Below are 72,089 nucleotides of genomic sequence, written 5' to 3' on the forward strand. Positions count from 1 at the left end.
AGGTGTTGGCATGAAAGAAAATAAACTAAGCTTTGTTTAGGAAACTTCATTAGCAACTTCAGGCCATCTATAGCTAATCTGTAATCTATTATTCTCTATGACCAAGACAGAGCAAAGGTTTCATCTGAAAACCTGAACTGCACAGAAGCAGATAGGAAAGAACTGAATTTAGAGACAAAAAAGTTGATTAGATCCCAAAGTGTATTAGTCTAAATCGGTGTTGCTCAGTCTCAGTAACTTTAAGATATGTGGATTTCAACTCCTAGAACAGTGTTTTTCAACCTTTTTTGTGCAAAGGCACACTTTTTTCATGAAAAAAATCACGAGGCACACCACCATTAGAAAATGTTAAAAATTTTTAACTCTGTGCCTATATTGACTATATATAAAGTAATTTTCCCACGGCACACCTTACACTATGTCACGGCACACTAGTGTGCCGCGGCACAGTGGTTGAAAAACACTGTCCTAGAATTCCATAGCCGTATGGTTGTGAAAGCTAGGAATTGTCAGAATGCAGGGGGAAAAAAGATATAATGCTTGTTCTGTACATTTCTTTAAAAAGTCCCTGATCAATGCAAAAGTTGCAAAAATGAAAGACCTATTTTAATGTACACAAAGTTCTGGCAATTCATAAACAGTACAAATTTTATTTACTTAATTTTCCATTGAAATAATCCAGAAAGTACTCTAAAAAGAAAACAAAAGGAAATTTCCAGGAAAATTATAGGTTCCTGGAACAGGAAAGAATGGGGGCCTTTTTCAGAAATAAATTAACTGAAGGGAGATGCAAAGATAAAAGAAAGTGACTCTAAGGCTGACTTTTATTACTATTTATTTTTCTGAAGTGAGATTAATCTACAAAATCTGTCCTAGGCAGAAAATATGAGCTGTATTTTTTTTTTTTACACAATTCTACTTAAGTCTTCAAAGTGGATCAGTGATGGTAATTTCCTATCATATTCTTCCAAAAAAGCTTCCATGAAGGTAAATTTCTGTTTCCCTAATACCTGCTGATCAGTGGTGTGTTTCAATTTATTTTACTATCAATTCACTCGTGCGTATTCACCTCCTGCCATTACCACTACAGGTTCGCCCGATCCTGGGCGAACCGGCAGGAACCCACCTCTGCTGCTGATGGACCCCCCCCCCCCAAATCACTTTACTGCTATTGTCATTTTTTTTAAATTACAAATGAATTTTACACTTCTCTTGAAAGGTGAATTTGAATATATTGAATCTACACAACTTAAATTATTTCTCCCCTTCCCCAGATTTTTGATTTTTCAAGGGCTGAAAATTAGAATGAGTTTCAAAACAGCCTTGACATTTCTAGTTAGTCTTTTCAAAAATACATTTTAGAACCTAATTCCCCCCTCTTCTATTTTTTCAGTGCGGTCTTAAAGATGTCCAAAAAATACCTCTTAATAGAGTTGTTCCCAACCGTGCCATGATTTTACCTGGATCTAAAATTAAAATGGCCCTTTGGATGGGCAGAAAGAAGGGCAATTTCATGTCTTCAATGACTTTTAGTTTTCTGATTATAACTTATCATTGAAATGTTTCTAGTTGTAATTAATGGTGAAGCATGAGCCAAATTTCAGCTCTTCTTCACTTCTGTTTTAGCCACAGATTATTCCCCTCCCCCAATAATGTAGAGAAATGCAAATTATATACGTACACAGGAGCTCTCACAAAAAACATGTTTCCTTACTTCCATACAAGCATGAAACAGATCATAGCATTGCAGACTTATTAATTTGCTCTCATTGTCAATGGCCCAGGGGGACACATTTTTATGCCTTTGATTAAAATTCTCAGGAGAGCGGGAGTGATGAATATGCCCCCCCATCCCATTTACTAGGTGTAAGATGTTCAAGGTGATTAGTGAGTTTGCCATATCAATCCTGGTAACCACAGACAGTGGTGAGCTTCAAAATTTTTTAGAACTTCTTCTGTAGGTGTGGCCTGCTTTGTGGGAGTGGCTTGCTGGCCGTGTGACTGGGTGGGCGTGGCCAACTTGTAAAATGTGGTGAAACTCACTTAACAGCACTCTTGTTTAGCAACCAAAATGCTGGCTCAGAAACTCTGGCACTTGAAGCACACAAGTCTTAAAGCTGTCAAGTTATAAGACCCTTGCACCCCTAACCATTTAGAAAAAAACCCCAGGGGTGTTCAAACTTGACAGCTTTAAGACTTGTGGACTTCATCTCCCAGAATTCCTCCTCTCTCTCTTCATCTTGATAATGTGCGGATGGGTGGGGGGAGGAAGCCGGAACCAGTTCTAAACAGCCTTGTAGATTTATGGAAGAGGTTAGAACTGTCAGGAACCCACCCCTGACCACAGATGACATTAAAAGGATACAAAAAACTCAAAAGATATTTGCTAATGACTTACCTCCCATAAATATGGAATTGGCTGTAACAAATATTCTGATGTAAGAGAAAAATGTAGTAAACAAAGTAGTACTTTAAGAAAGTTAAGAAACAGGATTTTCCAAGCCTGCTATTCTATTGCTTAGTCTCCTGTCATACAGAGTTTCCATCTCAAGAAACTGTCTATCTGGGGCAGGGGTGTCAAACTCAATTTCATTGAGGGCTGCATCAGGGCTGTGGTTGACCTCGGGGGGCCGGGTGGGCGTCTCTGACTGGGTAAGTGTGGCCAACTGGATGGGCGTGGCCAGCTTGATGCCACTTCCCAAACTGCTGGCATGTTCCCTCTTCCCATTGAGTACACTGGGCGTAAACGATGCAGACGGGCCCCTTACATTTTCCAGGATGGCCCCATGGGCCAGATCCGACCACATCACTGGCCGGATTTTGTCCGTGGGCCTTGAGTTTGACACTCTTGATTTGGGAATATAAGGATTTCAGGATTTAATACTAGTTTTTTTTCTGAAACTAGTGAAATAGCAGACAAACCACCTGATTGTCCTTTCAGCTAATATTTGTACCCACTCAAAGTCTGACATATTTTTCTCTCTCAAATTTCATAGGTTTCAAGAAAACAGAGGGAAAGGAAATAAGTTATCTTTAAGCTACATACAACAGATTTATAGCCTGGGTTTAAAAAAAAGAATATTTATGGTGTTTTTAGAAAAAAGGTCTTCTAATACCCTTCATACTTTTGTGGTAATTTTCTGAAAAATCTTAATAGCTTCCCTTATACACACAGTAAAGTCCAAGGTAATAGTCCCAAAACAAAAATATCACTTAATAGCTTGAAATATAGTTTCACCACCACTATCACCTCTCTCACTCGTTCATGAGAACGAAAGAATAAGATGATGCAGACAGAAGGAATTTATGCTACGAAACATGCAAACTTAAATGTGAAAGCTAAATGTTAAAAGTACATCTCACTCATAAGGCACATATAAACAAACATACTGATCTATAGCAGCAGCCTCCAACCTTTTGGGTGTCAGAGATCAGTTCTATGGAGCTAAGTTTTTTCCACAGACCGGAGGGGGTGTGGCTTCATGTGCTGCCTGCATTTCGCGGATGGGGCTTCACTTGTTTGCACAGACCAGTTTCTGGGGTGCCGCAGACCGGTACCGATCCATGGAGCAGGGGTTGGGGATCCCTGATCTACAGGACCACTCTTGCCTTGGCATGAAACAATCAGCACATCATAAAGAAATGGCTCTGAGCAAGTTGACAAAGAACAACATGAGAAAATTCTCAATTCATTTTCTATGTCCCACTTAATCTACAATCCCACCTTCCTTCGCTACACCTCCCTTGCCTTCAGAGACAGTATCAATTTTGTTCATGACTGCTAGGCAATGGAGTGTGGCCTAACTGGCTTCCCTCACCCCTTCCAGCAATTCTATATTAAAAGGGCTGGTTTCCTATTGTGTGCAATTTGATCTGCAAGCAGGGTGCTAAGGTAGAAAGGGAATCAATGCGTAAAAGCTTATTTACTGAACAGTGGGGGAGAATGTCAGAGAAAGGGGACAAAATAATTTATTGCATGATGTTTAGATGGCATCCTTTGCTCAATTTCTTTAAAGGGAGGGGAATAACAGAATTTGAAGTCATCTATTATATTGACTTCAAATACATAATCCCTCAATGGAAGGAGTTAAATTTGTGGGTGGAGAAGGTTTACCACTCCCTTTTTAAACACTCAGTTTAAAATCCCAGGTTTTATATTACGGAAACTCAGAGATCTCCAAGCAGTTTATTTGTAGTGGGGAAACATTTTTAGTCAATATATTTGTTAGACGTTATGGTTGCTATAATCCTTTGAGTCAATATTGGTACCTGGGGATTACTTGGACAGGTCCACAGTTTTATTGGCAATCTTTTGATGTTTTTTTCCCTAGGGCTAAGAAAGAAACTGTCCCAAAGTTATATGTAGATTTCTGGGTCTGAAGACTATAATTCAGGCTTCCTTATTCCTAGTCCAGCACTTTAAAATACCATACCAAACTGGTGCTCTTCATTTTTTAAGAAGGTCCTTGCCTTCTGAAAGTTTCCCACTACTTTCCCATTTAGCCTATATAGTCTTGATGTTCTTTCTCTGATCCTATTTTACTTTTCCAGCGCTGCCGAGGTCTAGGAACCACTATAAGTTAAAACAAGTCTAATAGTCATTTGTTTGATTCCTACTGATGCCATGTACTATTGTTTCTTTTTTTTAAAAAAAATCTCCACAAAGTCATTAGGAATGAAATAAATAGGAACTGACTTAGAATTAGAGCCAAAGGTATGGCTTCTTTACATTCATATACTGTACATACATACATAGGTTAGTTCTTAAGTTTAGTTCTTAGTTTGCAAGACTTGATCTTTGAAATTGGAGCAATTTCTTTAAAAAATGAAATCTAACGTATACCATTTAATCTAATGTTGTAGAAAACGGTAGCATACTCCTACAAAATTTAATAGTTCTTTCATGGCAGGAATCAAATACTGGTAAATCCACCACCCCAGGTATTACTTTGAAGAGGAAGCTTTCATTTTTGCTTCCTTAACAACAAAGGAACTTGATCTGATCAACAAACCCTTGACTATTGATGTAGCTGATCAGGGTTTCTTATGATTCATAATACGTTTTGGGGGAAGTCCAAAAACATGTTGCTCACTCCAGTAACATATATTGTTGAAATATGATTTGCTGTGAAAAGAAGAATGAGCAGTCGAAAGATTATAAAACCTAAGCACGGGTTGTGGCTTCAGATTTAAATTTCCAGCTCCCACGATGGATGAAAAAGCTAAATTCAAAGATGGAAAGAAATCCCAGCTGGCTTCCTCTTACAATGAAAAAGAAGAGATCCTGTTAAATAAGCAGTTTAGGATTCTAAACTCCCTGAAGAAACAGGCTGAAAATGCCATAATTCTTGACCAGAGAATCTTGTACAACAGATTCACCACTAAGCTCAGGAAATCTGAAGTGGCTCATGCCAAGCTATTTGGGGATCGAGAGCTCGTCAAACAGCTTTCTCGGAATCTCTTTCCCAATCTGCATTCTGTTGTGACTGACGATAGTAAGAAAGCGATTGGAGTTCTACTGCAGAATACAGAAGCCCTCAGAGCTATTTCAGCTCCATGTAGAATTCAGAAGCAGCAAGCTGCCGCCTCTGTCACTAACAGTCACAGCAGCTACAAAATCTGGCAAGGTAAGGAAGCTGAGATTAAAGAACGACAGAATTCCATTCCAGCTTCAGGGGAATTGAATGCTCAACTGCAATGTCAGAAGAGAGTCACCCCAGGTGCTAAAGGAGTTTCTGAAGGTCAGCTTGGTTTTATTCAACCTGCCAGCTCTGCTAGATGCAAAAGGTCCCATATTTCCTGTAATCAAGAAAATGGCAGATTGTCCAGTGTGAAGTATGGCTTTGCAAAAATCTACCCCCAGCCATTGCATTCGGCACATCAGGCTACAGATCCTAGTATGTCTTCAGCTCTGAGATATCCAGAAGAGGATTTTTTGAAAGAAAAATGCCCAAATGCTAAGAGCAGAAGTCATAAATGGAGACCAAATTCAAGGAGTCTTTTCTTGAATTTGGACTCCATACATTTAGAAATATGCAACAGCAAGACTAAAAATTTTAAAGTACACAATTATGACTTTTTAAATGATAAGATCAAGCTCTTTCTTGAGAAAGTTGCCACTTTAAAACAAGAACGACTCTGCCATTTACAGGACTATTACTCTGACAGACTGCAGGAACAGATAGACCAGAAATGTCAGATAAATCGGGATTTTGTATGGGATAACACTCAGGAGCAGAGAAAATGGAATCCAGTAGGTACAGAGATCAACCATCGAAGCATTACAATAAAGAAACTGGACATGGATTTCACCCAAAAAGACAGGCCATTAGATATTTTAATATGGGAATATTACAATAAGTTACTTACTGAAGAGAATTTCATTGAAAGACATTGGCTGAATAATAGCCCTAATCAAATGATTACAAAATAAGACTTGGACAATTTTCTTTCCAAGTTTAAGAGCTCTTCTGGGATTAATATTGACTAAAACAGACTATCCTTCTTTTAGTTTTCTTAAGTGGTGCTTCATCATTTACTAGAATCTAAGTATATATTGGGAATATGTTCTGCAAATGTTTTCTATTCCTGCCCTGTAAATAACAGGCAGGGAAAGTTAGTGATCTTAACTGCTGTATCTTAGAGTGATCCTTACCAATCTTCTATACATTTGATTAATAAATATGAAAAATATGTGTAAATCATGTACTTTTAAAGTTTAAGCTTGTGGAAACAGACATTTCCTATCTTTTCTGCACCATATTCCTATTAATTGATTTAAATGCATGTTGATCTTCAGTGTAAGTAATCAACTTTTATTCTACACTTTGTTACCATTCAGATTGTATTGATTTGGGTAACCTGAATCATGAAAAAGTATAGAATAGTTCATTACTTATACTGAAGATCAACATGCATTTAAACACCATGACTGTAAAAAAGTACAATTGCTTCTTAAAATATGAGAGCTTAATTTGCAGCAAAAATTAAACTGCGGCATTAATTATAGATTACAAAAGTATTCTTTTAATATTAAAAAAATCATTTATTTAAATCAGATCTGACCATTTAGCAAAAATAACAATGCTAGGATCCTCTTGGTGTCCTTTTCATCAAGCTGCTTTTTCTTATCATTTTAAAGAATTTGATGCTGTTAAATTCTAAAATGATTGAACATTATAGTTGTTTTTTGATTGTATGCAAAATTAAACTTGTGAAGCAAGGGGTTGGATGTAGTAATCAGCTCTCAGTCTCTCCATTTCTTGGAACAAGAAATTTTCAATTTACTATAATTATTTTTCTGTCTCTGTTAATATGCAAGTATGTTATTTATGTAAATAAAAACAGGTTAAGAATTAATTCTTATAGTAATTTAAATGGCTTTGCCTGTGAATTTTTATTTATTACATCAAGTGTACTAGAACAGGGATCACTAAGAATGCAACACCTTCTTTTGAATCTCAAAATTATCCTGTAGTTTTGTCACTTTATTTTTGAACACTTATAGGCCTGTGATGAAATGAAAAATGAAAACTAAGGGCACTCAGAAATTGGTACACTTTTCCTCCCTCTTAATATGAAAAGAAGTCCAGGGCAGGCTGGCCCCAGAAGAAATGTTTATGGGCACATAATCCATGTATGCCATGTTGGTCCTCTATTCAAATGAAAATGGCTTTCCTAACTTGATTTCCAAGATATATTCTCTCTTGAGTTTATCCCAGGATGAAATTTCTGGTATTGGACTAAAATGGAAGCCTTATATTTTTAATATCTAAGACTGCATGAGCCTAGTAAGGAAAATCAAGAGTTTTAGTGCATCCCAAAATAACTTCTTGGTTGTTACTGTTTAAATCAGTATTACATGCAATCCATGTAATTTTAACCTATTATAATTCTTTGCCACATAATTGTCATACATGGAATCTAACATGGATCTTATAGCTCAAGCGGAGGTCTCGGAACTTGGGAAAATTCCCAGCAATTTAAGGCAGCTGCTGGTATGATCTCTACAAGGTAGGCCAGCTCAGAAACTATCCCCACAGGAAGACTTTAGCCTAAACAATTTAGTATAATCCTAGCCTTCCTTTGGAATCAGTTTCCTAAGCTGGTCTATCTCAAATAGCTGAGATCAATCTTGGAAGTCTGCTAATGTTTTACTTTTCCATGCTCATATACCACCAATGTGTCATTCTCAGGTCTTAAGGCAGCGCCCCTCCCTCTCCAACCATTTGGGCACCAGAGACCAGTTCCATGGAGAGGTTTTTCCATGGACTGAGGGTGTGTGGTTTCGTGTGCTGCCTGGCATTCTGCATATGGGGCTTTGCTTGTTTGCACAGCCTGGTTTCTGGCATGCCACAGCCCAGTGCCGGTCCATGGAATGGGGATTGGGACCCCTGCCGTAAGGAATACTTTTGCTTGTTTTTATGCAAATTATTTCCACGGTTTTCTAAACTGAGGAGTATGACATTTAGCAATATCTAGAGATCAGCTTCCTGTAGTCGGTTTTTATTCTGATTGAATAATTATTTTTTTTATTCTGAGGATCTTTTCTTTGTTCTTCTCTGCACTCTTTTTAGCATCTCAACATCTTTTTTACATTGTGGTGACCAAAACTGGATGCAGTATTTCAAGTGCGCCTTTATCAAGGATTTATAAAGTGGTATTAACACTTCACATGTTGATTCTATCCCTGTCTTTCTATTCTATGATTTTATTCTTCTTCACCAAGAAATTCCAATGATATTTGGACCTAATATCATACTAAGAACATGACTTTTTTTTCTTTGTCACTGAACCAGCATTGTTATTTTATTTGACATTGTATTAACAGAAGAATTATCTGTTTCTACTACTATTGTTTTAAAAAATAAAGCAATCCTGAAAGACATATTCCTCTTCCAAGGATTTCAGAGTTTAATCTTTTTTCACTAATTCCAATTCTGCACCAATTGCAGGAATAGCTATTACCAAGGCACAAGCTCACTTCTACACATCAGCTGACATTTACAGTGAGAGGAACACCACCTGTATTGTCTTGATAAAGCATGTATGATCCTTTTATTCATACTGTAATAGCAGCCATGAGCAGTGTGTAGGGATGCTCTGTAAAAGTTTTACATTCTGAACTTATGATATGCCATGTAAAAGAGAGAAGTGAATTTAGGATTTACTTTCTATACATTGAAGGAATAACTTGGAGTATTACAATGCAAATGTATCCTTTAAAAATCATTTCCCCGTTGCTAGATGAGGAGGAGGGGAAAAAAAGCATTTCCTTGCTGTAGCACTGATCATATGCTTTGATAAAGAAACAGCAGTACATTTTTTAAAAAAGCTTGCAGGGAAGACTGAATCGTCTATTTAAAATGTCAACGTAAGATAAATCAATAGCTTCTTTTTAAGTGCACTTCACATGCTTTTGTTTATAGACCCAACATGATTTCCCCCACATTTTCCTATATTCTAAAGTTGTTTGGCTGAAATCCATTTTTCCCAGTAAATATTTTCCTTAAAAATAAAAAAGGTGAAATTAACTGCGCTCACATTTCTATATGGCCAGAAATCTTGCTAATTAAAAACCCGATATTACAAAACAAGACATGTGAAAGACAACGTATATAATGAAATGACTTTTAGTTTTTGTTTAATTGTTGTGCTGTGGCTAAAAGTAAAGGTCTGAAGGCTGTAATTTAACATTCCAAGTTCTCCCTTCCATCTTTATTGATTCTAATGCTTTTCCACAAATGTCTTTGGGGGCTAGAACAGCAGTCATTGCATCACACCATTTTGTTTTCCAAGACTTCAAGTTTCAAAAGCAAAACTGTTCAAAAAGTACAGTTCCCGATTTTGATTTGATAACTGGGACAAAAATGTAGCACATACTTAAAGGTTACACAATCTACAAATGATGGCAATATTTTCCTTGGGAGAGTACAGTTTTGTTTTCTTGTAAATACTCAAAAAGGCTCAACTTCAAGCAGTAATAAAACACAAGCAAAAGTGATTTAACCCTTTAAAATAAATATTCAGGAAAACCTCTCTGTACATACAAGTGAAAGAATATGTAACACTTTCACGCTAAAAGAAAATAATTTGTTCATAGAAGCAGCTGAAATCTGCTGTTCCAGCCCAGAGTCCCCAAGTGAAGAAGGGAGGCCCAAATACAGGTGACTACGGTAGCTTGCTTGCTATAAGCTTATGGCCTTTTGTGGGTTTTCTCTTACTGATTTTTGGACAGGGACACCATTGCCACCAATCGTTTTATCCCTTTTATTTAATTCGTTACAGCATGCCAAATCCTTTGGCATATGTGATGGCCTTCAACAATCTCTCCTTAAGTTTCTCTTTGCTGGAATATTCCGGAAGCAAGAGGACATTAAAGCATGTATGAGATGTAGGTAACCTGGAGAAGAAAGAAAAGAACCGAGTCTCAGAATTGTCTTGAAATGCAAACAGTTCAATTAGCTTAGCATAAGAAATACTGATATTTTAGCCATGTTTTATTTTTCACTTTTTAAAGAATCGGGTTATTCAAATGCATGGGTGAGTTTATGTAACCCTCATTTGGGATGAAGTTGAAAACCTATTGCTTAACTACATTTTCTACCTATTTCTGAATTTTAAAGACTTTACCTTTCGGTGTCAGGGCCATTTTTGGCTATAATCATCTTTAGTTTTCCAAGTCCTCCTACTGGCGCTCTGTCTGTCCCTGTTGTAAACTGGAGGAAGAGTCTTTTTTGCTCATCTGTAAATGAATGGACTATTTCCCAAAATTCCCTGCAGAAGTGAAAAATAAACAGAAAAAGAAACTATGCAGTACAAATAACACAAATGACTGCTTAGAGATAATCTGCATAAAACTTGCCTTTTGACATTTGCTTTAGAAGTATCCAATACAAGATTGTAATCATCCCAAAGGTGCTTTTTCAAGAGGCAATGGGATTTTCTGGTTTTTCTTTGAAGACGTTTTTGTTTCTCATCTAAGAAGCTTCTTCAAGTATGACTGGATGGTGGGGAATGGAAGGATTTAGACTCCTAGCAGACAATCTAACATGCTCATACTCATTTGACCACCTGTCTGGAAGGAGTATAAATCCTTCCATTCCTCAACATCCAGCTAGAGCTGAAAAAGCTTCTTGGATAAGAAATGAAACACCTTCACTGAAAGTCCAGTTGCCTCTTGAGAAAGCACCTTTGGGACAACCACAAACTGGATGACTGAGAATCTCCATAGGCACAAGATTATAATATAATTTTTGGTCTCATTAAAGATAATAATAATCTCTAAAATAACTTATACAGAAGGAAATCTGGTTACATCAGTCCAGCTAAAATATGTGGATTGCAGAAAACAGCATAGATTTATTTTCTTTTTAGAAATAATTGATTGGGGTACTTCAAAATTATATGAAAGTGACTGTCAAAATTAAACTCTCCCTATGCATGGAGACTACAACAGGTCAATTATGATGCCTGCATAAGCAGAGTATCTCATATATTCACATGGATTTTACTATGACCAGATTCCATCTTTAATAGTTGTGACTTTCTTATTACCGTCTTTTGAGGGATGCAAATAGCTTGCTTACACCAATGCAGTAAAACATCTCTCAAGTTACTCAGTTGAGAGTAAGAAAGCTTTATTCACTCGTTAGAAAAGAGATGTCTAATGTCTCCTTTATACAGTCCAAGAGTGTTGAAATGCTAATAAGCACATACTGCTAGCTGGTAGAAAATACAGGAATGGTGAGATAACTTGGTCTTGGCCTTCTTTTTTGGAAAAGCCCAAGATGTCTCTATGCCGACACAACAAAATTGTATCAGCCACTCAAGGCAGTTATGAAATATAAGTTATTTATACATGATACTTAAAAAATAATTTTTAATGTGTAAAGAGACTGATGGTGACTCCAATATATGCCTACAGAGAGTTAACTGATGCTTTATAGCAGTGGTCCCCAACCTTTTTATCGCCGCGGACCAGTCAGCCTTTGATAATTTTACCGTGGCCCGCTGAGCGCACGCAGGGGTGGGGGGGCGTTGTTCGCGACGACACATTGTTTATAGCCGCAGGGAGACTGGGGAGACGTCTGCAGGGTCGCAGGTACACGTCAGCTTTGGGCCACACGTGCGTACCTGCGCGGGGCTCTCTTCCCAGGAGCTTTTGCGCACGGCCCAGGAGCCTTTGCGCTGCAGCGATCATGTCCCCCGGCCGCTGCAGCGATCATGTCCCCCGGCCGCTGCAGCGATCATGGCCCCCGGTCGCTGCGTGGCCAGGTGCCAGGTACTCCACGGCCCGGCAATGGTCCGCGGACCGGGGGTTGGGGACCACTGCTTTATAGGATATGGCAGTTTAAAAACAGGAAATGGAGATCACTCCAATTTTTACTACTTTTATTTTAGCAACCATGCCCATCACCTGAAATTTCTTGTTTGAAAGTCTAGCTAAAGATTGAAGGCTTTCAAGTTTCCCCCTTTCTTTTACAATTTTGAGACCTGTATCATATTTGGCTAATCTCCTTGTTTGGAGATATAAGTACCACTTTCTGTAACTGTACATAGAAAAGCTTAGTCCCCATACCTAATTATAAGAGAATCTCTGGTGTAGCCACCATCATATTCTGTGGTTTCTTCTAGGGCTTGGAAGTCAAGATTCTGTAAATAGAATATACTGTATCACCATTATACAATTTAGCACCAACAGCAAAACCAGTAAATTTTTTTCCATTCAATTAAAATGCCTTACCCTACTTCCGCAAATAAGCAATTCAATCTCCTCAGGTCTAAATAAATATTTTAGGGGAGATTCGTTGGTTACCATGTGGAATCCTCTTCGAAAGGCCTTAAATTGTTTTTCCACTGATTTGTTCAGAATGTAGTCAGAATACAGATTAACAAATTCCTGTTTAATAAAAAAAAAAGCCGACAACATCAAGCTTCTTTTCTAGGTTTTCTATGAGCCTTTGTCTCAAATAAAGAGAACTATGCTTTTCCCACCATCCTCTCACAAACTAGATATGAACTTCCTTTCGTTTAGTAGCTCTAAGACTTACACATCTGTAAGATTTTATGAATTCTACAAACTTCAGATTATTTCATAAACAAGAATTTTATGTTTTCTTTATTTATCATTCACCTCTACAAGGCTGAAATATAATGAAGTTATTAAGTTGCTAGTGAACAGTGGCTTTCGATTTCTTAACAAAGGAGTCCCTATCTAATACAAGATATATTTTTATTCATTTAATCAATGTTACTGATGTGCTTTCGTGACTTGCTTTTACATTATTTGTCATTCTCTTATTTTACTTTTAAATTAAAAAATATTAGCTTTAAAAAAAAACAACAAATCCTTATTTTACATCAAAGCACAGGCTGCACTCATGGTTCTTTTCCTTATATACTATTCTTCTGATGATATAGAATATATGTAGCTGAAGGTTTGGGTCACTAGGATTCTCTAGGCTTAGTTTTTCATTGGCAGAAGTTTAATTCCCTCCCCCCCCCCCTCTTCCCATAACATCTTCAGGACTAAAGATGGATTTAAGTAGGTAATGAAATATCTATAAATGAAAATCCAAGCTTAGAGAACATATCCATTATCATCTTTCCTCAACTTAGTGCACTCTAGGTAATAATTAGGAATACTGAAAGTTGTAATCTCAATGCCCGTAAAGAAAGCCAAATAAATGTATATCATGATTACCAAGATGCATCAGAAATGCAGCTAGAAACATCAGAGAAATTCAGCTTCTAGTCAGGCACAAACTTCACTTATCTGAAGCAAAATTCTAGCTCTTATGAAACTCTAGTTGAAAGCTTATGGAAATACTTTGAATGGTTAAAGAAAGGTTGGGAGCAGACTTTAGTGCTCTATATACTTTTTGTCCCTACTATGGCATGGGTCATTATAGTATTCAATCATATAAGCAAATCATATAAACAAAGATCCTGAAAAAATTAATTTGCATAATACAAACAGGTTGCAGAATGTATTTACTCAATATGCTATCTTTGCAGTTTTAGAATACCACTTACTTAGATAATCACTGTATAATTGGTGGCAGCCATATTATATTACCTTTCTGTTTTCATTTGTAATAGGGATTTTATCTCCATTTTCCTTTAAATCATGCATCATTGGATTACCAAAGAGATCTGTATGAGATATCTGGAAGGTTATCATCATATCGTCTTCCACACTTCCCTCATACTGCAACAAGTCTCTTAAGCTCTGGTAGAGAACCTAAAACAGTAAATATATTTCATGTAGCCTTAAAAAGCACAAGAAGCCTGATGCATAGAATGTGTACAAACATTAAGAACCAAGCTAGATGTATGTATCTAATTGTAACAGTTATTTGAATATTAAAAGCAACTGTTGGAGATTGAGAATTGGATGAGAAAAGAAGGAAGTGCCTTAATTTGTTTCTTTCCCCAAAGGATGCCTTGTTTTAACAAACTACACTTTAAAAGCTGTTTTTCATATCCTGGAAATATATTGCTTCCGATAGCTAGAAAAAGATGGCAAATTTGGCTGAAAAAGTTAAAAATTTAAATCACTCATCACCATTCCTCTAATCAGATACCACAGTTTTTCCTCATTTAAAAACCTATGCAATATTGGGAGCATACTGATAACTTGATCACAACTAATTATGCTTCAGAAGTGAATGAATCTGGGACCTGTTCTCTCCTCAAAATGTGGCTTTGCTATGTCATCCTCTGCTAACGTCCATCACTTGGAACAAGCCTAGTATGCAATGTTAAGATTACACAGCTATTTAAAAAGAAATAACAAAGAACCTTTGTCAGTTAAGACATCCACATTTTACATTTCATAGCCACATCACTGCAGGTCATGGCAGTGTTTTTATAAATTAAGTCTGCAGATACTGAATTCTGTTTCAGACAAATAACAGTGTGTGGCCATCTTTTTCAAGATTAGCAGAGTTCTAGAGTATATTTATTAGATGTGTACAAATCTTATTTTATACTAACATTCTTAAAATCCACATTAGCAGTCATATAATTGATAGCTTGTATAAATGCAGTGTCAGATACTATCTCAGCAAATTATTATTACTTCTTTACGGAATTCTGAGACAATATTGATCCTCATTTCCCAAGTTTTCTAAATTAAAAATAAGAGATGTACACACTCATCCAAAGGTGAATATTCAGAATATACTATAGTGTCACCAGGTTTAAAATATAACAACACTGAAGTGCAGACTTCCAAACAGTAGGAAATCTTTAAAGGACTTACAGGATGAGAGTCTGCCAGATCACGGAAAGTTCCTTTTTTGCCCATTAATTTCCTGTAGACAACCATTGGAAAATGGACATCCAGAATACAATTATTGTAAATAGCCAGGCCCAATACAATCCCAATCAGTGTAAACTGTCCCTCAGTTTCAAAAGAGGATGGGTTAAACCAAAACAATTTTGTGGATTCATCGTAAGTGAACATTCCTATATAAAAAAAGTTACAGGATTTCAGATTTAATGAGGTTAGGTTCAGTAACTAGACATTTTCTGATTATCAATTTTTCACTTTTAAATTCCATGTGTTATTTAGTCATTTTAATTCATAATATACTGTTCAGCACATTAAATAGACATCTGTACTTTATATGAAAGCTCAAAATGATAAAGCCACCATTGTTCCTTAATATTCATTTTAAATGAACAGAACTTTAAAAGCTGAGTAGTGAGAGAAAACAACCAAGAGTTCAGGCTTTTATCAAGAATAATAAATGACTTTTGTGTGTATCTTTAACACTATTTAGATTCAGAAAAAAAATATAGTAGAAATGTTCCAAACGTTTGCATACGTATGCAAAGCACAATGGAAGAGAGCATGAAATAAAATTCCTTTTTAAAATCCCTATGTCAAAAACAACTTGCACAGTTTTTCTAACATTTCAGGGAAATATTAAACTGTAACCACCATTGAATGTGCAAGATATTTCTGCTGAAGGAGACATTTTATGTGCATTTTTACAGGCAAAAATCGTATGCATCTTTTTAAGAAGGATATTATGTAATTTTACTGAAGTAGATTTTTTTAAAAATCTGAACAAAACCCAATTATCACTGATGATTGACTTTTCTGAGATGACAAAATGAATAATTTCCATTTTCTGTATTAAATAGATTCAAAGCAAAAGCATTCAATCCCAGCAGGAATCAACAATCAATTTAGGTAGTAATCAGGACCATGTGATTTCACACAGTACGTGTGTTTGATTAATATAAATATTTAAACATCTAAACAAATATTGGCGCCAAACTCATAAAATAATATAAAAACTTAAAGGTATTTCAATAATTTGGGTATTGCATGAAACTATGTCAATTTCATTTTAATTTTAGGTCAGCAGATTCCACCCAATTATATCCTGGATAAATGCTTTATTTACTTGGTAGATTTTTATCTCACTTCCCTGCCCCAAATCAGCTCAAATTAGGTTACAAGGAGATCTTCATTCACTTTCTCCTCAGAACAGCAAGGCTGGGCTGGTTGAGTGTGGCCCTCATCCAGCAAATTTCCATGAGAGGGGATAGACTTGAGGTAGGGCATCTTCAGTCTTGGCATAACACTTTAATCACAGAACATGCAGTGAAAAAATAGTGAGGAGTGCAATTAACACTAACCATGAAAATTACTTACTTACCAATATCGGGGTTGAAGATTTCTTCTACAACTAGTTGAAAAAATTCTTTGGAAACTCCTCCTTCATCAACCCCTTGTTCTCCTTCAAATTCTACATACAACTGTTTTTTCAAATCAGCTGGATTTTCCATTGCAATCATTTCTAACTACAGGGTGAGAAATAAAATAATCTTTCAGTAAGTGCATATCATTGAACATGAATGTAATTTTACAACCATCAAAAGACACAATGCCAAAGCTTAAAAACATCTTTCTAAAGTCCATACTGAGAACATTGCGACTTCATTTTGGGGGAATAGCTACAATAGGTTTTTATAATATAATTTTACTCTGCCACAGAGAATAGGGTCATAATGAATTTACAAGGGAAGGGATACAAAACGAACCTGTTTTTGGCTTACCTTGTTGAGAAGCATACAATTAAATTAACTGGGTTGAAACGTAAGGGTTAGAAGCATAGTAGAAAAACACCACATGGGTGACATTTCAGTGAGATTGGTGTGGAACAAGGACATATAAAATAGTAACTTGCTTTGTAAATTGTTTTTCAGATAACTGCCAAAGAGTGAGAATCGAATTGTGGTGTCACTATTTGCACTAATCTTCACTCTGGGGTTACCTTTCAAGAGAGAGAGGGGGGAGTGAGGGAGTGGGAGAGAGAGAGGGAAGGAGGGAGAGGGAGAGAGGGAGTGAGGGAGAGGGCGAGAGATTTCTGCATTCATTACCACCATGAAAGTCTCCAGAATGACTTTTTTCCCCTCATCCCCCTACTCAATGTTTCACACTGGGCTGAGGAGTATTTCAGGAAAGTACGTGTTGTCCTTTCCTGAACTTTTCCCCATTTTATGACTTTTCTTGCCACGATTGGTAAATGAATCGCTGTGCTTGATAAGTTAGTAACCCAATTGTTAAGTGAATCTGGTTCCCCATTGACTTTGATTGTCATAAGGTTGCAAAAGATGATAAGATGACATTGGGGCACAGCACTGGTCATAAATATGAACCAGGTGCCAATCATCTGAATTTTGGTCACATGATCATGGGGATGCTGTAAAAGTTGTAACTGTGAAAAAGTTAAAAGTCACATTTTGCTGTTGTAATTTGAATGATCACTAAATGAAGTGTTGTAAGTCGAGGACTACCTGTATGCTACAAGAAACACAATGAATTTCAGGATATACCCAATTAGTCTGAAGCATCTGGGATCAATCATGTATTAAAATACCAATAAGCAAATACTTTTTTTGTTTTGCATATTCTACTATTGGTGCTCCTTTTCCATGAATGCACCATTTAAAAGGAATGTAAAGTTTTCCCTGGGAAAAGGAATTCTCTTGAGAATCTTGATTTCAACATATTCTAATGACTAATAGCTAGATGACTTATATGTGGATCAACATAATATGTGACACTAAACAATTTAGCCTGTTAATTAAACAATTGCTTAACACAGTATCAGCAATTTATGTTTTAAACTATTAAATTCATATTTTCAGAGAATTAACTGTATTACTGCATTGCAAAATGGAAAAAAATGTTTTTTTAAACATATAGGAATTAATTAAATGAAAATCAGCTAAGTCAAATATAATGTCTTAAACAATTAAAATTTAAGGACTCCATCTGAGCTATTAACTGGCAATATTCATGATTTAACAAAACTGTAGCACTTGCTCAATATAAAAAAGGCAATAATTGAAAAAAACACTGAAAAAAGAACAATAACTTCCTGAACTAAAAAATACATTTTCCAAAATATCTGCTTTTCAGATCCATATTAAAACAAAGATGGTAGTGTTTTCTTTTTTCTTTTTCTACTCTTTGTATCATTGTCCATGGATACATCAATATGATGGGGTTATCATGATATGTTAATTCATAGCTATTATTGTATATATTCCAAACTTATCTTTAAAAAAAAATGTAGTGCAATTATTTCATCCTTGTAAAGTCAACTTCAAAATGCTTAAATTTTGTTTCAATAATTAAAACAAAATACTCTAGAAACGTTTATAGCTAATTGCTTTGGTCTTGATCAAACAAAAGCTATCAACAATTTTTTCCAGTTAAATTTGAATACTGTTTTATACTTAAAGAAACCAAACAGATTATGGAATGGTTTTTATTCTACTGCACCAAAACCTTTGTTCTTTGGTCAGAAACTCTATCTAGTATGTAAATAATGTTTAAGGTACATTTTGAATATGTCCAGAAGACCCCAAAGAATATTAATAAAATATTAAGACTCCTCTATTTTTTTAAACAGCAATAGATGTTTTATATATCAAGTCACTTACCCGAACAAGCGCATCATCTATGATGTGATCACGTCTGACTTTGAGTCGCAAATATGGGTTTAACTGCTGGCCTTGAACTAAACTGTAAAGGACAGTTATACGACGTTCACTGTACATACGGATTCTGTTGTCATAATACAATCCCAGGTTCTTGGTAACGGCATTCAGTATAAAGGGGCATGTCATAAAGGAGAATTTATTTTCTGTTTCTACCTTGAAAAATGTATAATCTTTGTCCATTTCTAGAACATCATTCAGTGGTTCATTGATAAACTCTTCAAAGAGGATAAGTGGCTTTCGGCAATCTATAGTTTTTACGCCAAGTTCAGTTTCCAGAGGGTCTACCCGAGGTCCTTTTTTATTTCTTCTTTCCTCACCCAGGAGTTCTTGTAGAGTTAATTCACTAGATTCTGGGATAGGCTCTTCATCCTCCTCTTCATTGTGATCTGTGTCTATATCTCCTCCTACTACATTTGCATAGTAAACCATTTTTAAGCACTTTGAAGCAGCAACAATAGCATCATCATCATTTACTAAGTTACGACTATTGAATTCATTGCTTATGACTTTGTAGGTTATAAGCTGCTGAAAAGTTTCCATCATTCGTCGAATCTGGTCTGCGCTGTACTTTGACCACAGTCTGACCAATTTTGCTTGAGCTGCAAGGGGGAGCTTACTCATTGCTTTGCAAAACAACGGTAGTGCCATTTCCAGGTACTCAGGACTATGAAGATTACCATTTTCCATAACAATAATAAACAAGTTGAGATAGTTAGGATCTCGAGAGTACACATTATGATAAGTCAAGTCACATTCAACATTGGGTGACAAGTACACAAGTGCATTTAAAAAGGCAGTTTCTATCTTTTCATTAGAAAGTAATCTATTGTAGACCCGTCTGATTGCATCGATATCTACAGATACTTCATCTGGGCCTAATTTTTGCAGGTTGTTATCCCCCTGTGCACTGTCACCCATTCTTGATGACGAGGATGATGATGATGATGGTGCAACTAAATCTTCTTCCATGGCAGAAGAACATGCAGCCTTTTCTTTTTCATCTTCATCTTTATCTTCATCTTTTCCTTGTAAAGACTTCAATTCTTCCTTAGTATGCTGCTTGGCTTTTCGAAAACTCTGTACCAAAGCCTCAGCACTAGAAAATACTCTCCCAACGACACGGATTAAGGGAGAATAGTCTTCTTTTTCTCTACATAGTTCAAGAATTTCATATACTTTTTCTTCTGTTAAAAAAGTCACATCTAGATATTTAAAAACAAAACCAAAAGTATTATTGAAGTCAAGTTAAATACATTTACATAAAAGGCATTAAAAGAATGACTATTTACAACCTTCAACAGTAATTAACAGTTTCTGCAATCAGAACGCACAACTTATTTTCCTACTTACAAAAACTCTATACCTTACATCTGTTAATTAAGTTCACCCTTTACAAACTTTTAAAAGTATTCTGGTTCTAAATTCTGAATGGAGGAATAAATAATCTCAACCTGATATATACATATATTTTTAAAATTATGCCAGAATGAGAGGGTTTTTTTTGTTAACATAAAAAAATATCAACATCTCTAAGGGTTATTTCCAGTTATATGTAATCCTTGATTTATGATTATAATTGAGCCTGAAATTATGGTAATTTTGGTAATGGTGATTGGCATGTGATCTGACCCAACTTTAGAACTGCATCCTGACTTTCTTCGTATTCCTATCTTCTTCAGCCTAGCGCTTCAGTTCTCCTGACCGCTGGCCAGACTTCATCCTACCCAGGATGAAATCAATCTGTTAGGCTGTGCTTTTGCTCTCAAAGCTGGGTAAAAAACCCTCCATTTTTGACAGCAAAAATGTTATTTGCAAGAGGGATTCTACTCTGTTTGGGGCAAAGTTTCTTCAGAGGACAGCATTTTTATTCTCAAAAAGGCTGGATGAAAATGGACTCCCCCCCCCCCCCCCCAGTTACTTTAAGAGCAAAAATGCTGCCTATGAAGGGTCCTGAGTCTGTCAAGCAATGCTTTTGCTCTCAAAGAGGCAGCAAAACCAATATTTGCTGGAGACTGGAGTCTGTTAAGTAGCCTTTTTGGACTTAAGGAGGCTGGCTGAAAAAGGTTTATCCAGAAATCCAATCTTGGATTTCCAGACAGATTTTTTTCAGCAAGCGTATAAATGGCAGTATGCTGTGACCAGGGGTGGTATTCACTTACTTTCCCTATCGGTTTGCAAATGTGAGTGCATGGTCGCTCACTGCACTTGCACCCCGTCCACACATGCACTTTGATTCTGTGTGTGGCTAGCACGCATGCCCACGGCTTGAAAACAAGGCTACATAGGACATTTTGGAGCCGGGGCAGGCCCACCCATAATTTGCACTACTGGTTCAGGCAAGCTGGTCTGAACAGGCTGAATACCATCTCTGGTTGTGATCTTCCCTGTTGACTTTCTGGGAAAGCCACAAGAAAGATTACAACTGGTGATCACATGATTGCAGGATACCTGGTGACCTGTCATAAGCGCAAACACATCCATCGCCAAGCATCCAGATCATAATCATGTGACTGCAGAATCCACAGATTTGAATGGAGGTTGTGAGTAACTTTGTTCAGCGCTATTGCAATGTCGAACAGTTGCTGAATAAATGATCATTGAGTGAGGACTATCTGTATTATGATATATACTCAAGATAATAAGTTGCTCTGCTGTATGAAACAATGCAGACTATACAAAGTTGTATCCAATGTTGCATCCTTGCTGAACATTCTGTAATGCTTACCTTTAAAGTCATCTCTTGGACCTTGCATTTCCTTCTTGTTCATTTTTCTGTCAGTGCAGACGTTGTTGTGGGCACCTTTGGAATTATTTTCTAAGTAAGCCGAGCTTGTTCCTTTCTTGGAGGGATGAGGATCACAGAGTTTTGCATTAATCTTATAAAGGTCGAGGGCTTTAATGGCTGCTGCATTGTTATCCATACGCAGAAAAGTTGGACAGGAAGCACAAAATTCATTCGTGCAGGCTTCATTTCCACAACCCTCAGTTAACTGATGGTAATAGCGTTCTATTAGATGCTTTGCAGCTGCTCGCTTCCTGTACCAAACATTCAAACAGTAAGTACATGGATTAGTATGGCTTGCATATTCAACTTCATTCAATTGGTCAGCAAAGCACAGATTAGTAAAGCTCTCAAGTAACCCCTCTCAGTTTAAGAGATCTAGAATTATAAGATGCATCTATAAAATAAAATAAAATGTAATTTTATGTTTAATTTTGTATAACTTGATCTAATTTTAAAAAATATATAAAGTGTTTAAGATAGCAGTTTAATTAAACATTAACTTTCAATTCATTTCAACAACAAAAATCTAAGACAGAAATCCTTAAACTAAGGCCTAAGCACCATGACAGGAAAGTAACCATCTTCACTGTATGGAATTTTAGTTAAAACCATGTAAAAATGAAATAGAAGATCTTCTTTTTGGAATCAATTCATAGCAGTTTATTTATGCAAGCTGCCTTGACTATTGAAAAACAGATAGGTGGGACAGAAATTCGATCCATCAATCAGTGCAAGTTAAATGCAACCTCTAGTCAGAGAACAACACATATCCTTGGTACAATTGAGCCCAAAATTTATCTTGCAAAGTGAGATAGTTGTTAATTTTGTCTGACTTTATGACCTTTCTTGCCACAATTAAGTGAATCACTGCAGCTGTTTAATTAGTAACACGGTTGTTAAATGAATCTGGGTTTCCCCATTGACTTTGCTTGTCAGAAGGTCACAAAAGGGAGTCAGGCGACCCTGCAACCGTCATAAATATGAGTCAGTTGCCAATTTTGATCACCTGACCATGGGGTTGCTTTAATGGTCGTTAAGTGTGAAAAATGGTCATAAGGCACTTTATAGTGATGTTGTAACTTCGGATAGTCATTAAATGAACTGTTGCAAGTCGACGACTACCTGTATAAGTAAAAGAAACTAAAGTATATATATAAAAAGTAACAGGCATAGTCAATTCCTTTTCTGAAGTTATGATCAAGCTCAGGATAAAAATGACATATTTTGTTCTATGTTGTTTCTCCAATGTTCCATTTCCCCATAATTGGTTTACAAAAATATTCTAAGCCAGACCTAGGCATTTTACCAGCTCCAGGTCATAATCCAGTCCTTTGGTTGTCCCTGTCCGGTTGACGTTACATCAATTGGAAATTAAAAATAGAATATAAATAATGTGCACAATACAACTGTGTTGCTTTTACTTTGAAGGCAATTACTATTCCCTCCCCAATGTATGTATGTGTATGCGTACCTACATGCGTGCCTATTCACCTTCACAGCCCTATTGGTTAAACCATCAACAACAGTTTCAGTTTCTCATGCGACCCTTCTGATTGATCTTAGTTATGTGCCCACTCCTGTTCTAAGCCATGGAAATTTGAAGAATGCATTTACCACTAAAACAGCAGGCACAAGTTCGATTTCTGCTGTCTGTGGATGAAGCCTCGTACCCTGGCATAAATTGGAGATCGCAGATGGACCTGAACATTTAGATTCATTGTTAACTATTTCCTACCAAGGCAATAGTTCTTTCACCTTAATTTTTTCTAATTATTATTCTTGGCCACTCATTAAAGTAATGTAGAGTGCAGTCTGGGGTCAGGTAAAAGAATTTGAAGTAATCTAAAATTGCATAAAAGATAACTCTTGCTCACCATTTACAGTATATGTGCATTATACATAAGCTTGCTATGATGCTGAGCTGTCATGTTGTTAAATACAAGTGCACACTACACATTTACATTATAAAGAAGCCTCAAGCCAGTATGCATAATTTTACTACTGTAATGAGCTATGCTGAAGTGACTCAATTATTGCTGCTTCATTACTGTAATGGAATGTAGTAAAGAGGTGGATTCCCAGAAGAGAAGGAGTGCATTCCAGAGAAGTAAGAGGCAACTCAGTACAAATACTGTGTATGAGAGAAAGAGGATAGACAGACTCTCCCTAATAGTTCATAGGGTATATTGTAGATGTGGACAGTAGAGTCTTGAGTCTGGCAAGATTTTGTCTATTGGTGTAAAAACAATAAATAACTCAGCTTGGAAAAAAACCACGCCATTCTTGGTTTTGGGCCTGACAAATTAGTGGACTCAAACTTGTGGACTTTTTGTGCAGGTCTGCATGCCAAAAAAATAAAATAAAAACAAAACTCAACTTACCCACCCCAATTAGCATTTGCTAATTGCTAACTGCTTGCTATGAGGATATTAATTTTGCATAAACATACATTGTCTTGGCCAAAATGTCTGTAGGTTGGGTGAGAGTTAGCAGTCAGGAATTTACTTTAGTGGCCTAGGTTGAATAATAAAGAAGTGTGTTTTCCATCCCCATTATTCTCCATGTCAGAACACTGGAAAGATTTTTAACATTTGTTCTAGCAGTCTTTGTTCTAACAAAACACCCAAAAGATTGAAGTAGAAAGTTCCAAGTATCTCTTCTGTTCTAAGTTCAGAATAAAACTTAAAAAAGAAGCCCTGTTGAAATATTGTCTGAGATACAACAAATTAGATCCACAATAGCACAAGGAAAATATCTGCAAACTGCTACAGGCAGAAAAGGGATCCCTTCTTTCCACAGCAACCCTTTTAGGCTTTCAAAAATCTGCTGGAACAACATGGAGGTAACTGGGAGCTGCAAGCAGAGAGGGGAATGAACTAAAAGTGCTCTCTTTTTAGCAACTAATTATCTGAACGACAGATTCTACTGAAATAAATTCATTTCCATAAGCAGAAGGAACCTCCCATTTGTGCAATACCTGGACTTAATCCATTATAAAGAGATGCACAGGATGTATGATAAATAAACAAACAAATGTATTAATACATGGTTGTGATTTAAAATCTACTGATTCAACTACGCATGACTCTGTAAAAGCAGTACATTAATTTTAATTTTATAATAATTTGCATATTTGGCAAAGAACAAGAGGGGGCATGCAGTCCTCCTGGGCTTCGTTTTGGGCCGCGACACCTTCCTGCAATCCTTTGCTAGCGAAAATGGAATTCGGGGGAGGGGGGGAGGCACATGCAGCCCTCCTGAGCTCTGTTTTTATTTGGCAGATGGTTGCAGGAGGCTGTTGTAGCCCAAAATGGAGCCTTGATGAATGACATCAAGCTTGCCATGCCCCCCCCCCCCGGGTCAAACACAAACTTGATGCAGCCCTCAATGGAATTGAGTTTGACACCCTTACATTAGACCAATCTGACTGTCAGTTAACAAATGTAATCACAGTGAACTAACCTTTTACCTTGTAAATGACCATCAAAACATGGTTTTGATACTGTTTTGTAATTGTGGTTTCTTAAAATCTCTAAACTACTCATTTTGAATTTAAATTTAATTTTAAATTTAATTTTAAATTAAAGTAGATAAGAAGTAGACGAACGCCTTTAAAAGCAATTTAAATATTCCCCAATTATATACAATATTAACTGAGGAACATTTGATTTTAAGAGTATAAGAAATGGTTGGATATAAAGACTAATCCTCTCGTGATATACATGATCACTTGGTACTCCCCCAAATGCATTAATGCTGCTGCTTGTCCCAGGATAAAGATACTGACAGGAGTTGGGGGGGGGGGACTGAAGCTAGGGACATAGGAGTATGGAAAGACAACTGTCTGATGTATATTCAGATTTTTAGTACTGTATTTTACTTAAAATGACAGAGAGGTTAATATGTAACAAGATTGGTATTGAGAGACTGGGATTCAAGAATAATTAAAATGCTTTGTTTTAAATAGCTTTTTTACCTTAATCAAATAACTATAGAAGATTCTGGTGGGCTTGTTTTAGCTAGTATGTTACTCCTTCAGCTTAAAAGGATATTATGCAGGAGAGAAAGTTTCAAATTTTGCCCATAATTAGGCAAATTTCTTAAATAAAACAAAAATACTATTTAGATTGATCCAATTCAATTTTCAAGAAGAATTGCAAATCCCTTAAACAGGAGAGGTTCAAATATTTATAAAAATAATTTATCAATACGCAAAATATATTACCCCATTTCCCCAAAAATAAGAACTCCCTGGATAATAAGCCCAATCGGGCTTTTGAGCACATGCACTAAAATAAGCTGTCCCCCGAAAATACCCCCCCCTGAAAATATTGCAACACAGCAGCAGCCAAGAGGTGACCATGCCCACTGCCTCCTGCACCTCAAAAACAATAAGACCTCCCCCAAAATAAGGCCAAGTGCTTTTTTCAGGGGTCAAAAGAAAAGACCTTGTCTTATTTTTGGGGAAACACGGTAATGCTTTCAAATCAGTTTCACTGAAATATTTCAGAACAACCTCATGCAGAGCTTTATGTCAGCTTTATACAATGAGATTTTACATGCGAGGAAATACTAAAGAATATTAGGTAATTTATAGCATGCCGTAAATTGATATGGTAAATAAAAAAGGAGAATCATCAATCTTTAAGACTGGCAAGACCTTTCACAATTTTTTTGTGGCATTGACACTATAGATTTCCCCCAAAAAACAAAGAATTAAATTGGATTTAGATCAGTTACAGTTCTTGGATGGATTTATTTATTTATATTATTTTTATGCTATCTGGCTCAATCATGACAGTTTACATAAAGTATAAAAATTTTGAAATAGCAGAATAACATAGAACGAAAACAAAAAATGAAAACAAAATAACATAAGCAAGGAAACAATCTAAGTCATATAGAATTTGGTTAGCTTTGTTTATTTTATATTAATTTTTGCTATTATGGTTGCAGCTCTAAAGGCAAATAGGTATCATTTTACAATAACAATATTACAGTTAAGTTTGTTTCCAGACAGAATTCAAAGGCAAAGCTGGAATTTGGAATTTATTCAGGTAAAAATTTGAACTGTTTCTGCAAAAAGCCGGATCAAATCTGAGGTCTTCTGTTCAGATTTTGCTAGGGTTGATTTCTCTTTTATTGTATATATGAGATACAACTACATGTTTTTCTTTTTTCTACTATGGCCTAGTCACGCTTATGAAATGTGTTTGTATGTGTGCACACCCCTTCAATTCACTGACTCCTGGAAACTTCCTGGACCCTATACTTTTCTTGGAAAGATTTCAGAGGTCTGACACGGGGTCTTTCCTAGGGCTGTAAGTAACTGGCCCAAGGTCATAGAGCTGGTTTTAAGTAGGGGGTAGGAACTACCCTGTTTCCCTGAAAATAAGACCTCCCTGGATAATAAGCCCAATCGGGCTTTTGAATGCATGCGCTAAAATATACCCCTCCCCGAAAATAAGCCTTCCATGAAAATATTACAACACAGCAGCCACCCTGAGGTGACCACGCACGCCGCTTCCTACACCTCAAAAATAATAAGACCAAGTGCTTATTTCAGGAGTCAAAAGAAAATTAGACCCTGTCTTATTTTCAGGGAAACACGGTAGAACTCAGTCTCTAGTTTGTAACCCAGTACTTTAGCCACTACATTAAACCGAGTTTTGTAAAGCATTATCATATTTGTAGACCACCTTCTTTATTCACCTTTAGATACCATAAACAAACAAACAAACAAACAAACAAACAAACAAACAAACAAACATATTTTAATGAACTTTATTTTTGGTGATATTGAAGCAGTATTTATTTCTTGGTTTCTGTTCTTGATTTCTAAACTTGGATTCATTTTAAGGATTTACTGGAATAGGTTACTTTATGTTAGGATGTAAGAAGTACAGTGGTTCGCATAGTTAGGATGCTGGATTGACAAGCAGCCTTTAAGATCCAAGTGTTTCCAAGGAACGGGATGGGCCCGTCCTTTGCTCCAGCTCCTGCAAGGGACATTAAAGGAGTCCTCAAATGGGTGTTCCCTGTGCAAAGATAAAGTCTCTGCAACCTGGAAGCACCTTGGTGCTTCTGACACAAGTTGACGTGATGCTAGGATGTATAAAACATTTTGTGAATGAACCATTTCATGCACAGAATAGCTGGTTTCAGGTGATTCATGCCTGTATTCATGACATATGTTCCTGTGATGTGTTCCTATGGTGGTATGAGGCAGGAAATGTGGAAAAGACAAAGCCAAGGAATATCCCATGAAGATATCAGCAATGGTAGTGACAATAGGGAAATAAGGCCTGGAGGGGTCTAGGAAGAATCAGGAGGCAAGAGAACTGATGCACAGACCATGCAGAAGAGGAAGCATATGCCTGTTTTGCGCTACTTGTCCTGAAAATTCACTATCGTCCCTTCATATTTTCTTTGGCTAAAACCTGGAATGATCAGAATATTGGGGGTTTCATTTCTGTCAAATCACAACCAACTCAAAAGGAACAGCACACAATGGTTTGTATAAATAAATAAAATAAAAATAAATAAATAAATAAATAAATAAATCAGGTTTGAACCAAAGCTCATTTTTCATTTCTACAGGCTCCTACATTTCAGCCACCTTGGAAATGCTTTACTGGATTCTAAATTACTCTAAAAGTGGCCTTCCTTAGCATCAAGTCTAAGTCCAAAAATCCCTCTGGGTCCTGAGGGAAAAAAATCACGGAGGGTCAAAAATCTAAGTAGGCCAGAAACAGAAACCAAATGAACTCATGATGGTAGAGAGTACTCTAAAGACAGAAGATGAAAGCAATTTTACCAGATGCGATCTAAAAGATGTTTAATGACCAGTAGTCATTAATATTCCCAATGGGTAAAATAGCACAAAACATTGCCCTCGTCCTTTTTGTACTATGAACAATTAAAATATTTATTTTGTTTCAAGATAAATTATGATAGAGGCAATACAAGATGAGATAAAATTATGAGACTGAAAATCAATTTAACCTTATAGTTTGAAATAACTAATGAAGTAAATCTTGCTTATCTGAATATCAGAAAGAAAAGAAAAGCAATAAAGTAACTGACAATCTAGTGTTGAAAACAAACATTTTAATACAGTAATTTTGAGTTATGTTTGCTTCTCATTCAAGAAGCTGAAATCAGAATTGAACTGAAGAAGCTTTTTGGATGAGAAACAAAATGTTTTCCTAGAAAAAAAACCCAAGAAGTCCATTTGCCTTTTGGAAAAGTACCTTGGGTATATGAAGTGTCTTCTTTATGTAGTTTTAGGATGGAACAACAAAGGAATGCAGTCCCTTTCTAAACATTGGCAAATGTTTACCTAAGTTTAATAAAGCTTGTAGAAAGCTTGGTTTGGGAAGATGTATGTAAGTGAAATAACATGCAACAGGTTTTACAATACATGATGCTACCACAAATGAAAAACCTAATAAAGAAAATACCCTAAAATTTTGGAAGCTTGTGAAAAAAACAACAAAAAGCACAATGGGAATGCAAAAATGATCAAGCACGATGAAAGCACTGTAAAAGTGGCTAGAATGGAAGATGTTCACATAACAACAGAAATGGTGCAAAATCAAGCAAAGGAGGTCAAGAACTGATGTGCCCATGGTTTAGATGAGCTACATGGATTCTGGTTGAAATTATTAACAAGTCTGCATGCAAGATTAGCAAACTAGATGAATCATATTCTGGAAACACAAGAAAGCTAACAACTGGAAGAACTTTTTTGATTCAAAAGTATAAAGAAAAGGGAAATAAACCTGAAAATTACATGCCATTAACTTGCCTGCCAACAACATACAAATTATTTACAGGCATTATTGCAAACTAAATGTATGGATTTTGGAAAAAATAAATTGGAAAACAAGATTTGCTGCCTGTAGAACAGAAAGGATGCTGCAAAAATTCAAGAGGAACCAAAGACCAACTGATGATTGATAAACTGTTTTGAAGAATTCAAAAAAAAAAAAAAAGGCAAACATTTGTTTGTGGCTTGGATTGGCTATAAGAAAGCATTCTGATTCTGTTCCACACAGCTAGATTGAGAAATGCTTAGACATTTTTGGAATTAGCGGCAACATCCAGAAATTCCTGAAGACTTGCATGAAGCTATAGCAAACTAAGTTGATGGCCTGTGGAGAAGAACTTGGTGAAGTTGAAATCAAACGAGGAATCTTCCAAGTTGCCTCATTGTCACCTCTGTTATTTGTACCTTCAATGGAGCCACTAACAAACATTTTGTACAAGACAAATTGTGGCTATGAATTGGCTAAAAAGGGTTTGAAAATTTCCCACTTGCTCTACATGGATGATTTAAAATTCACTGGAAAAACAAAAGTTGAATTGAGCTCACTGCTCAAAAGCACGGAGGAGTTTAGCAGAGACACTGAAATACAGTGGCATTGACAAATGTGCAACGATACCCAAAGCGTTCTCTAGATACATAGAAAGTTATCAGATCCAACTTACTAGATCTGAATATTCTGATTTTGAAAAAAAATATATCTTACTTGGAACTGCCTATATACTCAGATGTTACCTTAACAGCTCTTAAAGGGTCCTTAGCTAGGACTTGAACTGTAAAGTTTTGAAACTATAAAGGACTTGAACTGTAAAGTCAGAATCAAATTGAAGATTAAAATCATCAACAACAGATACCATACCAAACAAAACTTGAATGGCACTTGGAAAATATGCACATTGACAAAATTTCCTTCTGACAATTACAAAATGCCACATTGCTTGGGTCTGCACATACAGTAAATTACGGTGATATATTACAACATCCCAAGTTCTTCAGAAGAACAGGATGTGCAGAAAGGCCAACAAAAGCTAAAGAACCGGCAGCTGTAATTTCACATTTTGTGCATATAACAATAAAGACAAAATCACCACCAGTCAATTGCAAAAGACATCTTTACTTGGAAGAGCTTAAATCCTTTAACACCATCAGACAACATCTACCTATCCCAGGTGCTGGAAACAATAAAAATGCCAAATCCAGGCTAAACATCTACACTGCCCAACAATAATAAAAGAAATTACAATAAAATAAATAAAAGATAAAAGTTAAAAATGGCAAATGCAATAAAGCATGGGATTGGATTTTCTAAATTGGGTTTCTGAAAAAGAAATATCAGATGAAGATGATTTTTGATTATCTTAATTTTTAATACAGGCTTATGTACATTTGTTCAGTAACTGTTCAAAGTTATGGTGGCACTGAATAAAATGGAAGTATGACAAGTTCTCAAAGTTCTGGTCATCATAGCATCCCTATGTCATGTGATCCCCATTTGTGAATTCCCCTGCTGACTTCACATAAGAAAAGTCATTTGGGAAGCCAGCAGGGAAGATTTTGCAAATTGCTCTGGTAAGTTGTTCCCATAGTGCCCATAGTACCCCATACTTGCATTCTCCACTGGCTCTCCTTGGACATGATAACCCAATGAATACTTGTACTTAAAGTTAGATTAAAAGCCACTCAGCATTACTGCATCCATTCTCTGGAATAAATACATACAAGTATTTAGAGAGACTAAACATATGAAGAATGGTTGCAGGAACTGGGTATGTCTAGTTTAATGAAAAGAAGGACTAAGGGAGACATGATAGCAGTGTTCCAATATCTCAAGGGTTGCCACAAAGAAGAGGGAGTCAAACTGAGAGTACCTGACTGGGTACCTGAGAGACCGCCTCCTGCCGATTACCTCTCTCAGACCAATTAGATCGCACAGGTTGGGTCTCCTCCGGATTCCATCTGCCAGCCAATGTCGGCTGGCGACTCCCCGGGGAAGAGCCTTCTCTGTTGCAGCTCCGGCCCTCTGGAACGAGCTCCCTGTTGAGATCCGGATCCTTACTACCCTCCCGGCCTTCCGCAAAGCCACCAAGTCCTGGCTGTTCCAGCAGGCTGGGGGGAGCTGAGAAGCATCTACCTCCACAGAAATTGTGAATGTTGGTTTTGTTTTTAATATGTTGTCTTTGTCTCGTTCCCCCCTTTCCCTTGTCTTTTGTGAGCCGCCCGGAGTCCTCCGGGAGTGGGCGGCATACAAGACAAATAAATAAATAAATAAACTATTCTCCAAGGCACCTGGGGGTAGGACAAGAAGCAATGGGTGAAAACTAAGGAGAGAAGCAACTTAGAACTGAGGAGAAATTTCCTGACAGTGAGAACAATTAATCAGTGGAACAGCTTGCCTCCAGAAATTGTGAATGCCCCAACACTGGAAGTTTTTAAGATGTTGGATAGCCATTTGTCTGAAACAGTATAGGTTTCCTGCCTACACAGGGGGTTGGACTAGAAGACCTCCAAGGTCTCTTCCAACTCTGCTATTGTATTATTATTGTAAGTAGGCCTCTCTTAATTATGGTAATTGGAATCAGAATTTCTATCATTAACTGATGCAGTAATTCCATTTTACCACACAGCTTAGTGATTGCTGTCATTAACCTAAATAAGGTAAGAGATTGCATCTTCCTCAACATCCCCCACCATCTATCGTCCCCCATTTCTGCCTTTTTGGTCGCCCTGCCCTCTGCCACCTACTGCCTCTGGCTCTTCTTGCCTAATGGACTTTCACTATTTTCTTCCTCTCGTTGCTGCCATGGCATGCCTAGTTTAGCCCTGCCACCCTTGTCCAAATAGCATGCTGCCTTCTTGCAAGACTTTGGAAGATTTTGAAGCCTTGTAAGAAGGTCAGATGTTTTGTACAAGGCTACACAGGACTCTGGGAAGATTTGGCACAGCCAGCAGGATCAGCCAGCAGCAGGAAGAAGAAAATAAAGGTCAGTGGGGCAGCAGAATGAGTGGGGTGGGGCCAAGGTCGCAAGGCCAGAGGAGTATAGGGAGACAGAGGCAAGTGTAAAACAGCCAAAAGAGCAGAGATGGGGGAGATACATAGATGGAGGAATTGAAGTACTCTTTGATCATAAGTGTAGTTGGGTTGCCAAGCGCCCAAATTTTGATCACGTGATTCTAGAAGCATTGCAATAGCCAGAAATGGGTATAACTACCATTTATTCATTTGCATTGTAACTCTGAATAGCTGCTGAACAAATGATAATTAAGCAAGGGTACTTGTAATTGTTTTGAACACCTGTATGCCCAAGTCAATAGTTTATTAAAACTATGGTAGAAGAGTTCTGAATCAAATTTGTCCAAGTCTGAGTCAAATTATATTCTATGATTTGAAATATTATGTGATTTTTAGTGTTCTAACAGTCATTCCCATTATGAATTAGCTTTCTTTTATTCTATGGAGAAATATATTTTTCCTGGAATTTCATTTTTTAGTATATAAAGTGTGACACATTAAAATTAAAACATACTATTGTTTCTAACCATGTATCAATGAAACTGATTTTATTTGATAGCTATTTAGAATATAAATAGATTATAACTGAATCTCAGTTAAACAATTTATTAAGCTAATGGAATAGGAGATAGTCCATTCTTTTGTACTAACAGAAAACTGCTTTTGGCATGAGACAGCAAAAGCATTTATTCATTGACATATTATTATTTATGCTTCTTAAAGAAGAAACATTTAAAGTTAAATCTTTGGATGGGAAAATTAAAGTATTGGTGATGCTTTAGATATGCTTCTGAAGGATACTTTAATTTCTGCTAATTATAACTTAGGAAGTTCAATGGCTTTGAAATAGAATTTTTATTGCATTTTATCATGCAACAATATTTAGAAAAGGAAGAGAATTTCAGTAATTTTTAGACAATTAAGCTATGTAGTTCTCTATTAGATGCACTTTAGCAAATGAAACAGGTATTAGATCAACTGTTTTTAAGAAATACATTCTAAATTATGTAGTTACACATTTTTAAGGGAAGATGATGAAAAAGATGCTTTTCTACAACAACTGAGATGTCCTGTCTCAGGAACTATGATTGTAATTAATTTTATAAAATTTGGTAGTGTATTGATGATACACAAAACAAGCTTGGTTTATCTTTTTCAAAGACAGTCCCATGTTTTACCTTCAATGAGGGTACTATTCAGCTTACCTTAAGCTTGACAAGAATCCAACCATATAGTGCAATTATATATATTTTTTCTAGTCTATGTGAATGCTACAATTTTAATAGTTACATTAATTGTTGGTTGCAGTTTGTTTTTCTGACAAATCTGTATAAACTGATTTGTTAAGCCATGAAGCTTTTGATAATATTAGGTTCATAATTAAGTTATTTTAAACTCCAAATAGTGAAAATTCAGCAGCCATTATTTTATTGGATATTGATAAACTTTTGATGGAAGACAAAATATCAATTGTATCATTTACATACATGTGAATTAAAGAGGCACTGGCATTTAATGGACCCCTTTCTCCCAAAACAATCAGTTAAATCAAGATTAAATTGTACAACACCTTACATTTAACTTTACACATTAAGACTAAATCTATATTGCTGCTAAATGTGTAGCAATGGATATGTTTTATTTCAGTTACTCTTTTTAGGATAAAAAAAATTCAGTCATTTTTTAAAAACTGTTTTCTTCATGAGCAGTTTACCATGATCTTTTCTTCATTTAACTTTAAGGGCGCGTTGTTAATATGAAGCCATCTTTGGATCCAGCCATCTTAAACAACTATCGTCCAGTCTACAACCTCCCCTTCGTGGGGAAGGTTGTCGAGAAAGTGGTGGCCTCTCAGCTCCGGCGGTCCTTGGATGAAACCGATTATCTAGACTCCTTTCAGTCTGAATTCAGGCCTGGCTACAGCACGGAAACTGCTTTGGTCGCACTAACCGATGATCTCTGGAGAGCCAGGGACGGGGGTCATGCCTCTGTCCTAGTGCTCCTTGACCTCTCAGTGGCCTTCGATACCATCAACCATGGTATCCTTCTGCGACGATTGCGTGAGGTGGGGGTGGGAGGCACCGTCCTTTGGTGGTTCTCCTCTTACCTCTCGGATAGGTCGCAGTTGGTGTTGGTTGGAGGGCAGAGATCGACCCCTAGGCCCCTGAAGTATGGGGTGCCGCAGGGTTCGGTCCTGTCCCCCCTCCTGTTTAACATCTACATGAAGCTGCTGGGTGAGATCATTCGACGGCACGGGATAAAATATCACCAGTATGCGGACGATGTACAGTTGTATCTGTCCGCCCCGTGCCAACTCAGTGAAGCGGTTGACGTGATGTGTCAGTGCCTGGAGGCTGTTAGGGTCTGGATGGGGGTTAACAAGCTTGCACTCAATCCAGACAAGACCGAGTGGCTGCTGTGTTTCCCTCCCAACAATTGGCCAAGTATTCCATCTCTCAGGCTGGGGGGTCAAACTGTACACCCCTCAGACAGGGTTCGCAATTTGGGAGTCCTCCTGGACCCACAGCTGACTTTAGAACACAATCTGTCGGCTGTGACCAGGGGGGGCATTTGCCCAGGTTCGCCTGGTGCACCAATTGCGCCCCTACCTGAACCAGGAGGCCCTCGCAACAGTCACTTGTGCCCTTGTGACCTCAAGACTGGACTACTGCAATGCGCTCTACATGGGACAGCCCTTGAAGAGCATTCGGAGACTTCAGCTTGTCCAGAATGCAGCCGCGCAAGCGATTGTGGGTGCACCCTGGTACACCCACGTCACACCTATCCTCCGCGAGCTGCACTGGCTGCCTGTTGGTCTTCAGATACGCTTCAAGGTGCTAGTCGTCTCTTATAAAGCCCTTCATGGTATTGGACCTGGGTACTTGAGAGACCGCCTGCTGCCAATTACCTCCAATAGACCTATTAGATCCCACAGACTAGGCCTCCTCCGAATTCCATCTACCAGCCAATGCCGATTGGCTACCTTTTCTGTGGCTGCTCCAGCCCTCTGGAACGAGCTCCCCGTGGAGATTCGGACCCTCACCACCCTTCAGGCTTTCCGCAAAGCCCTTAAAATCTGGCTGTTCCGACAGGCCTGGGGCTGACGAGTTCCCGTCCCCGCTCGAATTGTGTGTTTGTTGATTGTTTTTAAATTGCTGTCGTTGTTTGTCCATTGTTTTTCCTCCTGTTTGTATCCCCGCCCTTACTTTGGTTTGTGAGCCGCCCTGAGTCCCTCTGGGAATAGGGCGGCATAGAAATGCAATAAATCAAATCAATCAAATCAAATCAAAAGTTTTACGTATGACATTACTAAAATGCTCCTCAAGCTTCAAAAGTTTAAAAATATCCAGGTTATGGTTAAAAACCAGGACATGGCTCAATTGTAGTTGCACATAATTAGTAGGAAACTATGGCTGTTTAGAAACAGCTTACACCTTACTGGTTTGAAGATGGAAAATTAACAGTATCAAAAGTACCATAGGCTTCACCTGGAGATACTCCTGTTGTATTCCAAAGATTGCAGCAGCTGCTGCTACAGAATGCAGTGGTTAGGCTTCCAAGTGGGTGCCTGACTATCAATATCTTATTCCATTTATGAAGTGACTGTAATGGCCGCCTATTTAAGTACATGTACATCTTTTTGAAACAATCTGATGTAAGAAACTGTACACAAATATTTCATGTATGTATAAATTGTAGGACTATGCAGAACCTTTAAAAAGAGATCTGCACCTCTTTAGAAGGATTTGTATAAGCCCTAATAAATTATATACTTTAATTTTAGTTAATAGGGTTCAATGGGACATTGAATATTACTCAAGCACTAAACTATGGTGTTGTATTTGAAAATATAACTTTCTGAAAGCTGGATTTTTATAACACATGAGGATACTTAATATCCTTAATATCCATAATAATCCTTAATTATTATGGGCATTATTTCCATTCTGCTGGGAGAAACAAGCTTTCCAATTAGAAGAAGAGGCTGAATTTATACCCACTCCTCCATTTCTCAAATCTTGTCCAGCATAATGGGGACTCTCTGGAATAAATTTTGGAGCACAGAGAAGACAGTGGGAGGAAATTCAAGGAAAGTTCTGTTGCATAAACAGCACCCCATTAGATAAAGTTGAATATAGTCCTATAAGGTTTCAGTGTTGAATTAATTTCTCTGAAATACAATTTAAAGGTAGCTGTTACAAAACTGCCATAATACAACCCTGATGTTGCATCTGGCTTAAACACACAATATACCAAATGCATTCTGTAATAATGCTATTTATACTTACATTCGGCTAGTTTCAATGTTTTCAGAGTGAGGTTCTCCTGGTGATCTGAAATGTTTAAATAAAAACTTAAGCAACTTTGCATGTAGGTAAGAAGAACGTGATATGGCTCTATATTATGTGATGTTAATGCTTCACTAATACCTAGTTTTCATAGGAAAGATGCTTACAAATAAGGATGCCTACAGCCAGGAGAAGCATAAATACAAACTCTGGTCATATTGCTTACAATTAACTGCTTTAAATATCATTTTATAAGGCAACTAAAACTAGTAAAAAAAGAGCTAATGAAAACCTCTAAGTATGGAGATTAAATTTCAGAATATATAAATTATCCTCTTCTCAACTGCAAAGCTTGATCCATGAACGTTAGTTGATTATACAAATATTATGTCATTATTTGAGACAAAGTTCAGCCGAACTATTTATTTGAATAGTACTACAGCTGAAACAATGAAATTTGTTACATAGGAATATACAAAATGTTTCGAATGTGGGACAGCTGTTTCAAGTGCAAATCAAGATAAAAACAGCCAATTTCACATGCAAGGTGTTTCACATTTAAAACATTTTGTTTATTGCTCTTGTGGTCTATTTGAGTTCCTTTTTGCCTTGTCTTTAATGTTTTTAGGGGCTAGAACTAGAGATAACATATTCTTTATCAAGGAGAATCATGTTAAATAACGTATGAATATACTTTTTCCTACAGTTTTATTCAATGGTAGATAGCTCCAGATTGCCAAAAGTATTGTGTATCACACGATGAAAATTGTTAATATCTATATAATGGAAACTAGGATCTATTTGGGCAACTGTAGTAAAACTTTTAAACGTTTGTTAAATTTAACACTAAAAATGAGAACGAAAAGTCATCCAGAAGCATTCTGAACAGAATAAAAAAATGTTGAGATTTCTGAAATAATATGATGATGTATATGTGACTGGTATATTTTTGGATAAAATGAGCTCCAAAATTCCAACAATTTGATTTGATATTTAAAATTAATTTTTAATAGTTATAAAAACTAACCTTTCATTCTCATTGATCTGGTTAGTGTCTCCTAAATAACAATTTCGGTCCAGCTGTAAACAACAAACAATGGTTTGCCATAAACCAGGGCTCAATTTCAATGCTGAAGGGAAGATGAAATGTAAAACCCTTGAGGTCCTTCCTAGATAACTCACTAGGCATTAAATGTGACTTTGAGTCATGTTTGAGTAAATGACTTTGCATACCAATATGATTTTATTTTACTGGACATTTCAAATTCAAAACTGGGGTGGATTTGGATGACCTATAAAATTAATAAATAAATCTTAATTTCCAGCTTTTTAAACAGCGTCAGCAGAGTCTTATTTAAGTATACAGTCTTCCAAACTTAAGTCAAATATGATTTATTGGCCGGAATGTTCCCCCTTTCTTGCTTTAACACTTAGTTTGATGAAGAGTCCTGGAGAACACAAAAGTTTAGCAACTATTTTGTGCTATTTATGTTGGCCTAATAAGGGTATTGTAAAAAAAAAAAATACATGACATTTTATGTTTATATCCTAAATGCTTCTTCAAAACCTCTTTCCACGGAGCATCAAATATACCCTTGATTCAAAGATGTATTTATTTTTCTTGTTAGTTCGTAAGTATCAACTGAGATGAAAAATAATTCCCATGGTTCAAAACAAGTGTTTTGTTTTGTTTGTCTTTTTAAATTTTTCAGAAACACAGCGGACCTGATTTTTAACATCAAAAAATGTAAAATTATTGATTTTATAAAAACTGTTTAAATTAATGCTGATCAGCTTCAATGTGTCCTTCAGTATGTTCAATGTGCAGAACATTTGTATGAAAGCTTTGAAATTCTAAAAAATTCGTTATATTAAGTAATCCAGAAAGAACTACAGAGTAATCAAATGCTCAGCATAAAGCACTTGCAAACCTTTTTAGTTATTATGTATTTAATATAATTTTATCACAAATGCTTTAATTTTCAGCCCTGAATTATACTGCAGAAAATGTGATCACAACACACACCCACTAATCTGAATACTGCAGCATGAACTAGCAATTTCAAATGGTGGCTCACTTCCAAAAACCCTCGGAGCAACTTCTCCATTCTGCAAGCCACTCCTTTTACCTCCACTGTAACTCCCTAGGAAAGAAAAAGCAAAGGTATGCAAGTTTGCTGCATTTAGCAAGATTACCAAGTTTCCTAACAAAACAAAATTTTAAACCAAAAGATAAAATTTGTTTGTTATATGAAGGATTTTTCTCTTTAAAAAAGTTCAAACAGATTTAGACAGTGGTGAGTTCCACCAACTATATGGTGGACTAAGGTAAGTATCTTCCAATGGTAATTCTGAAATGATAATATTTTAAATATTATCACAATCATTCATAATTAAACAAAAAGGGATTGTCATCTCTAATTTACTTGCCTTGATAGTGTCCTCCTAAAGTTTAATAATTAAATAGTTATGAATGCAGTTGATTTGTATTTAAAATATTTGTTTTATAAAAGTTTTGCTTTATCTTGACATTTACCTTTTACAAGCTGTGGCCATTCGGTGACATTGGGGTGATCACAATTTTGTGTCGTTGATTAAAAATACGTTCTTGCCAGTCCTCTTGTATTGAGCCAACCATAGGCTTAACAGTGCTAAATAAATAAACATATGGTAATTAATTTATATACTCTACATCCATGTTTTCCACAATAGTTCAGTTTTTAAGAGCTATTTTGACTTCTATAATCACCTCTGAAATTGTTCAAGAATATTTGTCAGGTCAGTAAAAAGCCAGAAGTCATTTTGAAAACATGATTAATTCAACATTTCACATCTGCAAAATTCTATAAAGATCTGAAGCCTGCTCCTTTTTGGTACACAAATATGTAAAAGAGACCCAGTCGTTGCTATAATCCAGTGATGCCATCTAAATCATTTGTAAGTTGATACCATATAAGGAGGTCCAAATACATGACAATTAACTTTTGCTTTCCCCGAAAGCTTTTCCTGCATAATCCCATTTGTACAGCAATATAACTGCGAAAATCAGTTTGCTTCCAGTTTGTACCAAAGATTAAGAAGGTGAGTTTAGTCATCAACTGATTTGTGATTTTCTGGCTAGAGATGAACATTTTCCTTGACTATGCAATAAAGCCTAAAGAGACTAGCTTCATGTTCTTTAAAACAGAATAGTACTCAGAAGAGAAGATGAAGGGTTAAGAGAGTCTGCCTATCAACATCTGAACAGTAAACTCAAATGACTTATTTCAATGCAAACTCCTTGTGAAGAATTCTGGAAACACACTAAAACCCAGAACCTTCTGCAACTAACTGGTTTAGCTAAGATGACTGAACTGATCCCTTGTGGAAATCACTGAGTGTGAATTCTCTCATTCTCTTTCTCTCATTTTTTTCTTTATTGCAAGAAATTCCTCCTTATATCTAAAGAATTAGCTTCATTCATATAAGACCTTTTTAATATATATATTCCTTATGAAAAAAGAGTAATAGTTAAACAGCTGTCTTTATTTTCAGGGTAGGCACTTTCTTACGTTTTGTATATTTTGGCTTTGGACAGGAGGATCAAAAAAGCATCTTTTAATTTTGTTAGAATTGAGCTGAACCCTATTTTTACTGGAGAAGCTATCATAATGTCCACAATTTGGGGACTGGCAACTGGTTTGCAATTATGATTATGATTGCAGCATGCTGTTATCACGATTGCCATTTGCAACCTTTCCTTCTGGCTTTCCACCAGCAAAGTCAATCAGGAAACTGGCAGGAGGTTGCAAATAATGATCATATGACATCATACCTAATGACCAAGTAGGATTTGCTTAATGACAGCAACCAGAACTGTCACAACTACTATTGTATGTCAATATGGTAACATGACATTGTGCGTTAATGACCACGTCACTAAGCAACAGTGTTACCGGCCCTAATGACTTGTTAAGCAAGGAACTTAGAAGGGCAGAAGAGCACAAGATTGTTCTTCATGCCTACAATGGAATATTTTTTAGCCTCAAAATCACTATAAGTGAGTGAAAGATGGATTTTAATGGGTAAAATCAGAGTGGCAGAAAATATTTATCTACAAAGGTTCTGTTTTCAATATTTATCCTAAGTTTAAAAGATGAATAAATTACAAATAATACACGTACATTTTTGAATTTTGATCATGATTTGTAAATATTCCATCAACCCAACTGGGATGATTAAAGATTACAGATAATAGTAGTTGTAGTCAGGCCTCTAGAGATCAACTGCCTCTAATCTAGAATCATAGTTTTTCTAATAACATGAGAAAGAGCTTCAGGCCCAATCATGGGATTGGCATGAATTTTCTATCCTTTTTCAGACTTGTCTTTTAAAATATTGCATTGATTTACATGGTGACCCAACTCACAAATGTGAGCTGGCTAACAAGGATTAAATTTTATGAGTGCACTAGCAGATAAAATGCAAACCCACTAATCATAATGACATTAATTGTCAATGAATTGCATCCCCACTGATATAAAATGTTACATTGAAGGAATATATAAATAATTAGGTACATAATAAAGATCATAAGAATATAAATTCAGCGACTTCATTCACAAGATATGCAGCATTCTTATTACCCTACGGTAAAGTTTGATAACCATTGTTTCATATTGTTCTATTACTTACAAAAAATATTAAGAGGGCAATACAGTTTGACATGCTTTGACTCTTCCCACATATTTGCAGTAGTTTCAAGCTTACTTGTCAATTGTTTCCTGCAGTTTGGCTTCACTGATATCAAACGTAAGGCTGATCTTCTACTCTGTCATGTCGCTATCAGCCAGTGATTATTCAGCAATACTCGTACCCACAGTACCCTGAGGCCTCCCATTGGCTTTCTTCTCTCCAACTGAAGACATCCATTGCTGAAACAGAACCAGACGATGTCTTATACGTTTCTATTACCTTACCTTATTACTTTTAATATATAATTGTTAATTGTTGGTTTTAAATTGTTTTAACAATTTAAAACATTTTCTAAGCTAGAATACTATAAACTAGCTAAAAAGTGGGATTATCAAAAAGCAGAGATAAAAAAATTGTGAAGTATTGCCTGTTCAGGCTATCAAACTCTACACAGTTACTGAATAAAACAGCTTAATTGTGACAACATTGTAAAATTGAGTAAAGTGATGTGATCTGCCCTTTGATAATACTATTTAATTTTTCTTAAATCAAAAATTAAGTTGGCTCGAATCCCAAGAATTTTCTTAAGGAATTCACAAATTATGGCTGTACAATAAAAGAGATGCATCACAAAAGTGCAAACAAAGCAACGATCTTCAGGATTTTGCATGGATGAAGTTAAGTGACTATGCATTTGAAGTCATGAGGAGACAGTTGGGTTAGAGTTGGGAGCAATTTCTGAACAATTGTGTAAGCCTTGTAAAAGACATTGCTGCTTTAATAATTAAAATGGAGCAGCTTTTTTTAAATGTAGATTATGGAGAATGTTATAAATACATATGCGTCTGGTTGGGTACCTATAGATAGAATGCCAGATTATTGTATTTTGCTATACATATACGTATGGGAATCCAACTGGAAAGACTACAACTTTGCTTATTTGCATTCGGTTGGAAACAGCAGTTGCATGCACAGACTTTTTCAATATACAGGCTGCATTTAGAATCCAAAATTTTGGTCAGAGAAGAGTGTTATAATTGAATTAGTTGTATTGTATCTTTTGCCTCAGGTATAAGAAGTCTTTAGTGAAAAATAATTTGCTAGAAATATAGAAATATTAGTAGAAAAGATGATACTCTTAAGAACCATATGCTGTAGAAAAATAGACTAAACGATTCTTTAAAACTGTGTATTAGAAACTTCCCTTCAGCAAACATCATGTTTCAGTTTCAGCATGCATTTTTTTTCAAATATAACAAATTGAACTTGATGAAGCTTGATGGCTTTTTATTGTTGTAAAAGTAGACCAAAACTCATTTAATTAGAGCTAATAGCCGTAAAATTAGTTTTAGCATTATTCTAAGGAAACAACCAGGAATATTTTAGTATACAAATAAATTATTGGAACAAAAGGCATAACAGATGGATGACCATACATTTTAGACATACAAAATATATGAAATCCATTTATGAAAGTTCATTGAACAGTTAAACTAAAATAAAAGTGGCTCAATTTGTATTCTATCCACAAACAATTGGCTTAACATCCAAGTAGAGCTGCTATCAAACAATATCATTCCCTTCTTACAATTCTTACCGGCAAATACTTACATTCAATAGACACTTGTATATTACATGATAATTGATATTTAGCAACTGAAGATCATAAATACCTGTGTAAATATTTCTATAAGTTAGATTTAGTAAGTGCAGTTATTTTTGCTAGTAGGAATACAATAATCAAGATATAACTATTCTACTTACCATGTTTTTCTACCACTTTAGCAGAATGTTCTTGCACAGTTGCCAAATAGCCTTTGGTGGGTTGCAGACCTAGAATATATTATCTTATTTAATTTTTGAAATAGTGATATATAATTTAAAATACATAAACTCAATGCTAGCCTCTTAACAGACTCACTTTGGAAATACTTATCCTACACTCAAGATATTTTTTAAAGCTGTAAATTAAAGTATATTCCAATCTTTTTTTTTAAAAAAAGTTTCTGACAGTAGTATGTAAAATAAATAGATTTCATTTTACAAAAATAAAAATGTACAGCTTATAATAAAATTTAAATCCAATATTCCATAATCACATTATCATCTCAAAAGCTAAATAATCTTTGTATGAAAGTGCGCAAAATCTTGGGTTTCTTGACTGAAATTGCAGCAGCAATTGGGGTAGGGAAAGGTAACAACTTGTTAAAAATGTATCTTTTGTAGTAAGATTTTTTTAAATATACAACTAACATTTGTATGCATTTAAGCATTAAGTTAGCATTCAGCATGATTTAGGAAATATTTGAATCACCAATGAGAAACCATTGATTAATGCAACTCTATGTACTGTAACAATAAATTAATTGGGTAATATTTCCTTTGAATAAACTGATTCACAGTTTGGGTGAATTAATCCTTAATCTGCCTGCCCAAAATTTTGGTGGTAGCCAACAATCTGCTTCCATAGCTAAGTCTAATGCCTAAATAGAAGACTCTTTTTTTCCTTAAATATATGTTCCTTTGTTCTTTGAGAAGCTATATCAACCTACATTTCACTTAAAGTATTTGAAAGGAAGCACATTAATATTTAAAAGATTTGAAAACTTTAATTAATCCAGAATATGATAATCATTTAGTGACCGGTTTCAATTTCCTTGCTAGAACAAATTCAGCAGTTGCTGGTCACTTCTAAGAATGACTATAAATATTGATTATAATCAATAAAATCAAGAATAGCAATGGGCAACCTGTGCCATTCTTATCAATTTCAGTCAGCATGACCAATGGTGATTGTTGCCGAGAGCTTTAGTTTGGAACTCCGCATATTGCCCATGCTTGTCTTATGAAGCTTTTAAAAGATCATATATTTTCATGAATATTTAGGCATTGGATTCTTTGGAATGAATCTTCTTACTGTTTACCATTATCAGAGGTATAATTAATAGCAATATGAAAGGACAATTTATCCTTAAGTTTGTTAAGGGGTGTTAAGAAACAACCTATTACAGTATGCTTTATTCAAACTTGTGTTTGCCATCCAAGCACAAAAAAGTTTTGCTTTTTCTCTCTTGTGAGGTGATTTTATTAGATGATCTTATAAAAGTTTGAAATAAACATACTGGAAGCTCTCATTTATTGTTGGCTGTGTAAAACCCTACATTTAATGAAAATGCACATATTTTGCGAAGCAATAAAATATAGGGATTGGAAGCCTGGCATTTTAAAAATAATAATTCCTCGAGTGCTGATAACCTGTATTTTAAAAATATGGCTACCATGCTCCTCAAATTGTTTCCTCACAATTTTAAAAACTGTATGGAAAACTACTGTACTGTTTGAAAACTGTTCCCAATTGCTGGCTACTTTTAAATTCATTTAATTCATGGGGTAGTAATATGTATCTCCTTTTATGTAAAATAAAGCTAGAACGTCTTATTTTTAATTATTATTAGTTGAAATTCTCTATTCAAAATTCAACAAGCAGCAACAATAAAACTTTCCATAGCATTCAAGGCTTATAGTTCACTCACTACGTTAAGGAAAATATAACAAAAATACTTCTACTATGATAGACTAGAGTTATTTTTTTCTGTTTTCAGAGGCTAAAGAATGTAAGGCAACCATCAGCAATAACTGTAGCCCTTTAAAGTATTAAATATATGTTTACAGTTAAAAAGTGTTCTTATTTCTAAATGATATTGAATTTTGCTAGCATGAATTTGAAGGGTTTAAGATTATATGCAGATTACAAACCATGGACTGCCTGCACATTTTAGATCATTTTTCTGATAGTGTTATTTTCCCCAGAGTCTTCTTTCACATAATTTAGCTTGATTTTTAAATAATTTTGGATTAATCCCCTGGTTTAAAACAAATCTTAGTTAATGTTGAAACAAATCAATATTAAATCAAAATAACTAGTTAAACAAAATACAAAATCTTATTAAAAAATATTTGAAATGAATTAAGCTTGCCAAGAATTTCCTTCTAGCTGAACCCAGCAAGAAAGATGTTCATCTATTTCCAACATTTTATTTGCATTCCTAGAACATCATCCCAGCTGGGCTAAATCATAGTTCAGCATTACATGCAAACACAGTCACTATTAAATCAAATTTCCTTTTATATCCTTAGAGCAGGATCAAAATTAATCAAGCTGTTTATCAATAACTTATATTTAAGAATTGCTTTAATTTTAATGAGGGGATTTCTTAAAACAACTACAACTTTTTAGCATTGCTCAGAAGCTTTAAAATGACCTTCTTTAATGAATAGCAGGTAAGTGCTGATCTCATGCTCACAAGGGATTCAAAGACCTTTTATCTAATTATTTTCCAAATGTGCCCAGCCATTATATATAACTAATCACACACCAATGTGTCATATACAAATCTAAACAGTTCTTCACAATTAGATATATTTAATATGGAAAAACAAATAAATCATCATAAAGCTTGTAATGATAAACAATTATATGGCAACATTCTATTATTCAAATATCATGATATTCGCTCAAAATGTTAAGGTCATCAATTTATATGGTTTAGCTTTCCACTCTCATCTATGTATCTTTTTCCATTAAAAAAAACAGCATTAACTATAGTTATCACAACTTTTGCTGGAAAGTGAGGGGGGGGAAAGTAATTTTTCCTAAATTTTTGAGCATTTGAACTAAGCTATAATGAGCCAAAGTAAACCTCCAAATCTGAAAGTCAGTTTCACCAATATCATGATGTTATAACACCAATCACTGCAGTTGTTGCAAGTTTAGTAGTGAATGTGACTTGGTTCTCCTAATGGATGACTGTTGTTGGACAGTCTAAAATTTCTGTTAGTTCAAGCCAACATACTAATAGTGACAAGATTATGAAGGTTTTGGACAGAAGAGAGTAAGAGTGAACAAAAATACTACTGTCCTCCAGACAAACCTTAGCCATTTTGAATTGAACTAGGGATTTCACTGACTTCAAACCAATCAAATAAGTTAATATGTCATACACTTAGCTTACTTCTCTCTGTTACAAAGTTTTATAATTGCCCTGCTTTCTATACCCTAGCAGCAAAATCTTCAAACATACTGTCTGGTGGAAGCTTCTGTAAAAACTACTGAAGTACATATGCACTACATGTATTCTATTTAATTTTTGGAAACTACATAGAGTAAACTATGTGGATGTAAACTAGAGTAAAGCAAAAATAATTTTTGCAAATTTATTTATTTAGAAAATATATCCTGCCACTGCCCGCCCCCTTTCAATAACTGTGGGTGGGTCACATTATAGTTATCTGCTGAAGACTTTCTGTACGTAAAAAAGTCAGCAGCATTTATAGAATTAAGATTTTCATGGCATAGAAATAATTGTATAAGGGAACATAGAAATGAAAGAATTATCTAAAATGTGCACCAAACCTTTCTGCATATAAAAGACAATTTTACTTTTCTCTCCAGGTTACATATTTCTCATACTGCAGTTTACTACAGTTTCTGATGAAGTCAGAATAAAATAGGGATGGATGTAGGTCAATATTTCTCATTCCCCACTGACATGTCCATTTCTTAGATATGTTCCCCACTTCAGTGACTAGATTGGGTACTCCAGTCAACTTGGTTACTTGATAACACTTTTCCACTGCCTAAGAATAATTCAGTTCCACATATATGCTGTCTTAAACCTATAGATGGTTGTGAGAACAGAATGGCTTCTGGCTGTTTAAAGACACAGATATAACAATAAAAATATCATACACTGAAACATATCTAATTATATTGACAATATAGTCCTAATCTGTTTTATTTATTGATCAAATCTATATCATTGCTCATCTCACAGGAAGTGACTCTGGGCAGCACACAACAATTAAATAAAATAACAAATATATAAGAGCAATTATTATACAATTAAAAAACCATTATTAAAGATTAAATGTTGTAAAAATTAAAAACATACAAACAAATATACAAACAACAAGGCATGGACACAGTAAATAAAATGCCTCTGATTCCCTGAGGCCCCTGGGTATGGTGTCATTATCAATCTTGAGGGACTTCTGAAACATTTACAGGGATTTCTGAAACATTTACAGGGATGTAGTCTAATCAGACTTAAAGTGGGGAGGGAAGAACGTTTCATAAAATGGGTGTCACAGCTGAGAAATCTAGCCTCTTGGGTCTCACCAAATTTAAGTCTAAATGTGATGGATTATAGTAACCAGCAGGTTCCCAGGAAGAAGGGAGCATATTTGAAGGATGGGCGTGATCTGCACAATCTGGAGCTGGATCATGCGAAGAGGTAGAGATTTAGGATAGCCACTCTCTAGAACTCCCAGAGAATATCTATTAGATTATGGTAGTATTGTTTAGATTGGCAAGATTCGGTCTATATGATGTAAGCAAATAAAGAACTGAATTTTGGAAGCATTGTGCCATGTCATTGTTGGGTTAGGCCTGACAGTAGCAGATGGTACCTGCAACATGCCTTCTCTGTCAGATCTAATGGGACAGGGTGATGTAATTGGGAGAGGCAATCTTCTACATAACCCAGTCCCATGCCATGAGCTACTGTTTCTCTCTGATTACAAAATTTTCAAAGTAAATCTAAGCTTTACAAAACACAAAAGGTCCATTATAAAAATTAAAAGATGTGTCGCAAATAATTCTTGTGATATTATTATGCAATATACCTTATACATTTGCATTGGACATTGGAACACAAATATATAATGGTAGAATTCCTGTGTCATCCTGGCTTGCTGTTGAAATTGTCAAACTGAAAAATGTGCGAGATGCTGGGAAGAGTCTGTTTTTAGTTTAATCTAGAGTTACGCAATCTGGGCTACAAAAATCCAGACCACCAATAGAAGAAATGAGCAGAGAGATATAGTCAACTTTAAATCTCTCAAGGTCCCAAATGACGAACCCAAGCAAGCAAGCATTGTTGAGAGCACATTTTGAAGTTGACACTTATAGCTAGTGGATTTTTGTAGTTCAGATCCAGGAACCACAAGTATTATCTGCTCAATTACCACCATAATATCCTTCAGCAGTTAATGCAGTGGATTGTAGCAACTGTTGTCGAAACCATTTGGAGAATGAGATATCCAAAACCTTTTAATCATAGTGCTATAAAGTCTTGTTGCAAGAATTCCTAGCTTTGAATAAATTCCCCTGATTGGCTTTGGATTTTAAAATGTTTCCAACATAGCCAGTTATATACAGAAACCAGAAGAGTTTCATTCCCATTTCTCAGCGAAAAGGGAATGAGAACCAGTAGCCATTTATTTAAGCATATGCTTAGAAGAATATATTGCCGATGGGCTCCAGTCACTGACTCACCTGGATCAGACAGGATGTTGTATCTGCATTCACTAGAGATTTAAGTTAACTAATCCCAAATGTAGGAACTGATGGAAATTACTCTTGGTTGCACATCTGCCAGCTAAGTTAACTACTGTTTTCAATAAAGTCTTTGCTATAGAAAAGGTGGGTAGTCACCTCTAGGCAAGACAGGCAGCATACAAGTTGAATGAATGCCTGAATGTATGCATGTATATACCTGGTTTGGTAGGTCACCTTTTGAAGTCAGCCATTATACAGAATGGTACATGTATGTATATATATTATATAAACTTTTTAATACTACTGAGGTTTTCAGTTATGAATGGAAATACTACATTGCTATCTGCCAAACTCTGGTGTATATATAGGGAAAACATTCTATGGATATTCTTGCTGATTAGAGCTTTTAGAGCATTCTAAAAAAAATACAAGATTTAAATGAGATGCTTGTCTATTTTATGCAGATATCTACTGGAGGATAATGTGTCACTACCATCCAAACAGACCATATACTTTTTGTTGATGTTTACTTCTAGCTATGTTCAGTGAAGCAATGGTTAGGTTGACACATACTTTAGTTTGGGTTTAGTATAAGTTTGAATAATATGACAGGCTTTGGTGAATCAAAAACTTAAGCTAATATTCTCAACTTTTTTTACTGCAAATAAATAGAGGGAGAGAATCAGACTTAGTTATGCTTACTGTGTAATGCTTTAATATTACATTTAAATCAGCACATAAACCATTTGATGGTGGTATGTAGCAGATTCTGACTGAACTCAAAAAGCTAAGCAAGGATGGACCTGGTTAATACTTAAGAGTAAGAAACTAGGTATCTGGAAATATCAGCTAAGTTGATAAGTAAATATAGGTTTTTTGTATGAAAATACTTGTGTATTGTTACTTATAAAACTACATGGATCTGAATATGAAGTCATCAACAATCAAGCTCAGCTCAAAGGAGACTATTTCTTACCATTTGACATCAGAGCTTATCAGTTTTAATATACTCATTACCTGTCAATAATTATACAAATTGGCATCCCATTAACCGAACAAAACAAGATATGCATCTCATTCATAATTTTACTAAATTCAGGACAATCACCTTCATTAAGTTCACAGAGCACCTTTTCTGGATCAAGCTACTCACCCTCTAGAAAACATTTTACATATTATTTTAGAACTGTAGCAACAATGGTACTGCACAATTAAATCACATCTCAAAATTTGTCAGTGCTTTAAACAAAGACTACCTAGGAACTCCAAAGAAATTATTTTGAACTTCCAAAGGATAGAGAGGTCAATAGGACAAAAATTAAATATTTCTGCAATAAACTCAATTACTCCAAATTTGCACATTAAAATCTGAAGAAGAAATTGCCTGAGGTCCATGCTCATTCTGCAAATTCTTGAAATTGGCAATATTTAAAATCAGAACTTGAATCACCATATGAACTATTGAACAATCTATTTTTTTTTATTTTGCTCTTTAGTATCTCCTGATGATGAAAAGATGTATTCACCCAAAAAAGAATACAGCATTAGTTATTGTTCAGTTGCTAAGGTGTGTTCAACTCTTTGCAATCTGTGGAGCACAAAATACCAGGTTCCCCTGTCCTCTCCCCATTTTCTGGAGTTTGCCCATTCATGTTCATTGCTTCAATGACACTATTTAACCTCATCCTCTGCCATCCCCTTTCCCTTTTGCCTTCAAACTTTTCCAAACATCAGGGTCTTTTCCAGTGAGTACTCTCTTTTCATTAAGTGGTCAAAGTATTGGATCTTTATACAATGTTGATATTTTCTAGCCTTAACAAATTTTTCTCTTAAGCCACCTGATTTTACTAGTAAAAGTACGCACGTTCCTTTTTAATCTAGTTATGAAAAATAATGTGGCATAAACTAAACTTGCAGGGAAACTGGCTTTTCTACTTTCACTTTTATTTCTTTGAACTAAAGGATCTGGATTCTGTTTGGTGGTTGCAGTAATTTATTTAAATAAAATTAATATTTTTATGGCATTCATCAAGCAACTTCACAGGTGTCCAAATTATAAAAAACTAAACAGGAATATTTTTTGGCTTGGACTCCTAACTTACGTAGGGTTTTTTAAACTTCACAAAGTTTAAGTTCAAGTTCAGTTTTATTCTTTTTGCTCAGCCAAATACTTGGAGTGTTGACCTAAGGTAAGGAAAAGAAGTAATATATTTGATAGAGTCCTCATATTATGGCTCAATCTTGCTACAACCCTACCCACTCCCATATTGTTTTTGTGGGGAAACAGCTCAACCTACAGAGACTTGTAATTCAGGAATCTCTACATACAAGTTTCTAATTTCACAAAAGGCACGTATATGCATATATTGAAGAGGTTCCATTTCTTCAACAATTCAACCCCAAGTTGTAGTAGGTGGCAGAGCCTAAACACTGGGACCACAATGGGGCAGCAGAGGATACAAGCATATTCCTCCCCCCCCCCCGCCACACACACACTTAAACAGCCACTTGTCTAGTGATTAAAGGGCCATGGTGCAACACTGGGTGAGCTGAATCCACCTCACAGTGTTGTTGTTGTTGTAGAGAAAATGAAGGAAGGAGTACAGGTAGTCCTCGACCACAATAGAGCTCCAAATTTCTGTTGCTAAGTGAGACAGTTAAGTATGTTTGCCACATTATATGACCTTTTTGTCACATATCTTAAATGAATTACTGCAGTTGTTAAGTTAGAAACATGGCTGTCAAATGAATCTAGCTTTCCCATCGACTTTGCTTGTCAGAAGATCATAAAAGAGGATCACATGATGCCGGAATTCTGCAACTGTCATAAATATGAGTCAGTTATCAGGCATCTGAATTGTGATCACATGGGGATGATGGGGATGCATGACCATGGGGATGCAACAACAGAAGTAATTTTTTTCAGCGCTGTTGTAACTTTGAATGAACGGTCACTAAATGAATGGTAGTAAGTCGAGGACTATCAGTATTAGGTACTGTTTGTTGCTTAGAGCTACTTACAAAAATAATAAAGGAAAGATAAAAAATAAGTGCAGTTGAAGTTTGTTAGAACTTGAGTATTGACTTTAAACTTTAAAAACCACAAGATTAACTAGGACTAATGAACTGTTGATATTATGTTGTCTGAAAGTGAAGACTGGTATGTCCCCTGAGGTGAAGAATTAAATGTAGTGTACATGTCAGTTACCTGAATATTGGTGATTTCTGTTTGGCAAAAAATCAACAAACAAGGAAGGCAAAACAAAACATACTGCATTCAGAAAAAAGTAAAAAACACATCAACACTGACCATCTAAATAGTTCAGAATAAAGATTACCTGATTACCTTACTTTTTCTATGGGGAAAAAAAATCAAGCATAAAAAAATTGCATGAATATTTCTCATAACCAGTTGTCACATTAGAAGACACAAGAATCTGGTAAATTGACTCCAAACACAGTCTTCCTTTTACGTTTATGTTTTAAGCTATGCTTCTTTTGGCATTACTTATCACAGTGCCAGCTGCACTGATTTATGTAATTTTCTACACCACAGGGTGAAAAATTTAAAGTTGATTTTGCTGCTTTATACTATAATGAACCATCTTAACCCTTGTGTGATGCAGCCATTTATATACTTCAGCCCAATTTCAGAACTGCACTGGAGCCTAGTCCAGGGGCAAATTGTTTCTAATTCTCAGATACAGTAACTCCCCACAGAGTTCCCACTATAGTGTGCGGATGGTGGCGGGCAGTGAGCGGGTTGGAGGCCATGGAGGAAAAAGGAGGCCTAAACTGACAAGCAAAATACCCAAATTTTCAACGCAGACTCCCAATCGGCATCGGGAGTCTGCGTTTTGGTGGGGTTGTAACAGTCCTTTAATCCGATTCAAGGAGGCCATTTCCTCGCTTTTTTACAGCACCATCCTACCCTCGGCGAGTCGAAGTTGCATTGTGTTCAGTCGTGCTAATACTCTCCAAGAACGGGTATGCGGGACAGCGGCCTAACGTTGCCCAAACGTTACCATCTTGACGTTTTATTTCTCGGCACCTGGCGGGCACTGCGCTAAACCGCGCCGCCGAGAAAAGGAGCTGGCCCCGAAGGAACTTCCAGCGGCTCAGCCCCGGATGGCAGCGCCTCCGCAGGGAGAAGAGCGACCTCCCCTTCCTCGCCTGCCGGGGACAGGCTCCGCCGTCTCCCCTTTAAAAGCACGAGCAGTTCCTAGGGGCTCTGATGGGCAGGGAGGCCTGACGAGGCAGGCGGAGGTCCCTCTCGAGCGGGAAGGGCAGCGTGCACTTTGCCTTACCTGTCGTTTTTTCCGCTGTAAGCCGGCTGGCTCTGGCGAGACCGGTCAGCTCCGGACGCTGGGCAGGCGGATGGTTGCTCCTTCAAGCCGACGCCTAGGCTAGGCCGTGCGGCCAATGGCAAAGGACGTGAAGCGCGCGGGGAGCCGCCGAAGGCGAAGGCGGGGACGGAGCTAGGCCGGGCCAGGCGAGGCCTGGGAATGGGGAAGACCGTCGGCGCTCTAGGCGTGCGCGTGGCTGTCGAGATGGTGGCGCCTGAGTAAGGGCCGCGCTGCGCCTCCGCCTTTTCCTCTTGGATCAACCAGAACGCAGCACCACCATCTTGGAGGAGGAGGAGGAGGAGAGGGGAGGGGGGTTTGCTGAAGAAGGGAAAAGGAAAAAAAAAAGGCAGGACAGACGGATGTCAGCGCGACGCAGCCTCGGAGGACTGACGAGAAGGGAAGCTGCGGCCCGGCGTGCATTGCGCGCGGGCAGCCGCGTGAGGTGAACAGAGCCCCGCCGCTCTAGGAGCATCATAGAGTCTTAGAAGAGAAAGGGGCTTGGAGTTGACATGTGCTTCTTTCGCGCTCGGGCAACTGAGGGGGGTGGCAATTCCCCGGCCGTGTCAGAACACTTGGATGGCGGAAGCAATTAACCGGAGGAGGGGGGTGGGTGGGGAGTGTCAGTTCTCTAGAGCAGGGATCTCCAACTTTGGCAACTTTAAACCTGGAAGACTTCAATTCAAAGCTTTGCTTTGCTGGCTGGGGAATTCTGGGAATTGAAGTCCTCCAGGCTTAAAGTTGTCAAGGTTGGAGACCCCTGTTCTAGACAGCCAACTATCCGAGACCATTTTAAGAGGATTCCCGCGTTGAACAGGAGACAGGATACACAGCCATACCAGCCTTTCGATGGTATTCCCTCCCTCCCCCCGGCCCTTGAACTTGGGAACACGAGAGCAGAGTTCCTCCCTTCGAAGCCGGCTGGGCCAGGAGAACCAGCGATGCGAAGGATGAGGGTGGTGGTGTTGCAAGAGGAGTATCCAGGGATCGATTGGGGGGGGGGAGGGGAGCCCGAGGGTTACCTAAGTGCAAATCCAGGAGAGGAACAGGAGTAAGCACGTGAAACACTGACTAACAGCAGAATACATGAAACACTAACAGCAGAATAACAGTTGGAAGGGACTTTGGAGGTCTTCTAGTCCAACTCCCTGCTCAGGAAGGAAACCCTACACCACTTCAGACAAATGGTTATCCAATCTCTTAAAAACTTCTAGTGTTGGAGCATTCACAACTTCTGGGGAAAATAGTTCCACTGATTTAATTGTCCCAATTGTCAGGAAATTTCTTAGTTCTAAGTTTCTTATCTCCTTGATTCATTTCCATCCACTGCTGCTGCTTCTACCCTCAGGTGCTTTAGAGAAAAGCTTGACTCCCTCTTCTTTGTGGCAGCCCCTTAGATATTGGAACATTGCTATCATGTCACTCCTGGTCCTTTTTTTCATCAAACTAGACATATCCCATTCCCAGCACTATCAAATTCCAGTTGATAATGCAGAACTCCAAACTGTCCCAAGAACTCCTTACAGGAAGAAAAATCAAGCTGAAGCCCCCAGTCCTCATGCTACACCATCATGAAAGATCTGCCCTTGCCTTTGTTGCAAAAAAAAAAAAAAAATCAATGTGCCAGTTGTCAAGAGTTACTCTTCTTTTGTGGTAACAGAAACATGGGTGTTGGAATAGAGCTGGAAGAGACCAGCGGTTCCCAACCTTTTCTATACACTGCATCCCTAGAATGGTTCTGATATATTCTTGCACCCTTACAAAAGTAATACCTGATTTGAATTATGCATATACACTATAATTCTGAAACTTCTAAACCCAAATTTTTGCACACCTGGAATATTGTCTCGCACCCCTGGTTGGGAATCTGGTCCAACCATATACCATTTCAGACAAGTGATTGTCCAGTCTTCTTTAAAAACCTGCAGCGATGAAGCATATACAACTTTTGAAGGCAAGCTGTTCCTGTCACGTTCACGTTGAATGCAAACAGAGAGTCAGTTTGTTTGGTGAAAAACTTTATCTAATATTACATGATAACCAGCACTAAATGACAATGATACAGAAGTAAGAAAATTCTAACTAAGTTAACACCATTACTCATAAATATACCATTACCCCACCCACAGCTCCACCCACAACTACCCAGATTACACCCAACCACCATCACCAATCATGACGCACATCCTCAGCCACCCCCCCACTCAGTGTCATCATAGCCTCCTTCCTGGTTAGCTGCATCCAAGCAGAAGAGTTACATCAGAGTAGGCAACTGCACCCAAGTAAAAGAGTTACGTCAGAGTAGGCAGTTGCACCCAAGTAGAAGAGTTACTCTGCAGAGCAGTGAGGGAAGCCTTACAGAGCCACATGCAGCTATAGGCTCTGCCAACATCAGAGAGTCAACATCAATGTGGCAGCGTTGGTAATGTGTAAGCATGGCCGAGCGGGCATGGTGATGGACAGGCTCCCCGCTGAATGGCAGCCCGAGGGCTGACATGCCGCCCCTACCACTGGAGAGGACTCTGGAAGACAAAAGGCGCTATTAGCGGTATCCTCTATAGGTTTATCAGGTTATCGACGATGGAACTGGTGATCAGGCATGGTACACGCATCTCAGAGGACCTCACCCACGATGCGTCTGTAATTGGGTATCCCTTCCAAACTACCAAATATTGTAACGTGCCATGACGACTATCTGATTTCATAATGGCATTCATCATCAACCTGCACTGGAGACAGTGGTGTTGGAAGATTACATAGCCCAGTGGTGGTCACTAGTTTGAGTAAACTGTTGTGAAACATCAGGCGGGTTTTCCCCAACAGGGAAGGCAGCTTTAGTTCTACCGTGACCGGATTAATTACTCTGACAATTGGGAACGGACCTATGAACTTGGAACCAGCTTATGGCAGGGCACTTTAAGGCGTATATACTTGGTAGATAAAAATACCTTATCACTGACCCAAAACGTTGGTTGTGGACTACGTTTCTTGTCAGTGTCTCTTGTACATTTCTGCTGCTACCCGCAATGCTTTTTGGACATTTTCCCACACTGGATGCATGTAGTCTATCCATTCCTTTATGGTTCCGTGATCAGCAGTGGCTTGGGAATATTCAGGTATAGCCATGAAATCAAACCCATTCACAATATGGTATGGGGTATACCCAGTACTACTATATACTGCATTGTTATGTGAAACTTCACCAAATGGCAGTGGATCTGCCCAGTCAGTTTGCTGATATTGCACATAACAACGGAGATACCATTCCACTGCAGTATTAGCCCTCTCTGCTGTGCCATTGGTAGCCGGATGGAATGCAGAATTCAAACCCTGAAAGGACCCCATCCTCCTCAGGAAGCTGCGCCAAAATTGAGCAGTAAACTGTACCATACAATCTGAAATTATACGTTTAGGTACACTATGCAAATGGTAAATATGTACCATAATTTGGCCAATTTTTTAGCTGACAGGAGCCCTGGACAGGCAATGAAATGAGCCTGTTTCGAGAACAAATCAACTACTGTCCAGATAACAGTATTCCCCCTGCTCTCCGGCAGCTCCACAATGAAATCCATCGCTATGCCTTCCCAGGGCCGAGTGGGCTTTGCTACTTGTTGTAACAAGCCAGGAGGAGTTTTACGCTGTAAAACTGCTATCTGTTGTTCCATTGGAACATATATTTTGGACCCGTTCCAGACTAACCCGTCTCTTTTGGTTAGAGTCTGCTGATTCACCTGGAACCAAGGGTCTAGTGGAAGTGCATCTCTAATAGACTGTGATATCAGCTGGAGGCTTTCTGCCCTGGATGCTGGCCACTAAAGCTATATTCGCTGACTGGGGAAACATAGGCTGGAAGGTCTGCTCTTGATCACTGAGCTGGTTGTTAACCCTGTATGTTTCCACCATTCGTTCACTGGCACCACTGGTTGAGATTTAGGAATAGCCCCAGTGGCAGAGGCCTGGTCTGCCATGGGCCTCTCCTCACTTCTTACAGCTACCTCTGTTTCCTCCTTCTGTGTTGGAACGACCAAAGGAGTGGCCTCAGGTAGGACCACTGCTGCTGCCTCAGCTCCTTCAGACAACATTCAGACCAAACAGGAACTATGTGAAATGAAGTATTGATGGTGGAGAACTGACTTTCAGCCCTCGGGCTGCCATTCAGGGGGGAGCCGGTCCATCGCCACGCCTGCTTGGCCATGCTTACACACCACCAATGCTGCCACGTTTGGAAAATGTCTAACTTTACTCTGCTGGCATGTCACTCTCTCTCTCACACACACCCTCACGCACATATTGAACAAAAGAAAAACAATTTCTCTATCTCCCCCCAGACATAAGCCACTCTGAAATAGAGACATGGGCTGTGACTTCAGTCCTAATGCTGCTGCTTCCACTCAAAAGGGCCACCTTGCACTGTTCCCAAGGTGTGTGAGCCTTGGGGAATGGCACAATTATTCCTGTAGCTCAGTGCTCTCTAGGATCTGCTGCGTGGCATTTGCCTTTAGGCAGTGTTCTCTTTCTGTCGACAAGCCCCTGCACCCTATCCAAGGTTACTCCCGTTCGCACAAGGCATTTGTTTTCAAAGTGGCTTCAGAGAATGCTCCTTTGCAGCCTCTGAAAACCTTGCAAAGGCAAGCCCCATTCTCAAAACAATTTTTAGCGGCTCCAGAGGCTGCATGAGGGCACACACCCACTTCTTGCATGGCCTCCACACTTTGGAAAAATCACATAGAATAGGGCATGCTTTGGAGAATAGTTGTTGCTGGGTATTGGTAAACACTGATGTGTCATCCAAAATGTTATGGTGCATCACCTTTGACACACATGTCATAGTTTTGCTATCACTGATTTAGGTAGTATGTAATGGTTGGGAAAATTTGCTTCAGCTTTTTTTTATATTGTTGATAAAAGAACATTCTATCAAACATATAATAAAACATTATGGAAATAAAATATGACACTTGTGAAAAAGATCTGCCATTATAGTTGATTGCAAACTGAGCATGAGCTGGTGATATAATATGTTAAAATCAGAGAAGTAATTGTTCCACTTCTTATTGCTTGGGTAAAGCTCATCTCACTTACTGAGTCCATTTTTAGGTATTATACTTGAAGGATTTACAGAAACTGCATTAGTTTCTGAAAAAAGAACAATCAGATTAGAAATGAAATCCTACAAAAAGAGATTAAAGGAGACCGATATGTTTAACCTTGAGAAAAGACTGAGAAGTGTTGTGATAACAATCCTGAGTTATCTTCTGAAAGAAAGACCTGCTGTTTAGATTGGAGAATGTGGAAGAATAGATTTTAGTTATAGAAAGATAGACTTTGATTGCATTTTGAAAAATATCCTAACATAAGAGAGTGAATATAGATAGAACAGCTAATTAAAAATACTGTGAACTCTCTTCAGTGATTGTATTTAAGCAGAACCTGGGCAGCTGTATGAAATGGCTTAATTTGACTTTCTGTGCTTAGCAGGGGATTTGACGGCTCAAATGGCCAGTAGTATTTCCAAGATTTTATATCCTTAGATTCTCAAGTATTGAAAGTGTAATTATGATAGTCTTTACATATCTTTCATATTGCTGCGGTAAAATTTAATAAAATTGCAATGGAATAATCATCATTATAAACAAAACCTAATCAAGAGGCATTTTTTCCATAGTCACCCTAATCACTCCATTATTGTTGCACAGTCAACGTTCATGTCATTTCTTTCAAATAATCCAAAATAAAATTGTACCCAAGAAATGTTTGCATTTGATATTCCATGTACACATAGCCCTCGGCTTACAGCAGTTTATTTAGTGACTGGTCAAAGTTACAACAGCCCTGAAAATAGTGACTTATGACTGTTTTTCATAGATACAACTGTTGAAGCAGTCCCAGGGTCACATGATCAGAATTCAGATGCTTGGCAACTGACTCATATTTGTTAGATACCAGAAACATTGGTAATGGTTTACACCAAGTTCCTCTGTTCCGGCGGGAACAGAGATTCAATCTGATTGGTCAAAGGCCCTATTCTATCCCATGTACGACTTTAAGGGTGACAACCAACACCTTGAACTACACCCAGAAGCCTGTTAGGAGGCAGTGCCTCCTTACACAATCAAGATTTTATATGGGCATAATGAGGTGAACATATAACTAACTACCCATGCAATAGATGCCTACTGCATTCTGACTGAAGCTTCTGAGTGGTCTTCTAGGGCAGCCCTGTGTAGACGGTGTTGCAATGCCATAATCCAATTGTGAAGTAAATAAAAATGTGAATGACTGTGAGGAACACCTTCCAGTTCAGTAATGGATACTACTAGTGCTTGTTATACAAAGGACCCCATGATCACAGCTGCCCTCACATCACACACTGAGTCTAAAAGGGGAAATGCCACTCCGTGCAGAATTAAAGATGGAAATGCTTCAGTTCCTGGATATGTGGGACCCAGGATTCGCAACCATTTAATCTTGTGTTTGACCATCCAAACCTTCAAAGCCTTCGGACATTAGGAAAGAATCTTGATGACTTCCTATATGACTGGGGGCAGAGATGTATCGCTGGGTATTATTTACATATGTGCAATACTCCACCTTGTGCAATATAGCCCAGGTGGTGTATGTGTTAAAAGGTAGGGAAGATAGGGTATTGTCCATTGACACAAAGCAAGCTTTTCCAACACTGACTTGAAACAGTCACAGAGGGGTTCTTCTTTCCTAGCCCCCAAAGTAGGTGCAGAAGGGTACCATGGTTGATGGCATCTGGAGCCATCAAGACATCAAAGAGCTAGGATAGCTGTACATCCCCATGCCACACAACCCACAGGTAATTGACAAGCAGGACCAAACCCATCTCATTTTGGTCTGAATCCTGACTGAAAAGTGTCCAAGTAACCCACTAAGATCAGGGTCTTCTGAATTTGGAGGCCAACCTCTTTTCCAACCACCTTCCCTAAAAAGGGAATGCTGGAGACTGGATAAAAATTGTCTAGATCAGCTCTTGGTGTGTGCGCATGTGTGTGCGTGTGCGCACATCACCTCCTCTTTCAGAGCCATAGCAAAAACAAGTAAAAACATTAAAAGCAATTAAAAAACACGAAAAACAAAATCTATGGGAGAGCATAATCAGCTCCCCTAGCAAGACAGCTATTTTTCTTGCTCCATGGCCACATTACCTGATCCCCAGGTCAGATGACAAAGCCACATCTCCAGGCCCTACTGGGGAGTCCAATAAGGCTATGGCCAATCTGATTAACAAATATACCTCAGGAAAAGAGTACTTCTCAGTTAAACACTTCCTATTCAGAACACTGAAATGACAGGGTATATTCTGATGCTGTTCCAATCATTTTGGAATAGTTTTAGAAGACTTAGAGTCATCTGTTTTGAGTTTAAATTGTTTTATTTTGAATTATTTTTGCTCATTCTTAATTTATTCTCACACTCCATCTCTCCATTACTATTTCATATGCACGCATTCATTCATTCATTCATTTATGTTGGCTTTTTGAGACTGATTTTGATGTCTTTTGCTCATCATTACTTTCTAATTTGTTTCCATATTCCACCTGCACATTACTGCTTCATCTCACTCACTCTTTCATTGGGACATTCTTTTGGGAGACATTTGCTCCCACATTTCTAGTCATATAAAGGTTTATAGTCACAGCCAGATTCACATGAACCTGGTATCAGTGGTGAAAGGAGCAGGGAGGCCCTACATTTAGCCTTACCTTGAAAGTTATATTCTGCTTCTCACTTTCTCTGTGCTCTTATAACTGCTGAAACAAGGAGAGAGATTTTCCATATTTTCATATTCTCCACAGAAGGTGGCTCTAAATTGTGTGAGGAGTCTCCGCAGTAGAAGAGACTCCTTGCTGAGAAACAATGCTGAAACATAATGACAGCAGGAGCGGGCAAAAATGCTTCATTTTGCTTTTTGTGCAATTTGTTCATCTGTCTTTGAGGCTTATTATGAATATTGAAATATTAATGTGGAATAGAGGAAGCCATGCCCATTCTTTTCTTTTCTTTTTCCTATTACCTAAATTTATTTGCTGGCGATGTGACATAATTCTGGCTAACAGTTATGTTCTAATTTCAATGTTTGGGAATCCCATTCTTTGGCCTTCAATGACTTTTCCTCCAAGGTAAATGGAAATAGAATTGATGCTTTAGATCAGTGGGCTATCATCGTTTGTTACATTCCAGCAAGCAAAATACACAGTTCTGATACCAACAAGCATGCATAGCATAATGAATGGCCTATTTAAAGTGGCTTTGAAAGTAATCCAAAGGAAAATCCATAGGCTTCTATCCTGCTATAACCAGCAAGATAACTTGCAGGACCTGAAGTTTACAAAGTGTTGGCAAAATGTTATTTATTGTATGAAGAAAAGGAACAGAACATAAGGAAATCATTCATCTGAATTATTACTAAGGTACTAAAAAAATCCTCAAGAAGCATGTCTTTGAGTGAATATAAGTACCGTATTTTTCAGAGTATAAGACACATCTCAAAAAAGAGGTTGAAAATATGGGTGTGTCTTATACACTGAATACAGCATTTTTGCCTCCCAAAACCCTGCCCCTTTCACCAAAATGGCTGTGCATAGCTTTTAGGAGGCTTTCAGAGTGCTCCTGTGGGCTTGGGAGGACAGAAATGAGCGAAAAACGGCCCGTTTCCCCCTCAATTTTGCTCCCCCTGCCCCCAGGAGCACTCTATAAGCCTCCTAAAGGCTACCCATGCCCTTTTTTTGACAAAAAAACTGGCCTGTTTTTGTGAAAAATGGACCGTTTTTTGCTCTTTTTTTTACCCCCCGCGCTCCCAGGAGTACTCTACAAGCCTCCTAAAGGCTATTCATGCCCTTTTTTTTTTGAAAAAAAAAACACATGCCAGTTTTCGTAAAAAACGGGCTGTTTTTGGAAGGTTTGCAGAGTGCAAAGACTTTTTTTTCAATTTGCCTCTTCAAAACCTTGGCACGTCTTATACTCAGGTGCGTCTTATATTCCGAAAAATATGGTATATTATAAGAGATGACCAGGCTAAGCCCAAGAGAAGAGTTGAGTGCTTCATCAGTCTCCAGTCCCTTGGTGAATTCTGTTGATTCTTATCTACCACCAATTTGCTTTGGCCATTGGTAGTTCAAATACTTGTAGGGAGTGTTAGCAAGCTGTTGGAAGAAAATTATTTCCTAAATTTGTTCCCAGGTTGTATCTTTGTTACTACAATATTAATTATAATATAGCCAGGATAACCTAAATGGATCTTTATTTCTTGAGAAAGTTGTCAAGTAATTCTGCTAAAATATAGATAGTCCTCGACATTAGTATTAGTATTTAATCAATTTATAGTCCTCGCGGCCTATAAATTGATTAAATACTAATACTAATTACCATTCATTTAGTGACTGTTTGAAGCTACAATGAGACTAAAAAAAGTCACTTGTGACCATTTTTCACACTTCGTCCGTTGCAGCAGCCCCATGTCAGATGATCAAAATCCAGATGCTTGGCAACTGGCCTGTATTTATGATGGTTGCAGTGTCTCGGGATCACGTAATTCCCTTTTGCGACCTTCGGACAAGCACAGTCAATGAGGAAGCCAGATTCACCTAACAGCTGTGTTACTAAATTAACAACTGCAAACGATTCACTTAACAACTGTGGTAAGAAAGGTCGCAAACTGGGGCAAAACTCACTCAACAATTGCCTTGCTTATTAACAGAAATTTGGGGCTGTTTTGTTTGTACGTTGAAGGACTACCTACAGGGGTGGGCTGCTGGGGGGTTCATATGGGTTTGGGTGATCCTCTAGCTAGGATCTTACCCAGTTCGGCAAACCCCCAAATGCCATCACTGGCTGGCCACAAGTGCCCTGCCCCTCCCCTCCCAGGAATCTCCTTGCGACCCATTCATCATGCCAGGGAAATGAAAGGCCCATGTGAAGGCACGGGGAGGGTGGAAAATGGACCTACCGGAGGTTCTGAAGGTCCAGAAATTCACCCTCCCAGAGGCTCAAGGAAAGCCTCCGGAGCCTGGGGAGGGCAAAAACCCCTCACTGTGATTCAGGAGGCCGACTAGGCCATGCCCACCATGGCCACACCCAGCCAGCAACAGGGCAGCCAACCCGTTGCTGCAATTTTTGAAGCCCACCCCTGACTATAAATATAATAGCCACAGAATTTGTGGGGTTTATTTTTTTAATCCCACTTATTTATTTTCAGTTCAGTTTGTTGAAGAACAGGTAAGGGATAAGCTATCTGTCCCGAGTTGCAATGTGTCTTTGATATTGAATGCCTTGTCCCCATTTCACAGCCTAGCAGTTTTCATAACACCCTTTTACGTGGCTTCCCTTCTGCTATGCCGTCAGGGGGCAACGAGAGCCCAGCTGGTGGAAGAGTAACAGGAGTGGGCTTGCTCTGGCAGCAGCTCTAAAAATGATCTTAATGTGTGGCTGTTCTGATAGCATGAATTACACCATTTGAACACAAATTAGCAAGGTAATTAAAATGGGAGTTTAGAAGCATGAGCTCATGTTTTCCAGTGTGTCTACATGAGTCACTATTCTTATTTCTTCTTATTCTATAAATACAGCAAAATACAACAAGGGTCTTTTTGAATGCAAGTAATGCTTGTACCTCCATATTCAAATACAACAGCTTGACTGAATCACTTCAGGCAAGGCAAAATGTTACATTCTGGACAGAAGCCAGAATTCATGATAGATTAAACATTTGCTGAGGTAAGATTTTCTAGTGCGGAATTTTAAAAATCAGGGTGTAAACAAGGGAACAAATATTTATTGGTTTATGTAGTTCTGTCTGCCATATGCAGTATTGAGACTTTTACTTGTCAAGAACGCAATCTTCTGTATTGATTGGCTTCATTAATTGAGAACATGATTTAAAATGAATTTTATTCCTCTATTATTTTGTTTTTCAAAGTGCATAAAATATGCCCTTAAGAAGCTGAGATAATGCTTTTTTTAAAAAAAGAAACAAATTCGATAAAAATTATTGAATTTTTCAACCAATACAAGTGACAGTAAAAGTATAGTGAACAATAATAATTGTTCATAAAGTTAATGGATTTCCTTTCACTTAAATTTTATTAAAAAATCTACCTACCTAAAAAGTAAAGTATAACATAAAAACTAAAACAGAAAATAAAAAAGTAACAGGAAAAATTGGAATAGCAAAGAAAATATCTAAAAAATTTAAAATTACAAGAAAAATATACTGTGGTGCTGTAAATACTGTGGCTTTGAATTTTGTTTAATATTTGACTAGTTTTGTGTGATATCAAAGTAATGTATAAGTCACCTAGAAATAATGTTTTCAAATAAGTTACACATATACTATCAGGAATCATTGTTAAAAAAATGTCCTACATTGTAAATACAGTATATAGAGTTTTCTCCCTGCAACCTCTAGGCAACCACTATGTGGCAGCAAGGGGATTAATTTCTATAATTCTTTGCTGCCATCTTGTGGTCTTCTGCATTTCTGCAATCCAGATGTAATAGCTGCTTAATGATCAACAGAGAGATGTTTTCCTTGTTCCTGTTGTTTGAATTATGAATATAATAAAGTAGTTATGACTCCTGACTAATTTAGCCAAATGAGTCCCTTCTTCATAACCTCCTAAAGTAGTAGAAGGGAGGAAAAAACAAAAGTTAAGGTAGATGGATTTGCTATAGTTCTCTATAATTTGAGTACCATTCATGAATCAAATAATACCGTATATTCCTGATATTTCTTTCAATTACTTTGCATGCCTCCCATTGATCATGTTTTGTGCTGAATGTACTGAACCCATTAAATTTATTTGCACTGAAAATGAGATAAAATATGAATATACAACATGGAAAATACAACATAGAATCATAATAAACTCATTCTTGTACAATATAATTTATTACTCTTATTAACAATATATGGTACCTATTAGGCCTATATTACTTTGTCTTTCCCATATTACTTTAACAGCAGCCTAGAGTAATAAATCTTTCTATATTAGAATTAACATAGGCTATAAAACAAGACTAATGTATTGAGAATTATTTTTACTTAGCACAGTGTTTTTCAAACTAGGCAATTTTAAGATGTGTGGACTTCAACTCACAAAATTTCCCAGCTAGCATGCACATGGTACAGTATGTGTTACTGGCAGCAAGATAAACAATTGCAACAACTTGAATCAAAACAACTGACAGAGAAAACTATGTTAACAAAAAGTAACATGAACCAAATTAATTATAAACATACAATTAATGACACCTTAGAACAGTTTCTGTATTTTTCTGGTTTCTTTTCCCCCCTGTTTTTCTCTCATTCATTATTCCCTCATAAGAAGCAAGAAAAAAAGGTTATAATCTAGTTATTCTTTATTTTTCTCTTCTGGCTGGGAAAGAGCAAGCAGGAGAAGAAGATGAAAGCAAGGTTTTTTAGGCATTTCGGCATTTGCAGTGAGTTGCATCCTTTGCCATGTTCATTATTTTCCCATACAAGTGAGAATTCCAATTTGAGCAGGTTTGTGTCTCTACTACTTCCATAAACAGAAGCCTCAAATCATGGAACCTTGTAGGAATTTAAAGCCTTTTTCTATGTCACAATTTTGATCTCTTGTTCAGCTTTTTTTTGCCCAATCAAAACTTACTATTCAGAGCTAATCTAGGGAACAAACACCTTTCTTACTCTATCTTTACTCTTACCTAAACAGTCTTCAGCTTTTAATATGTGTGAGGGCAGTATATATTTAGTATTGATCAATTTCTTTTAAAGAATAAAGAAATGTTGTCTTTGTTATTAATATTAATATAGGTATTATGTAGTGTTAGAAAGGTGGATCATAAATGACAGGTGCTAATTTGAAGCTAGAATTGTGCAGCTTACCCATCCAATATCTGACCTTCATGGGGGTCAAGTAAACCTTTCTGAGTTGAAACAGCAAACTTTTAATGCAGATCTAGAGGAAAAATTAAGTTATAGTTATGTCCATTTAAAATTGGATTTGTTCAGAAGACACTTGCTATCATTTTATGTTCTACTCACTAGAGAGTCTTTATTTTACCTGATATTTTACCAACATCACAATTGGAAGTGTCAGCCTCTGTTTTGCTGCTTGCTTTTCGGCTGCCATTGAAACGGGGAGGGAGGGCATGGTAATTGGGTGGGGGAAATAATCTGTACAGGAGGACTGTTATTTGGGAGTTGTTCTCACCATTCGTTTGCGCATGTGGAAGGAGGGGAGTTTCCTGCCAAGGCCAACTGTCCGGCATTCCAACCTGATGATGATTTTTGAAGATGTCTCCCACCTGACAGCTGGGGTGATATACGATTGGACTATGGACTGAGGTACCAAGGGGAGGGGAATGAATCATACATTGATATCTACTGCTTTCGCGCTCTTTTGCTCAGATCCAGCTTTGCTTAATTTCTCATTGCTTATAATCAGTAAAAGTACACTTAATTCTGAAAAATGGAGTCGAGTGGTTTCTTTCTTGGTTATTAAGTGAAGGAGCCGTGACAGGAAGATTTAATAATATTCCTGTTCAATATTCCAGTATTGTAGTTATGCTTGATGGAGAAAGTAGAATCCATTATCTGTGTCTTTTCTCCCTGCCAAGTTTATATAGATATATATCTACAAGGATTTAAACATGCTCTTATTAATTAATTCCATGAGAATTCAGAAAAGAAAATTATTGTTTTCCTCTTATTTGACAGTTCAATGATTACAAATTCTGTTAAATTAACCACTACCCTCTGTCATGTAATATTAGAGCTCTTATTGCTCACTATTTTTTATCTACTTTCAATCTACGTATACAAAAGTACATGGTCCATCTGCCATGCAAGCAGATTTTATAGAAAGTTTTGTTGTAGAATTAAACATATTAATTGTCTATTGTAACATATTAATTATTGATGATTACAATAATTTACTGTTCCATTTATATTGTTCTTTAGAAAGATCAACATCGTTGTTTCTTTTTCTCCATTTTTGCTCCTTGAAGATGTGAGGCTGAAAAATAGTCGTTGACTCAAGATTTCTAAGTGAAGTTAAGTAGGGATTTAATTTAGAACTGCTGAATAGTGTATTTCTGTTGTTAGATGTAAAGTCATTTGTTGTTAGACACATAACCAGTCCTTTCATTGCTTTAACAAGTCTTCTTAGTCTGTTATGGTTGTACAATAATTGAAATAGAACAGTAAATATCTAACCAAGGAATGAAAACAAATCATTTCCTAGATTAAAGAAATGTCCCTAACCTGCTGGATATTTATTTACTTTTATTTCCCATGGTTTAATTATGGAGCACAATTGGGAAAGTGAAAAGTGATACAATATTTTGTCTGGATAAGTCAAGAGAGATCATTGGAAATAAATTGGAGTAAATCTGGCAGACAGACAAAGAAATAAGGACTGTGGAGGGGAGAGATGATGTTAATCCAATTGTTTGCAGTTCAGTGCTGAACAATGCAGTTGTGATAGTCATATATAATTCTTCCATATGAATACAAACAGCAGTAAAGTCACATAAAAACACGACACTGATGTTTAGAGTGTTTTGGGTTGAATTTCAAAATTTTAAAAAAGTCCTCTTGAATAAGACCAAAAATCTATCTAGTTTAGGTTTCTTTTTTTATAATCTCCAAACAAAAATGACCTATCTGGGCAGAAACTATTCAGGGAACAGACTAGAACAGTAAGTTGGCCTGAGTAAGTTGTGTCCTAATGTATTATGTTATAGTATTCCTATATTATTATACAACTAGCTGTACCTGGCGACGCTTTGCTGTGGCCCAGTCTGGATGTAGTGGGGCGGCAGGTGGGTGCTGCCGTTGGTCAGGACTCATGGCTGCTGGGCCGGGCAAGGCTGGTTGGGAGAAATGGCGCCGGGGCTGTCGGCCTTGTGGAAGTTGTTGAGCATCTCCTCGGAGGAGCTGCGCTCGGGCTCCCCCACGTTGATTGCCTGGGAGAGTAAGACATCCAGGATCTTGGAGGAGAAGTCCTTGATGTGCCGCCTCATGGGGCACCCAGGGGCCGCCCCAGCCCCGCTGCACCTCAGGCTGACACCGCCGCCCCCGTCAGAACCGCCTTGGCGAGGCCGTAGCTGGCTCGCTGTGAGGGGGGGTGGAGAACGCCCGTGGCTGGCCGGGCTGAGGAGACGCTCCGCCTCCTCTGGAGCTCCACTGGGCTGGCTGGGTGTAGGCTGGCTTAAGGGCAGGGGGAAGCGGCCGAGGGATGGCGCAGGTGGCACCCCGCTGCAGACAGCAAAGACCCAGTGGGAGGGGAGGGGAGAGAGGGGGGGGAGGCCAAAGGGCTTCGGCTCCCCTTGGCGGAAATGGCTGAAGCACATCAGAGGAGGGGCGGAAAGGGGAAAGGGTGTGGCCGCAACCCAGCCATACATATAAACGGACCATCAGGACGAAGCTGGAGATAGGCCGAACTGTTCTGAATATACTATGCTCACTAAATGAACGCTATGGTAAATGACACAGCTCAATTCCAACGCAATGTCACACGAAATAAATCAAAATGAAAATAAATCGAAATCTATGGAACTTCAATATAACAATGCAATCGGAAACATTGAAATGGAATAATGAAATATTTAGTATAGCGTATGTTGCTTTTACGTCCCCCCGATGGCGCTGGAAACATTGAAAGGGAATCATGAAATATTTAGTATAGGGTGTGTTGCTTTTAGGTCCACCAGATGGCGCTGGAAACATCGAAATAGAATCATGAAATATTTAGTATAGCATGTGTTGTTTTTACGTCCACCAGATGGTGCTGGTTTTCAAAAAAGCATGTTTTTACAAAAAATCATGTTTTTACCCGTCACAGATGTGACATCTATATAATATACGTATATAAAAACATTCGCATATTTGAATGCAACATTGTGTCATAATTTCAAAGCAATCGGTGAAGAACCTTTAGAGATTAGCGATTTTGAACAAACAACCATTACATTTTTATTTATGTAGATTGTACTCTGCTTAGTTTATTGTGATTCAAGCACTGTTTAATAAACAAATCTATATTGATTTTACAAAGAAAACATTCTTATTAACAAAAATATAATTTTAGGATTGCATTTCGCTAGGGATAACATTTGAACTTGGGGAATGGGAGGAATTCAAAACAGATGTTTACTTAGCAAGACTAAATGAACAGCTATAAGAAGTCCTGTTCCAATTCAACATTTCTGTAAATATCTACCCTTTATTTGTTGTTCTAACCCATTGCTTTGTTGGAAATAATAGTGCAGTCATATGATCCTTACAATTGTATTACTTAGCATGGAATTCTGGTCCCAATTTCCATGTAAATCAAGGACTACCTGTAGACTAGAGGTGTCAAACTTGATTTAATTGAGGGCTGCATCAGGGTTGTGTTTGACCTTGGGGGGGGAAATGGGCCTGTCCAGATGGGGGTGGCCAGGGTCACCTCAACATCACTCATGTTGGGGGTCCCTGTGGTGGCCTGGGCATAGCTGGGGGCATCCCTTGTCTCTAGCGGAGGAAGGCGAGACCAGGGAGAGCACCAAATCCTTGTTGTCCAGAGAAGCCTTGCTGTCCCTCTCAGGCCATGTAGACAGTGGCGCAAACTGTCCAGAGCCCTAGGCAGTGGAGGGCAAGCACCCAGTCTGGCCTTCGAGCTCACAGGCCACCGGGATCACACAGTGCAGCCCATCCCATCCCAGCTCCGCTTCCCTGATGGGGTGTCCAGCTGCAGTTACCTTCTCCTCTTGTTTTTTTGCTCGGGATGATCAAGCCTGAGGACCATCAGTTGAGCTGCTGTGAGTAATATTCAAGGTAATTGGTAGATAAAGATGCTTGGATTAGTTGGATTTGGAATCTGACTGGACTAGTCCGTTTCAGGTGTTGGAGGTACAGCCTTGTTTGGTTTTCTGGGAAGAGTTCAGCCCATGACTCCTAAGGAAATAGACAGGATTCTTTGTGCTGTTAACTTGATCACCTGAGTATTTGACTCATATCCTTCCTTGAAGGGATCCCTGAATAATGGTTTCTGCCTGTGGCTGTCAGATCAGATAGAATTGGCTTTCTTTTTGTTTTGTCAAATAAGTAATGCCATCTAGGAAAACCGAGAAGGTAGATCTTCTCTCTTACAGCACTTAATTTCTGACTAGCATCTCCCTGGAGATTTGCATAGCCCCAACATTAAAAAAAAATTTTTTTACGACCCTGTAATCCCTTAATTTGGGATAGAACTGGAGCAACTGGATGGAGCTGAGCATTTACTGGCTGGATGCTCTTCCTGATTTCATACGGAGTTCACAGCAGATATTTTTTCTTTGCACCCTAGGAAAGAAACATCTGCCACTACCTAGGATTGAACTCTCAACCTTCTGAGTGGGAGATGAGCATCTTCACCACTAGCTCACCACACTTCTCGCACAACCCCCACATTATTAGCCTTTAAAACAGCATTAAAAACATAGATATTTTCCCAATTTTTAGATTAGAGTGATTGGAAGCATTATATTTGTTTTTAGCACTATGGGCCCCTCCAAATGTTTTAGGCTTTGTTACACTTTCGTTTTACTCTTTTTATACTCTATGTTAACTGCTCAGGTTGGGGATGGGTGGCCTAGAAATTTGAAATATAAATCAAATGAACAAATCTTGGTGTCCAGAGGAATCATATTAGATCTCTGACCTAACAGCAGTGACGTGTGGTGAGCTTCATGGCCGGTGAGGCAAGCGTGAAATCTCCGCCGAAGCCCCGGCGCCGCGTCCGCCATAGCTCTATGGCGGATGCAGTGCCAGGACTTTAAAGTCCTGCTGCCGTGCCCTTGCCTCCACTTTAAAGCCCTGCCGCTGGGGCCTGAGCGGCCATGATTCCCCCCTCCCCAGCCAGCCAGCCAGCCAGCCCACCCATCCCATTCCTCCCCCGCCACAGCTGTGTCCAACAGGCCAGGTGTCTCGCATTTATGGCGGACATAAACACGAGATGCCTGGCCTGTTGGACACAGCGGCGAGAACGTCCCTGCCGTGCTCCGCCGCCTCGCCCCCGAAAGAAACACACGCACGCACGCACACACACACACACACAAATTCCTCACAATAAAAAATTACAAATTAAATTACAATAATTTTGAATCCCCCCTCCCTCCGTCCGATCCACATACCTTTTCCAGCTGTGGATTTCAACTCTCCTCTTGTCCGCCCACCATGATGAAAATGTAAAAAATTAAATAAAAAAGCAACTTACTTAGGCAAGGCATGATTTGCTGCTCCCAGATAAGAAGGTGGGAGAATCACGTGCCTCCTTTGCAGAAGGAGACAGAAATACACTATTCAGAGTTAAGCAAGGGTTAAAAGGCGAAAAATTCCTTATGCAAAGGAGGCCCATAGTTTTCTCGCCTCCCCCTACAGTTAGCACTAAGCAGACTCAGAGTCACTGTGACTCTGGAGTCTGGCAGCAACTACCTTAACTTTTTTAATTATTTTAAAAATTCTTTTCTTTTACTCATGACACTGGTGAGGCCCCGCCTCCCCTGCCTCCCCTGACTCCACGTCCCTGCCTAACAGTTATTGTGCTGCTGCTTCATAAACATACTGAAATTGCTAGTGTTAAAGAACTGAAAACCAACTCTGTGTGGCAGATAAAAGTTGCTAGGGATAAAATTTTACAAAACTGTACATCAGAAATGAAATCCAAAGTCTGTTAATGATTTATGTTTTTTCAAACTCTTAAAAATGAGAAAATAGGTGGAAGGCATATTAGGCATGTTGCCTACTTGAGT

General features: G+C 37.6%; 1 protein-coding gene across 8 annotated transcripts; it reads right to left on the bottom strand.

The window, feature by feature from the left end:
* Positions 1–9,616: 9,616 nt before the first annotated feature.
* UBE3A (ubiquitin protein ligase E3A) lies at positions 9,617–53,690 on the bottom strand. Of its 8 annotated transcripts, none has more exons than XM_014064423.2 (14): positions 53,268–53,690; positions 43,386–43,454; positions 41,697–41,860; positions 39,484–39,598; positions 36,948–36,992; positions 21,761–22,071; positions 18,976–20,237; positions 16,680–16,824; positions 15,269–15,474; positions 14,081–14,245; positions 12,746–12,901; positions 12,581–12,654; positions 10,633–10,776; positions 9,617–10,402 (listed from the first exon to the last, which is right to left on the bottom strand). In XM_014064423.2, exons 4-14 carry the CDS (start codon positions 39,501–39,503, stop codon positions 10,282–10,284), a joined length of 2,649 nt encoding a protein of 882 aa, XP_013919898.2. In that variant the 5' UTR covers positions 39,504–39,598; positions 41,697–41,860; positions 43,386–43,454; positions 53,268–53,690; the 3' UTR covers positions 9,617–10,281. The 8 variants fall into 8 exon arrangements, with proteins under 8 accessions (XP_013919898.2, XP_087582662.1, XP_087582667.1 ...); XM_087726536.1 differs by lacking the exon at positions 53,268–53,690 and adding an exon at positions 51,063–51,146; XM_087726541.1 differs by lacking the exon at positions 41,697–41,860 and having other exon boundaries at positions 21,761–21,875.
* Positions 53,691–72,089: the final 18,399 nt, after the last annotated feature.

This window comes from Thamnophis sirtalis, unplaced genomic scaffold, assembly GCF_051295495.1.
Source record: "Thamnophis sirtalis isolate CommonGarterSnake01/CBP01778 unplaced genomic scaffold, rThaSir2_p1.2 scaffold_12, whole genome shotgun sequence".
NCBI lineage: Eukaryota > Metazoa > Chordata > Lepidosauria > Squamata > Natricidae > Thamnophis > Thamnophis sirtalis.

Bases quoted from the DNA above. Each gene is read 5' to 3' on its own strand.
- UBE3A (XM_014064424.2), bottom strand. From the start codon at position 39,503: ATGGCCACAGCTTGTAAAAG. The intron at 14,246-15,268 runs GTAAGTCCTTTA...TTACTGTTTTAG, and splicing joins ATCTGGCAGACTCTCATCCT to GTTCTCTACCAGAGCTTAAG. The intron at 12,655-12,745 runs GTAAGGCATTTT...TTCTATTTACAG, and splicing joins TGCTTATTTGCGGAAGTAGG to AATCTTGACTTCCAAGCCCT.